We start from the raw sequence: 72089 nt of genomic DNA, 5'->3' as shown, positions 1-72089 counted from the left end.
GATTTATGGTCTAATGCTGGGATTATGGGTGTGAGTGCTACACCTTCCCTGGGGGAGGGGCAATATCCTGCCTATGATATAAAGGAGGGAAAGAGGCTTTCTCTAGAGCACTTTTCCCCTTTTGCTCTTGTTACTTTCGCTCTATTCCTCCCCCATGAGCTATTGCTCCTCTGCTGCACGAATCTTTCCATGGAACCAGCAGGTTATAGATTGAAACCTCCACAAACTGTGAGCTCAGTAAAACTTTCCTTCCTTAATTTTGGGCACTTGATACTTTGTCTCAGCAATGAGAGAAAAGTAACTGGGACACTCCCTTTTTTCCAGGAATGATCTAGGTTTTGTAAAGGCAAAGATTAAGGAGACTTCTGAATATTTATTTCACTAAAATAGCCTAGGAATCTAGAAACCTTGTTTCATTGTAAGTGCTTAATACACATTTAATATTTTTATTTTCTTCTCTCCTTCTTTATTAGCACATGTTTAATAATAGTATTTAATGTAGGAAGTTATTACACATACATAATAGATCTTATGTCTTTTAAAACAATAATACGTCAGTTTATCTTTTTCCTAATTAGAATGCAAACTTCATGGTTTTGTTTGATAATAAAGTCCAAATTTCTAGAGGATCCTGGAATCAAGCACCCCACACCCAGCTCATGTTGACACCTGCTCAGTCCCACTCAAGCAAGGAGGATCTGGAAAGAAGCACCCTGCCTCCAGCCTCTAGCTTCTCCATAGCACGGGGCACTAGAGGTGACAGCCAACAACTGACGTGCTAGAAGAAATGTCCAACACCCAGAAATAGAGTGTTTCTTCAGGACTGAAGCTTCACTTACTTTACCCTAGAGGCACAGTGACAGACAGTCTTGCAGTTAGGAACAAAGAGTGACTGCTAATTGGGAATCTCCTGAATCCCCTGGGAAGTCCAGGTTCAGACTAAGTACATCATGGGGCGTGTATTCTGTTGTGGGAGGGCAGGTTCAGTGGGTGTATAGCACAAGGAAAAGAAGGTATTTAATATAGTGGTATGTTACTGCTCAGGCACAACTTCCTACACTCAGCAGAAATTAGTTGTCTGAATTACTGTAAGTAGTACAAAGATGGGCTTATTGTCTTCACTTACAGTCCTCTCTTTTTGGCTAAGGAATGTTTGTGAATGGTTCCTAGGGTTTGGCAGAATCCAACTGAAGTTTGATACTATCCTTGTTACTGAATTTACTATTATAGTCACAGTAACATAGCAATGACTGGCAACTGGTTTCTCTCTACATCAATATCTTGATTTTCTGGGAGTAATAAACAGTATTGGGTCTCACTCTTGAAGAACAGGGCACTGAGTCAAAACATTTGCAAGTCACACAGAAAAAAAAAAAAAGCAGAAGCACAAAAGGACAAGGCAACAAAACGCCTCCCCATACTCCCAACTCTCCCAAAACCAGTTCAGAGGGCACTGACGGGGAAATCATAAACTATAAAGTAAGTGGGTTTTACAGGGCACCAATGGAGACAGAATAGTTCGATAAGGTACATTGTAAATTTAAAGAACATGTAACTAATCAGATAATGACCCTAATGAAACAAATTATCTGGAATTTTAGAAAAGACACTAATAAATACCCAATCGAGGTAAAGAAAGATACGCAAAATATGAGTACACAGCATGGAAAAGGATGGGAGTCCATAAGAAAGGTCCAAGAATAAACCCAAGAGATCAAAAACATGTTTTAAATTATGGATAGTAGGAACAACAAATGTGAAAACAGTGTCAGACCTGGAGGACACGGCTAAGAACAATGACAAATTAGTGAAACGCTTTAAAAACAACAGAGGAACATGAAAGATGTATCCAACAAATAGATGACTCAAAAAGATCTAATATAGGAATAATTTTAATTGGTGAAAAATCAGAAGATGGTACAAAAAATCTGTTTACACAGCAGAAAACTTTCCAAACTTGGAGAAAAAAAATCACACATATAGGTGAATGAAGCACATAGGATGCTGAATGGCCATGATCAGAAAAAAAAAAAAAAAAAGAAGAAGAAGAAGAATGAAAGAAACCACTACACACAACCTGATAAACAAAATACAAGAAACACAACAACACAACATGAGAATAGATTTTTAAAAGCTATTTAAGAAAACCAATAAAAGATTTAAAAAAGAAGAAGACCCATAAAAATGACAATAGATTTCTCAAAACAAACCTTAAAATCAAAGAGAAAATAGAATAAGAGTTTCAAGTTCTAAAAAAATGAGAGAAAAATTCTAGCCTAAACTGTTATAGACTGCAGAAGTAAGAAAATTGGTGGAGAAATAAGATACTTCCATGTTAAAGAAAACCAAAGAAATCCAGGATCACCAAAATAACACTCCAAAAATTTCTTAAGGATATTTTAAAAGGAGATGATGAAGCGTTCAAAGAGTCCAATAAAAGAAAGCATAATAGCAACAGGAAATTAATATAATCACAAGAGTAACTCACTATCTAGCAATTAGAACTGTTAATATAAATGGACTCAATTCACCATCAAAAGACACACATTAGGAGAGTGGATTAAGAAACAAAATCTAATGATATTTTGTATACAAGAAACACAAAAAAATCAAAATCATAGGATAGAAAACAATATTAAACGAAATCCAAAACTGAAGAAAAGCAAAAATAGTGGACTGGAAGTCAAAGATGATCAAAAGAATCAAAGAAAGGCATTACATATATTAGCAAATGAAATCATTCAACTGGAAGAGATAAAAATTCTAAATGTATATGCACGAAACCATGGTATACCCTACTTCATAAAAAAAACTCTAATTAACACAAACATTTAGATAAAATTAATATGATTATAGTGGGGGATCTCAGTATACTATCTTCCAAAATAGATCTACTGAACAAAAAAATCAAAAAATAAAGTTTAAAATTGAACCAAACATTTCAAAAAATAGATTTAATAGATATACACAGCATGTTTCATCCAACAATATAATACACATGGTGCTTCCTGCAAAATAGACTATTTACTCCATTAAAAAGTATATCTAAATAAATGCAAAAGCTTTTATACCATGCATAATGTCAGGTCACAGTTCAATGAAACTAGAAATAATAACAAAAGAAATCACAGAAACTATCCAAACACATGGAAATTAAAGAACACACTTTTGAGTAACTATGAAACACAGAAGAAACTAAGGAACAAATAAGAGAATTTGTATAATTAAGTCATAATGATAGTACATGATACCATAACCTGTGGGATACAATAAAAGCAATCCTATGAAGGAAGTAGTATATAGTGATGAATGCCTACATCAGAAAAATAGAATGAGCTCAAGTAGATAACCTAATGACACACTTTAAGGTGCTAGAAAAACAAGAATAGGAGATGCTTGTATAAGGAAAGAAATTATATATTTTAGAGCAGAAATAAATTAAATGGAGGCTTAAAAAACATATGAAGAATCAAAGAATTGAAGAGGTGGTTCCTTAAAACAATAAGCCAAATAGATAAATGCCTAGCCAACCTTACCAAAAGAAGAGAAGAGATGCAAATAAATTCAATAAAAATTAAAAAGGTGAAATTACAAGGCAAAATGTCAAAATCCACAAAATTATTAACAATTATTTCACAAACAAATATGTCAAACAACTGGAGAACTCAGAAGAAATGGAGAGATTTCTATTTATACATGAGTTTCAAGAGTAGCAAGATGCCAAAAAAGTGTACAGAAATTAACACTCAAATGATAAACACATGGAAAAACTGTGCCAAAGAAGTGTACAGAAAGTAGCATTCTTATACACAAATAATAAACACATTGAAAAACAGTATGGCTGGGGGAGAACCAGAAAGCACCTGCCCTGTGAGCTAGCAGCAGTCACACCAGCCAGGAAAGAACTAGCAACCTGAGCCTCTTTGTGAGCCAGCAGAAGTCATGCCAGCCAGGTGAGAACCAGGAAGTCACATTCCCTCAAAGAGCCAGCCAGCACAAAATGGCCAGGAGAAAAGAGTAGCCCCTCATCTCTGCAAGCAACTGTCTGATTTGGGGGAACACAGGCTTAGATGACAGCAACTGAGGTAAAGAAAGAATTTAATACTTGTATTGGTTGATTAATTTTACAGGCCTAACAAAGTCAGAGCAACTATTTAGAGGATAATGATATATTATGGTAGCTATTATTGATTTCCTATTATCTTGTTTTGAAGTCCCATATCACCTCTGTTATTTTGTTTTGATTGGTTTTATTCTGTTCTGTTTTGTTTGATTTTAGTATGTCTGATAGTATAGGCAGCTTTTTAGGAGATAACAAAATATATTATGGCAGCCCTAGTTGATTCCTATTATCTTATATTGAAGTCTTTTATCACTTCCAATGCTTGTTTTGTTTGGCTTTATTCTGTTGTACTTTGCTTGGTTTTACTCTCTTTAAAATAAAAAATGAAAACAATGACATTCAAAATAGCACCAAAAAATAAATACTCATGTGTTAAAGCTAAGGAAGTGAAAGACTTCTACAGTGAAAATTACATCATTCTGAAAATGGAAATTGAGTTGGGTGTCAGAAAATGCAAAGATATCTCATATTCCTTGATAAGCAAAACTAACACAATTAAAATAGCTATTCCCCAAAACTTATATACAAATTAAATGCAATCATAATCAAAATACCCAATATTATATCTCATAGTGCTAGCACAAACAATCCTAAAATTTGTATGGCATCAGAAGAGACTTTGAATAACAAAAGTAATCCTGGATCACAGAAGAAAGCAGGTGGCACCCCAATCTCATACTTGAAGTTATATTTTACAACTTTATAGCTACAGTGATTCAAATAGCTATAGCACTGGCACAAAAACATACATGTGTTTCATGCAACAAAATAGAAGAAGCCAAAACAACCCCAGGCACGTGCAGTTATTTAATTTTGATAGAGGAGCCAAAAGTAACACTGGAGGAAAGAGCAACTCTTTAAGAAAATGTTTGTGGGAAAACTGCCTACCCACATGCAGAAGGCTGAGGGTAGAGCCATATGCCTCACATGTACTAAATCAAAATGGATCAATGATCTAATGTTAAAATAGAAATATGTAATCTTTTAAAAGATAAAATAGGTAAAACTCTTGAAGACATAGACATAGGCAGGACTTTCTGAACAGAACCCAGTGGCACAAAACATAATACCAAGACTCAACAAATGCAATCATATCAAAATAAAAAAGCTTCTGCACAGCAAAGGAAACAATCTACAGAGTAAATATAACCTACAAAATGAGGAAAAACTTTGCTAGCTGTTCCATGAACAGAGGAGTAAATCAAGATAGGAAGAACTCAAAAAAATTAGACTCATTCCAAATCAAAAAAATGGGCAACCAAAATGAATAAGCACTTCTCAAAAGAAGAAGTACAAATACCAATAAATACATTTTAAAAAGTTCATCATCACTGGGTACTACAGAAATGCAAATTAAAACTGTGCTGAGATACCATCTTACTCCAGAAACAATGACTATCATTAAAGGAAATCTAATAATAACATATGCTGGTCAGATTGTAGCAAGAAAGTAATTCTACGTTGTTTTTGGAAATATAAAATAATACACCTACCATGAAAATTAGTGGAGAATACTCAAAAAGTTAAAAAATCAAAATCCCATTTGATCTAGCTATCCTCCTTCTATGCATTTATCCCAAAGAGTTAAGTCATTTTATAGGGCTAAATGCATACTCATGTCTGCAGCAGCACAATTTGTAATATCTTGATCTTGAAAACACTATATATGTCCATCAACAGATGAACCGATAGGGAAAATGTAGTATTTATGCACAATGGAATACTACACTGCCACAAAAAAGATAAACTTGAGACCAGTCATAGGTAAATGGATGAGACTTGGGAACATAATGTTAAATAAAATGAATCAGACAGGCTCAAATATCACATGGTTTCTCTTGTGTATGTGGGTGTGTGTGAGAGAGAAAGAGAGAGAGAGACAGAGAGGGCACAATAGAAGAGAAATAAGCATGAGGTAGGGACAAGTGCAAATACCTCCAACAATACATATTTCATTGTTTCAAATATATTTATATATATATATATATATATATATGCTAATTGGTTACATTTATCCTACTAGTATATCTTAGATTGTTGAAAAGAAAGTCTTGGGTTACTATTTGTTTGTTTCTTTTTTGTAAGAACCTTTTGATTTATAACTTGTACTCTAAGTAACTACTTTGAAAATAACAATACACTGTGTATTAACTATTATTTTCTTAGGATTTTTTGTTTTATTTATTGCAAAAAAAAAATCCCAATTTCCTAGCCAAGTGCTACATCATTGTCTCTCACTAAATATTTATTGAATTAATAGGTATTGAACTATTTGGTGAAGGCAATTTTGGTACATATGAAAAGCCACACAGAGGTTTTATAGAAGATACTACTATTTGGAACTACAAGAAGTTGAACATTGGTGGAAAGTGATAGCAAGCAGAGCTCAGTACATCAGCTACCACCCCGAAGGGCCAAGAGATGTTCTAGATTTTATTCTGCAGTAGAAGAGAGGGAAACACTAGGGACTTTTGTTCAAGGAAATGTCACAGTCAGATTCAAACCTAAATAAAATATACAGAGTCTGCCAAAAACATGTGTACACAACTCAGGAGAAAAAAAAGCATAATATTTTTACAATACATGGTATTACCCTTGTATGCGGAACCTAAGATGATGTCGAATATCATAGGAAATCCACTACACTGCTGACTCTTGGGGAAAAACTTGAAAATGCATGTGCAGTAATCTCTACAATCAAGGGTAATCAAGAAGAAGTTAGACCTGCTAATAAAGGTCTGGAAGCTAATGACCTTCACTTCAAGGTTTTATAATTATGGAGATCAAAAACAATTTGTATGAATCCTCATGATGCCTCAATTAACTTAATATTAAAATATTTGCAGGAGTTTTTCTTTTCCTGAAGTTTGTACATATTTTTGACAGACTCTATTTCAGAAACTGAATAATAGACATTGTTTATACTAATGATGGACAACCGACAAGTGAACAGTTGGAATGATTGTTTCTGAGAATTGTGAACTGATGTAAATATTTGACATTGTCTATTTTAAACATGATGGAAAATTTAATTATATAGAAATAGGCAAAAATATAGAAAAAATAAAAATATATTTATAAATATTATGAAATAATAAAACAGGTCATTTTTGCCCATATCTTCACATCCTAACACACATGGTAAAATATCACTCATGAAACATAAGATTAATAGCTAAACATGAAACCTATGGAAATTCTGGAGAAACTGCAATTTATTTAAGAAACTATAGATTGAATGTTAGAGTTCTCTCTCAAGGATCTCATAATCTTTTTTTGCATCACATTTTAAGCAATTTTATCCATTCTTAGTTACAATAAATGAGTGATACAATGTCTGATATAGTCAAATTTTCTCCTTCAGATTCACACACGTGAATGTCCTTATACTAAGCAATACATTTTATAAAATGTATATTAGACAGAAAAATTTACATATGAAAACCTAATAATGACTTCGTAGGAAGAAATCTGATATCAGTGTGGTTTAAAACAGTGCTTCACTTTTTGGTTGACTCTTTTAAGATTGTTGGCATATTCATGTGTATAATTTAAGTGTATATATACCCCATATGCAGCATAAAATAGAACGTATTAATCTTCAAATCCAATTCTTTTCCAAGGTACCTTTTCTCAGTGAATAGCGTACCCCACCACGCACCCTTCTTGACTCCTCCCTCTTTCTCAGACATTCCCTCAACGGTGATGCCAAGTTTCTCACAAGTCATTATCACTTTGTCTCCCTCCCCATCACCGTTACCACCCTGATTAATTTATCATCAGCCTTCATCAATGTAGAAGGTTTCTAATTATTTTCCTCTCGGGTATGTTTGCTCCATTCTTCCTTTCAAGTTATTCTCTGTATTCAAGAAAAAAAAAATCTTTCCATAGGCAAATCTAGTTGTATCAGCTTTAAAGCTTTTATTGGTAATTGATTATAAAATTGAAAGCAATATCCTATTCAAACTTAGCAACACTCAGTTCCTCCATCCCTAACCTTCTCCTTCTCCATAAATATGTGGTTCTATTTGGCTTTCTACCGAGGGTTCTGTACTTGCTTCTTTTTTCCTTTGGCTAGTGTACTTCTTTGATATAACCGTCTAAACCCAAGCTCTCCTAATCAGTGATTGTTCATCTTGGAGAATTCATCCCACCTGTCAGTTCCTAGTGCTGTCTACACAATTCTTCAAAACATGTGAGAGCCTTTTGGTACCTTTCTTAAAAATCTCCTTCCACTGTATAATTTAGTTTTCTGATCTATGCTGGTACTTTCCCCTATTCTATAATCCCCACACGGACAGCAAAAGAAGTGCACCCCTAGTATCCAGAAAGGAGCCTGGATCACTTATGTTAATAAATACTTGATGAAGAAAAGACCCATTTGAGGAAAGTAGTCTCCACACTGAATGTCACTAAGAAGCAAAAAAGATGCTATTAGTTTAGATGGCCCTGTGGTATGTGAGATTAACAAATAAAAGAAAACAAAATAACATGAAACAAAACTGAGAAAAAGATAATAAGGAAATAAACTTAATTTAGTGAATAAATATAATTAATTTTTATGACTTTGCATAGGATGCCTTTGGCACTTAGTCCCACTGATTGTGGCCTGCAAAATGGCCCTCAATCGAGTTCTGAAAATTAAATACCAAATCATTGCTGCAAAATAATTTCAACTCAGATTAAACCACAGTCAAATCACAGATTTCAATAATTTTTCATCTCTTAGAACATCATCCAATTTATATAATAGCTACCATAGAAAGATTTTCGTATCATAAATTTGGGAACCAAGGCACATAAAGAAGCTAATTGCGAGACTTGCACACTTATAGAACACTTGTTTGCAGAAAATTCAGTGTTGATAATAGCTTAATAGATCAGGCAGCTACACAAAAACTCTGCACAGGCGGTATGTATTAAGATTCGCTTTGGGGGTGCTGAGGGGCTTTCTTTTTTGAAATGTGAGATCTAAAATAATTTGGTTTCTAGCCTCTCGCCACTGTTCTCACTCCACACTTGCCGATTTATATATGATTATTGAGTTGACCCCAAAGGCTTTTACGTTGGGAGCCGGCAAGGTCAGTGTCCCTGCCACCTCCCAATCTCCGCCTGTACCTACCTCAGACGCGTCTTTGTACTATCCCTGCTGGACACTGCACCTTTCCGTAATTATAAATGTCTGTTTTCAGTCACTTCAAAGGTTTCCCAGCACTGGGAGCCCTCCTTCAAAGCCTCTGCATTGCTGAGGAACTTCTGTCATTGACAGGAGGTCCTGCTTTGAAGTTTTTCATGCCATTTATTGATTTCCCCCCTTTAAAGATGTTCAGATTAGAAAATGCTTCACCCTCTTTGAGAATGTGCATATTTTTGTGATGCTGAAGGGTTAATCCTTTGAAGATATTTACATTTTACAGCAATGTCCTTATATGAAGAAATTTGACATCAGCTATGCCACATGCTTTATGGAGCTTTTCTTTTCTCTGCTGGATGTTTCAACATCAAGGTCCTCTCAATTTAGTGTGTGGTTGGTCTTGTACTATGCTTTTATCCCCCTTTTCATGAAACATCTCCCCACATCAACAAATATACTAAAATAAAAATTTGCATCATGTGTCGACAATCTTAATTCCAGTCGATTATGTAGGTCTACATAAATTTGGCCAATGCCCATACTTAGAAGTGTTCACAAAATTTTCCTCTATCTCACGGCCATCTGCAGTGTTCTAACACATATAACATCAGCAATGCTTTGAAAAGTAGCTCTACGTTAATTATAAAATACTTGTTTCACTCACATTTCCCTTTATGTACAGGTGCTTAAATTTCAATTTCCTAATTAAATTTCTCTTAAATAGTGTGGTAGGAATGCTACAAGGATTAAATAAGTTTACACTTACAGAGTTTACACAGTAGTTTTCACGTAGCAAGTAAACTATGCTTGTGGCAATTAAATGACCAAATCCAGTTAGTTCCGTACTGGGTATTTACCTCCTTAATGTTTCAAGTATTAGCTTTAGGACTGACCCTGATGATCAGAAGTACACCATCTTCCCTCTGCTTAACTAATTTCAGCAATTCTGTCACTTGGAGTTTCTTTAATTTACTGTAAGAACTTTGTCACTGTTAGTACAATTGGTAGATTATGCTCTAGTGATACAAAGAGAAGACAAAAAAGTGAACAGTGTCCAAGCATAGGAAAGGAGATGTGGGAAACTGAAGGCTTATATAGATAAAAGGGGAGGGGGTAAATGTGAATTATTACAGATTTTTCAAAGATTAAAACACACACATGTGCATTTGTGTGTTTACCACAAAGGTAAATCTAATTTTGAGCTTACAGTATTAAATAGTTATATGATACACAAACAATAGATGCTAACTCTACAATGTCACATGCACAAAAAGAAGATAAATGTAATTGGGGTGAGTTTTGATATCTAGCTGGCTTGTAGTCTCATACTAAATGTAGTCGAGTTGTTAACCAGAAATCAGATATGACCTCTCTGTGGATAATAAAAATAAAACAGCTCTATTCAATTTCTGTATCTGGCATAATAAGATTGTAATAATAACGCCAGGGAAACAATTGCATTTTCCTGCGTGTCAGTGATTAATTTTCATTTCCCTGGCATTCTAAATGTATTACTTTATTCGGTAATTTAATCATTTTATTGAATATTTATACAGTGCCAAGGAAGTACAAATGGCCAATAAACACATGAAAAGACACTCAGCTTTACTATTCATGAGGGCAGAATAAAGTAGAAGACAATAAGCTACATATTTTATCCTTTGGATGCGTAATAATATCAAGTGTTGCTACAGTTATGGAGAAATTAATAATCTTGTACACTGTTGAAAGCGGTATAAGTTAATACAGATTTCTGTAGGGTGATTAGGAAATAGAAATATAAAAATGTGTTTATCTTCTAATCTAGAAATTTTCCCCTCGGCATTTCTTATAGAGACTTCATGGTTTATAATTGATCTAAAAGATAACTTAAAGTAGTTATAACAAAAACATGGGATTATAACATGTGCTATAATACTGAAAAAGTGATAGCAATGTCACAAAATACATAAGAACTGGTAATATTTATAGTATTCTACTATGAGGATTTATAATGTTCTACTATAAATTATCTATCTTCATACACATAATTTTCCTTTTTCTTTTCCTACTCTGTTTAACACAATCAAATCAGATTTTTCATGATCATCACCTAATCCAGAATGGTCTCTTTAGGTTAGTTTTATGCTTCATGTTGCTGAGCCCCATAATAATTTTTAATTCTTATCTTACTTGATACGTGAATATCATTTGATTTTCTGGCATATCTTCCCCGCTTGACTTTCCATACTTAATGGCCTTCCTTTTTTCGTCCTATTTCAACTGGAAGTTTATTGTCTGAATCTTTTACTGGTCTCCCTCTTTCTCAGCCCTCAGATCCTTGGCCACTTTTTCTTCTCTTGGTGAGCTAGCACCAAGCTCCAGACTCTAATCTTCTTTCTTCTTGATATCTCCTTCAGGTATTTAATAGACATTCTAGTCAGAATTCGGTCACTTGTCACCTCCATTTCTGTTGTATTTGCCTAGCCACCATCAACTGTTCTTTGTGTTACTACAATTCGATATTAGTCACTTCCCATTGCTAGGAAAAAAGTGTCTGACATAATTTGAAGAAGTAAAAAGTTTATTTGACCCACCATTTTGGAGGATTTCATCTATATGTGGCGGGCTTTGACATAGAAACAGCATGGTGGAAGGGTATGGTAGAAGATATCCACTTACCCTATGGCATCCAGGAGACAGACAAAGAACAGAGAAGCCAGGGACAAGAATACAGCCTTCAAGGTCATGACACCAGTAACTCATCACTTCACCAGACCCCACCTCCTAACAGCACATTCAGCTATCAATTTATTTAAGGATTAATGTACTGATGAGCACAGTCCCCTTCTTAACCATTTCCTTCCAAAATCTCCATCTTTGAATTCATTAGGTTTTGGAGGGAAATATGAGATCTAATAGTAACACTTTCTGTACTTACCACAACAATAAATTTATCCATTTGATAATTTGTTGTATCACACCACTCCTCTCTCCCAACCCTGCAATATCTCAACATTTCCTGAGAGTAAAAGATAATGCATGCAATGGTCTTTAAGGGCTGACTCAATATAGCCTTTATCATCTCTTTTACCTTATTTCCTTCAGCTCTTCTTCATACTTTCCCTGGTTCAATCACATTGTCTATCAAGATCTTCCTACAGTATTCCAGAAATAGTCTTTATTTGGACACTCTAGCTAGAATTCTTTTGCAAAACCTCCATACAGCTATTTTTTCACATTATTTCAATTTTACCCTAATGCTGTCTATTCTGAGTCCTAATTGACTGAGTTATATAATAAAATCCCCTTACTCCTTATTCTTCTACTCTGCTCTTTGTATACAGCATTCCCCTCTACAGTGCACACCGCATTATTTCTTATGATTTTATTATTTACCCTATGTCTCTTCCCATTAAAATGTAAATTCCAAAGTCAGAGATGATTTTAGTCTGTTTGCTCACTGAGAACATCACAAAGCAAATTGAACAGTACTTGGCTTATAACAATTTCTTACTAGAAAATACACTTAGTGTAATTAACTTCAACCTCTTTTTATTAAATGTAACTTTTGTCAGTATCACTTTTGATACTCATTCCAATGTTACTGGAAAGAATCTTGTATTTCTTAGTGATACACTGAGTTGTCTTAATGAGAACCTTTAAGAAGCTTATTTTTAGCTTAAATATTTTCGGGTCTCTTTTAAGAAGTCCAATAAATTTTACCTTATCATCATTGAATTATTTAACTGCTATTGACACAGGTATTATAGAAAACATTTGTGGCAATGTTTAGAACTCTTTTTTACATTAGCAACAATCTTACCTCATTTTATATTCTGGATATTGAGTTCATTCTTAAAATATTCATTGCCAACATACATTATTTTACTTCCTTTTGTCAAGGGAACTGGTGAAAACAGGAGTAAAAATAATATTGGGAATGAAGCAGATAGTAGAGTAGTGCAGTTTATGCTGTATTAAATTATAGTTGTTAATGAACAAACAAGCAGGAGTATTTTTTCAGCATTTGGATGTTCCATTCTGGAGCTTTGATGAAAACATTACAGTTACAGATATTAATGAGGAGTAGCATGATAAAGCATCTGTTACAGTCAAAAGTGAAATGGGAGAGCTTAGAAAAGATCCTCCGACATAAAGACTTGCATACAAGTGATTTAGCTAAATGTTTCCGGGAGAAATTTGTATGGGAGACATCTAAGCATGACAGGCAAGGGAAAGACCACATTAGGCAAAATACTGATCTTTGCCTGAAAATACTAAAAAATAAACTTTCCTTCTTAAATGACATCACAGCACTCATGTCACCCCAATACAAAAAGGCTTCCCTGTCTTACTTTTGGGGGAGCCAACCTTGGATAGGTATAACCCCAGTTGCCTCTGGGTGTTGTGTATGAGACCACAGTGCTTGTGACAGTTTTAAGGAAGTCCTTGGAAGAGGGGTATAGATGAGAACTATTAGTTAACAATGTAGAGAAACTGTTGGTAACTGTCTGGAGTCTACAGCAGGGACTACTGGAGGGCAGGTTATATACCAGTCATACCTGCTACATGAAGGTTCTTGAGCAAATCCTACATAACTAGAGCACACATGAACAGAGCATTGAGTCAGAATGAAATCAAGAAAGTATGAGATTTTAATAGAACCAAAAGAAAAAGAAAAGAAAGTTCAACTCTGGTGAACTCCAGACAGTTGAGGTCCATATCATTGGAATAATCTTTGACTCAAGTATTAATAAGGCGCTAATATTGCTGAAAATAGATTTGCCTGGAATTTCCATGAAAGTGAAAAAGAGAGAAACCGATGTCATCAACTGTTTACTAATCTTGAAAAGGATTATTGATGATTTTGAGGGAAAAGGAAGATCGTACCTGAAGTATTGATGAGAGTAAAGGATGGAGACTCTCAACTATGTTTATAATCTAAGTAGATTATAAACTGGGGGATTGGGATTTAGCTCCGTTGGCTCAAGTGCTTGCATGGTACATGTGCGGTCATGAGTTCAATCCCTGCTACTAAAAAAAAATCTAAGTAGAATTGCAAACTAAAATATTTCATGAAAAGGCTCAATAGAGTAGTAGAAATACTAGTATTTTCTATGATACTTTTCCCTCTTCACTCACTCAACTACTTTTAATCTGATTTGATCCATTCTTTTTTCTCCAGTGTTGACAATTGAATGAAGTGCTTTGCGCCTCTTAGGCAAGTGTAACAAGCTCAGCCCTATCATTACTGTTTGTACCTATTCCTTCTCTTATTACATCTTACAATGTCTGACCATCATGTTAAGCCCTTTCTTACTAACCTTGGTCTTCTCATCTATCAACTCTCAGTTATTTTTTTTAACTAATTTCCTGTTTGTTATTTGCATCTATCTGTTCTACTAAACTAAATGCTTCCAAACAGATTAATAATGCTTTCTTTTGGTTTTATTCTCTGCAAACTAAGCATTGCTCAAGGGTCCTTGATATACTTTTGCTTACTTTAATTAAGTTAATTCCAATGATAGAACAATAAGCATTACATTTAAATATTACTTTAAAAACACATTCTTGAACTCTTGAGAACTACATCACATTTTCTAGTTCTAACATTCACATAAAATACTTTATTTGAAGGTATAGTATTATTGATTGTACACTAACATGGCAGGATACATGAGGAATCTATATGAGGTTTTGTTTTGGCTTCTGATTATCTAATAGCTACTATGATTGCTACAAAAATTACCACAGATACAGTGGCTTAAATTAATGCATATTTATTATAAAAATTTTTTGAGATCAGAAACCTAGAATTAATTTCACTGTGGGTGAAAATCAAAAGTGTTGGGAGGACTCTGTTTCCATTGATGGATCTAACAGAGCAATCAGTCTCTTGCTAGCCCCATGTCTGGAAACTTCATCCTATTGGGCTTATTATTCATCTTTGCATCACCTTTTCTCTGGTTTTGACACTCTGGTGATTAAAGACTCTTGTGACTACACTGGGACCACATAAGTATGTGAGATAATCTCCTCATTTTAAGGTTCTCAATACCATCTACCAAGTTCATTTTGCCATACAAGCTAATATGTTTTCAGCTTCTACAGTTAGAATATGGACATTTAAGGGAAGCCATTATTCAGCTTTCTACAGTCTCCAAAATAATTACCTTTTTTTATTTGGGGTTTTGTTTTGCCTCACAAAGTATCATACATAGAGATTGTAATCGTCAATTGACTTAAATCTGTATCGTTGAGTGAAGATAATGCTAATTAATGAAATAAAGCTAGGCAGTGCATCATAAACTTATTATAATATGATTATAAATGTTTCAATAAAAATTGTTTGGGTGATATGGGAAATGTAAGCATGTTTGATTTTGGAGATTACATAATGCATTGTTTTTCTTTGCTACTACAAATGTTCTACATTTCTACTTAACTTTTCTTTTTCAATATTATATTTCAGAGTTTTAGGTATGTTTCTTTATCTTTTCAAGGACTCAGGTTTAAGTCTTAGGCTGTTAGAGTGGAAAGGGAATAAGGGTTACAATCTTTTTTCTATGACCTTTTGTAATTTATAAGTCCAAATGGACTGAACAACACTGAATAATTAATTCATGCTGTGCTTATGCCCCTACGCTTGCATGTTTTACACCCTAATTATTATGAATTCCTTCCTTGTGCAAATCTTTGATTCCCCAACCTAAATCAGGTTAATACAGACTCATATGCTCCAATTATGGTGATATCTTTCTCTTAACCTTGGCAGAAGGAACATTATAGTAGGTCAAAAAGTATCTTTGAGTTTCATTGAGAAATTAACCCATAAGGGAATTGTATTCATGGTTGTAGTGTTAATTAGTTTCACCATGAACATATTTTGTGGCTTAGTTAATATTCAGATGCACTCTGCATTTAAATAAAAATATATGCCCTAATATGCTAACGCCAGTCAAATGTGATTTTTATTTAATGATTTTTTTCTCGTGAATCAAGTAATTAGCACATTATACATTTTGACTAATTAAGAAAAAATAACTGTCACCTCACCACAGTGAACCATGCTGGTGGTTCTTCCCCAGATACAAAGGTAGTGAAGCCAGGGAAGAGCAGTACATTTTCCCTAGATCTTGAAGACAGAAGAGACAATGAAGTCTCCTATGACTGTAACCTGAGACCTGAGATCACTAACTCATGCAAATACTCTGTTCAAAATGCATGGGTCAAAATGAAAAGGGAAAGACAGATGGTTTGAATTAAGAAAAAACTAAAGCAAATGGTTCGGTGAATGTATTCTCTGTGCATTGCCATTGAACATTCATGTGTTAACAGAAGTAACAAGATAAGACACTCTGATGGGTGAATTTTCCAGTAAGGCCTACATAATGCATATGATCACTACCTTAGCCTCAACTCAGGTTGAAGAATATTTAGAAAAGGCTTATAGTCATATAATAAGTTGTTAAGTTGCTTTCCTAGTGGAAGTAGTTTTTGTACATTCTTTCATCTCTACAGAAAAGTAAACAATTTATTATGAAGAAAATGTCTTTCGGGATGAGTATCAAAATCTTCACAGAATTTTTCACCCTTTTTAAAACTTAAGTAAAAATCTTCCAAGAAGACTGTTCTCTTAAAAATGCTGAGGTTTCTGCTCTTGAATGTCTCCACAGAAATAAGTTTGAAATTAAATATAAGCCATGGGTGGAGGATTTAGCTCAGTGCCTGCCTGGCTAGGTCACGAGTTTGATCCCTGGAACAAACAAACAAACAAACAAAAACATAGAATTTGAACATGACTAAAATTAATAGCTAACATTTTTACATTTTATTTTGTTTTTCTCTGTGTGTCTTCTCAAAGTACATGACGAAATATATTAATTTTCAATAGGTTTGGATGCCTGGCAAATGATACTGCCACTAATTATGAGGTTAAGATAAAAATAACTCCATTTTATTTTTAAGGATAACTAAAAATAGATTTTTCTTTCACAGAGATACTAAGGATATAAAAATTCATCATAATGACTTAGAATGCTAAACTGTTATTGAACAATCTTATGCATTTTGTTCTAAATTAAGGCTAAGATACTATATTTTGGAGAAAATGGTAGCCATAATGCTACTGACTCAAAAGGTCCACACTAAATGGGTTTGTTTTTAAAATATTGTTTTAATTAACAATAAACAAATAAGCATTTGGGGGATACTAAGTGTGCATACAAAATATTTTAATGTTTTTAATTTAATGTGATATTAGTACTTTCTAAGCTCACAGCTCATACAAATTAAATCAAACTTTAAGATATAAAAATTTTTAAGTTGAAAGAATTACTGTGAAATATAACACTTATATTGGTGACAAGAGTTTACAGAACTTTTCAATCTGTATATTTAATGAATGTCTTGATATTTGTAAGCAAATTGATATGTATAACTTCTAACTTCTAAATTATATACATTGATATATCAAATAACTTGTTCCTAGACTTGTCACTTGAGTGTATTCCTATTAAGACTGCTGAATCAAAACAAATGCAAAATCTGTATTATGATATGATATATATTGGTTATTGATATAATCTTTCACAGAGAATATAAAATTAATAGCCTAGTATGTAAATATACAAACACTCATATTTCTAAGTATTAAGAAACATTTTATTCTTTATCTATTAGGAAAGAGGAAAGTAAAACATTTTCATGTATTTGACTGGTTGCTTTTCATCCTAATATGAAGGAAGAATAGACTAGATTTCCCCTCTCCCAAGTCTAGAACAACGGCTACAAGTGCTCTAAGAGTTCAGAAGCAGGTTGTGTTGAGGTATTATACAGAGGAACATAGACCAGATGCAACTATGAGTACTTCAGCTACCTGCTGCTTGGACATAAATTGATTTTTTCATACTGCTTGTTTTTGGGCTACGGATATAGCTCAGCAGCACAACTGCCTAGCAAGCAGATAGTTTTAGCCATATCCTATCTTCTTGTCTCACCATGAAGAAGAGAGGAGAGTATTAAAAAAACAATTAAGAAATATCACATACATGTCCCATCTCCCCATGATGAGTACAATCATTATGTACTACAAACGTGCTAGTAAAAAAGAAAACTAAAGTATAATTTCATATGTATTCGAGCAGCTGGTGAGGGCACATTTGGGGGTTAAGGGGTTCAGAATGGTCCCTATACAAAGCAGGAAACCAGCTTTTTATTTTTAATTTTATTTAAGGAGAAAAAAGAAAACAAACCAGAAAAAGTGTATAACTAATACAGAATTTCAAAAAAATAAACTGTAGGAAATCACTAGTTAATAGATTACATATTGTCATCTTAGAAATAGTTGTTCAAGTTATAAAATTAAAGCATACATAGTGGACATTCAAACAGTAAGATTGCAAACAGTTCTGTTGAATGATCCAACAAAAATTCAGTAATATGGTTATCTATCTTACACACTTAAATATACATGCAGTAATATCCTTTAGAGCACTTTCTTTTCCTCTCTTTAGGAAACCAGCTTTGGGGGATTACCTGGTGCTCTAGAGTCCACTTGGTCATTAGTTTCACCTTGGTTTTTTGTTCTGAAACCCCCATGGCTTAAAGAGAACCTCGATTCCCATAAAATGACTGCTCTGTTCCTCATGGTTTCCAAAGTGTAGGACCTTAGTTTTCCTAGAATCCAAATGACCACAGGTTTAAAACAATAATGGGAGGATTCCAAGACATATTTGAATGTCCCTGTAAATCTCTTATCTTGGTATTTTTAGTCTGGAGGCAGGAGAAGAACATGTAAATTCAAGGTTACACAACTTTGTTTAACTAGCTTTTAGACAGATAAACCTCAAATGATAGCTATATGCAGAAATAAGAAGCGATCTGACCCAAAGATTTATATTAAATATGAATACAAAATGAAAAATAAGCTTAAACCTAATTTAAATTATCTATTTGACATTTGTGGGTCCAAGGGAAGAATCAGAGATTTAGCAAAAAACACTTTTACATATCTGACTGTATTAGGAGGAAATAAAATCAAACTTGCTGAGTAACAGGTCAAGAGGCCAGGATTCTGCTGGTCCTCCATTCCTGGTGGGTCTCTGAGTATAACATGACTGTATCAAATGCAGGATCATATTTCATAAAGAAAGATGTCCATATCACATGAAGTCAACTGGTAAATCTCCCTCAGTAAGTTTTCTAAATTACTAAATGTATAGTATTACATTAGAAGGTAAATGGAGGTCAGATGCAGATGATACATGTAGAGCACTACCAGAGTACCTTTTTCCATAGAACTCGGTGATTCATTGTGAAATATCCACAAGTGCTTGACAGAGTGAATAGATGTTTTTGGCCTTAGGTTTGCACGATTTCCATTCCCAGTGAAAAGTATCACTCTTCTAGCTCTGTATCATCTTCAACACTGTTCCATCTCAGATGCTGTATTTTCCTTCAGCTGAAGCATGACTCCTTCACCTTCAGTACTTAAGCCTTCTATAGCACTCTCTGAGAGCGAACCACATTCCACAGATCCTTTCATTATCTTCAGGATAAGCATTGTCTACATGTACTTCCTTAGGAATCTGGTGACACCAGCCCTCTGGAGTAAAGGCTTATTATCTGTGTATTTGGGGACTGCAGGAGGGGTCAGAAAGCTCCTTCCTCAGCTTTTTGGCTGCCTGAACAAAGGACACATCCTCTGATAAAATAATAACACAAAAAACAAGAAAGCAATCTACTTTTTTGAGACACATTACTAGCAAATGGCTCTGTTTCTCTTTCTCTTACCATTTATGATTTTTTTCAGTCTATCTTTTACCTATGAGCGATGTTGGCTCTTCAAGTCTTTTTTGCCATTCTATTCATCTTCCATGAGATTCCTAGATGATTCCAATCTTCAGTGCTATGCTGTACTCAATAGATAGTACTGAATGCAACTTAACAAAGGAAGTGAAAGCGTGATTAGGAAAACTGTGAGCCTTTCAATAAGTAGCCCATTATCTCCTTATTTCCCTTTAGTTGTGTTAAAGAAAAGCAAATAACTCCAGGTTAAAGATAATTATCTTTTTTCTCCTTTTATTCAGTCACTTTTTCATAAATGAGCAATACCTCTATGTGTCTAAATATGCATAACTCTCATCTTTGATTTTGACAAATTACAATCATATATAATTACAAGGTTCACAGAGATGTTTATATGTGTACACAGTGTGAAGCGGTTAAATCAAGCTAATAAACATTCATAACCTTAAATACTTATGATTTTTTTCTATCCAACAGAAACTTGTACCTTTTAACCAGACCTTACCAACTATTAATCTCAAAGACACAAAAGTATTTTGCAATTTTTCCATTAAATTACAAGTGCTCTATTTACATATATGTTACTTTTACACAAATAGTGAGACTATTGTTTAATGTTGTCTATTAACCAAGAATAAACAAATGTTTCCTGTAAAAGTTTCGGGAAGAAAATATTTTAGGGATTTTTTTGCAGGGCAGTATTTTTTCTGATTACCATTCAACTCTGATAATACAGCATGACAATAGTCATAAATAACATGCAAATGAAAGTAAATGGCTATATACCACTGAAATGTTATTTGCAGAGTCAGATAGAATGGTAGAGTGGGACTATGAACCTAGTTTGAGTGCTAACCCTTTATAAAACAGAGCTCTTTTCATGGATTGGTTATTAATCCAAATATATTTACAAAGCAAGTTCCAATATGCATGTATTTTACACTCTCATTATTAACTCTTTGCACATGCCTTTCCATGCCTCTTTCACTCATTCAGTATCCACTTGTATCTAATTCTTGTCTTATTTAGCTTAAGCCATTAGTTGCTAAGGAGGCTTTCCTGACACAAAATTCTTTCTTATATATCTTAATGGAATCATGTTCTTTTCATATGAATCATTTAGCCCAACTATGCCACTTAAATTTTAATTACACAATTATCTGTGTGGTAATTTGATATCTTTGATCTCAACTAAGTTAATTCCCTGACAGCAGGAGCAAGTCTGTTTTAGTTCCTTATATCATTTCCAGTGTCTATATAGTGCCAGTCCAATAATGCTCACTCAGCAGATATTTTCAAAGTCTGAACCCTGTGTCAAAAAGTTTTTGAGAAAAAACTGGGTCAATTTTTGTGACTGGATCAAGTCACAAAAATTATCTTTAACCTGGAGTTAAAGATAATTTAACTTTTCTACTGTATATCTGAGGTTACTCAGGCTTTTATGTATCTAATAATAAAATCTTATTCTCTCCCTCCAATACTTTTGATTCCCTGGTTTCACCATGCTTGCTGCAATATAATCCCCTTTGTATTAAAGAGGAGCTAGACCTTCTTTTTAGAAAAAGTCAAGAGATTGTCTAGGTTATTCTTGGAATTATGTGTACATGTGTCTGCTTATAATGAAATGTCACGGAGTGTAACAGTAGATACAAATATCATTCATGATGTACTAATAAATATTGGAGAATTTTAAAGTAAGTATGACGAGGGAAAATAAATTGTGTTACTTTTAAAAATGCTGAGGAAGACTATTCAGTGACAAAGTTTGAAAAATTATTGGAACATTTGCCTTTAGGTGCCAGAGACACAATACAGAATCAAAAGAAAAGAAAAAGAAGGAAAGAAAAAACGAAATAAAGAATCCTTAGTTATTAATAATTAGAATTTAAAGTACAGTGGGAAGGGACCAAAAGCTGTCCCCTTCACACTAACTCTTTTTTTAAAGATAGAAGAAACATAATTCCAAATTTTCACTGTACTAATGACTTTTTCATGCAAACTCTGTGTTATGTTTACTTTTCCAAAGTTTCCATTTACCCATCAACTAGGCATGTCAATCAGTGCTGTTTTCACCATTATTCTGTTAAAGCAGGTTATGGTATGTTACTTAGATATTTTCTGTTTCTTTTTTTTTTTTCTCTTATTATCCTGACTTTACCCATCAATACTTTAATATACTGCCATATGCTTACTTTTCACCATAAAGAAAGAACAGCAAACTAGGAAACTCTGGTGTTCTCTCCTCTTATTGGCTACACTTCTTTTCCACTGAGAGTGGAAATGTACACAGTACATTTGTTTTCCATGTTCATTTGCTGGTGTGCTGAAGGGTACATGCGTATATTCCAGACCTTTCATTTTCTTGCAAATGATCCTTAGTCTTGAAAAAGGACTAAAAGGAATGTTATAAAAATTTAAAGACAAAAGTATTTCAAAATTTAAACTAATTTACCTGAAAATATTGTAGAATTGTTTGCAAATTTGCAGTGTTAGTTTTAAAAGATTTTTAAAGTTGAGTTAGTTAAGGATTTTAAAGCAGTTAAAATTAAGAATATTAAGTACTTTACAGAAAGCAGATAGTCTATGAGCATTTTAAAAGGATTCTGATGACAAGTATGTGAGGAATTATTACAAAGAAATGGTTGATAATAGGAAATGGTCAAACATGCTATATATGGTACTATTCAGAAAATGGAGAAAAATTTAAATGTAACATAAAAAGTATGTTATTCTTGTTAAAAGATATACAGAGTTGATTTTAAAAATTTAGCTCGTTGGTACACTTTTGATATGTATAACATCACATTGATCATAGGAAATGTGTACCTGTACATATGATACCTTGATTTTTTCCCTTATTACCCTCCACTCTACAACCCTTCTCCTACTTATTCACACAAGTTTTGTTTCTAGGTTTTCCTTTTCCACTTTTCCTTCCTTCTTTTCCTCATTCTGTCTCCTTTGTCCTCCTTCACAACAGAGCATTTTATTCCTACTTCCTATATATCTTCTCTTTCGGGCTTTATTTAGCCTTTGGGGTCCTCACACAAGAAAAATAATGTGATATTTAAATAGGTGTGTCCCATTTGTATCATTTAAGAGTGTGGGCACAAGGAACATCCATTTACCTGCAAACGTATCAAGTTTATTCGTCTTTGTGTCAGGGTAGTACTCCATTTTTTTCATCGATTGTTGGGTAGCTGGCTGTTTCTAAGATTTAGGTATTATGAGTTGTGCTGCTGTAAACATCAGTGTTCATATGTCACTGTGGTGTGATGCTTTTAGCTCTCCCTAGAAGATAACAAGAAACGGAATAGCTGGGTTAAATAAAAACTCTAGTTTTAGTTTTTCTTAATATGATTTCCATATTGTCTGTACCAATATTCACTTTTATCAACAAGGAGAAAGGTTCTTTCCTCCCCACATTCCCATCAACATTTGTTGTTGGTTGGTTTCTTCATGACAGACATTTTCTTTTTGGTAACATAGACTCTCAGTGTTTTAATTTGTATTTCTTGAATGACCAGTACAGAAATGATGAAAATGCAGATTCTCCCTCAAGGCATTTTCCATATATTTTTTCTAACTATTATTTAAGTTAATCAAGAGATAAAATACAGAGCTGGGAATTTAGCTCAGTGGCATAAGCACCTGCCTTGCAAGCAGGCAGTCGTGAGTTTGATCCCTGGTACCGATAAAAAGGAAAAAGACAAAAAAAAAAAAAAAAAAAAAAGAAAGAAAGAAAGAAAGAAAAGAAAAAGAGAGAGACAAAATACAAATATCTCATTAATACACTTGCTTGAATGAGTAAGTTAAATATCATGTTAATTATAATTAACAAATAGTAAATAAATATAAGACCAATTGGGCTTAAATAACATAGTTATACTACTCATTCACTGTCAGTATTAATTCCACAGATTTTCACTTTCTTAAATTACTTTCTGAATCATTTTACATGAATATTAAATGCGGCCGTCTACTTCTTTCTGCCAAACTCTATACTTTTTTAACCTTACCAGTTAATTACTTGATCATGACTTCCTAACTATAAAATTTTCATTGCATCAAAAATTTGAAAACTGGATATATGAGAACTCTTCATTATTATGCAGAACAGAAGACTATATTTGGCACTTATGTTAAACGATTATCAAAATGCTTTCTGAATCTGGTAGTACATCCATTTATTAGTAGTATTTTCCAAAATCAACTATATCTGTGGCTCTTTTGGTGTGTGAGAGAAAAAGAAACACAATCTTGTGCTTCGTATTTAATAAAAATCCTGGTAATGAGGCACATCTGCCTGAAAAATGGTGAGGTGGCATTCTCATGGCTGTATTTACGCTCATCAGTATCTGCCATGTGCTGTGGAAGTGAACATCATTACACAAGCAGCTTCCCTAGTTAAGAGACAGTAAAGTGAAATCGCTCTGTCCATTTTGTTATTGGTTAACACTTAAGTCACTTGAATATTTTGAACATGGGAGCGTATGACTACCTCTGCCATTCAGTGATGAGAGACTAAATATAAAGATAAAACACAAATGAGAAACTAGTTTTTACTCTTCTAATTTGCTAAACTTGATGTCTCATCATTGAGCCTTGTACCATAAGCACAGCACTGAAAGTAATAGAGAGAAATTAATTAAATGACTTATTTCAATCATAAGTTGCTTTTCAGACATTACGAACTAAAAGAGTGCAGATTGAGCAGTTTGTAACCAACAGAAATGCCATGAAATTGCAATGTAGCCTTGATAATTATCTTCTTCATTATTTTTTAATATATATCAAGATAAATATAGCATTTCTTTTCACTTTAATGGCATGCATTACAATAGGAAGATGAGCAGAGGGGTGTTTTTCTCACAGTGTTACAGTTAAAGCCTCTGACAAAAGAAAGGGTATGACATTAATGATACTGAAGCATCAGTGCTGTAATTGACATCCATTTCATAATTATTCCATACAAACTTATATGGACAGCTAGAGTAAGATGCAGTCTCTTCAAAAAACTGTGGCTGCTGACAACAAATATAATCATGAACAAAAACATAATGTAGTTAGGGGTGGACAAAGTAATTGTTTCTCATCTCAATCAAATCAATATTGTTGGCAAATGGAAAAATTCAATGTATCATTCATCTATCTTGAATATCCCAGTGCTAAGCAGTTGTGTTCTCTGTCATTGTTTTTGTCCTTTGTCTTTTTGCATTCTAAATTTACCTTCCTAAATTTGTCTTCTATGTCAGAATTTAGATTTCTGAACTGTCAGTTCTGTCATTTTGTCCCTAAATGTGCTTTGCATACAGGTCTTATATTGTGACCAAGCATTATTCATCAGTTTTTATACTTTCTGTACCACAGCGTTTTCATATGACATGGCAGTGTTAGGCTGGGAGTGCAGTTTAGACCACTTGCCTAGCACGCACAGGGCTCTGGGTTCAATCTTCAATACCACAAAAAGCATAAACAAAAACAAGCCAAACTAAAACAAAAATTTTCTGTGTTAAAATGTTTTTTTCCCTTTTGCAAGAACATATATTGCAATAAGTAGACTATAAGAAATAACAGAATTGTAATAGGCAGTGGTCAAGAATTTTTTTAGTAAGATAAAGAGGAAAACAAATCATGTAGAAAGCCAAAGCAAGAGCATCATAGACATCTCATGTATGAAAGAACTTGAAAGCTTTGAAGGGTTTAGCATGCTTGAATAACAGCAGGCCAGCATGTCTGGTGTGCAGCGAATGAGGAAATAAACTGTTTCTTGATGTGATGGATGCTAAATCATACAGAATCATGGTAAATAAGAACACTGGTCTAAAAGAGATCTGTTTTGAAGACTCAGGAAAGGGTAAAGATAAGGTAAAAAGATAGACACTAATAACCATCCAGAGCAAATGAAAATTTGGGGGAGAAGGGAAGCAAAGGCAACTCATAAGCAACATTTGATTAAATCAGAAAGACAAATTCAAAATCTGTTGGAAAAAGTGACAATAGGAGGATTATCGAAAACTCAACGAAGAGTCCCAATTGTCTGTCTTAAGGGTACTGCAAGAAAAATATAAAACAGAGACAAGTTTAGTAATCCCTGAATTCTGGGACGTTAGTATCTCCCGATGGGTCCTCCTCCTCATGCTCCTAAACAGCCACTGTTTATTGGGTGTATTCAGTGATAGGTGGGGCAAGCAAATATTCCAGCTGGGTGGAAGACTTAGGGGTTTATGACTCTAGGGGCAGGAATAATCCTGGAATGACTAAAAGCGCACAGATGACTTTATGCTAAGAAGAGTCACTGGAAAATCTCAGATGGCTGGTACCAATAATCCCGAGCCTCCATTTTACCTCTTTGGGAAGTATGCAAAATTAGCCATTGTGAATTTATAGTCCCCAAAAAAGGATTATTTCAAAAAGAGTCATGGATTATCTCAAAGCTTGCTAACATTAGTAATTTGGAAAGAACAATGAAATAAAATATTCCATTAAATAATATTAATAATATTAATATCACAAGAATATTCAGTGATTTTCCAGTTTAAGTGAAATTTTATTTTATGTATAGTGAAACTCTCTTTATATATTAATTCCAATGATTTAAATCTTACTTCAAATCCAGCAGCTAAAAATAGTCTTACTATCTCCAATTTCAAGCCGTAGAAAATGAGACAAAGATGAATTAAGAAACTTTCAAGATTGTACATATAAGTAGTCGGAGAGTTGGGTTCTAACCCAGATAGTCTTCTTCTGGAGTCAATTGACTTTACTTCTTATTGTAGACATTGCTGGTAGACTTTTTAAATATCTGTTTATGATTTTTGCTATATGTACTCTCTTTGATTGAAGGATTACTTAATGAATTTTAACTACAAATAATCACTAATTTTAAATGTGTTTTTAAAAGTATATATCCATATCAGTTTTCAAAAGTAAAACTACTACCTACATCAAGATATAGAACAAAACTCTTACATAGGAATGTCAATCTCTTGTCTTACATTTCTTGTAAGATTCTTATTTCTTCCTAGTAAAAATGTTACTTTCCTTTTCTATGATCTAAAAACCTTCTACTAACTTTAAACACCTTTAACTTTTGTTTTATACAAACGTGAGTATGTAGTATCAAAGACTGATTTTTTTCAACTTAGATCTTATTTATTGGAAATTTATGAATATACTGTACCTCTATGTTTGCCAATATCTTTTATATAAATTTTAACATTCCTTTGGCAGTTTTCTTTTGCTATTTTTTCTTGATTTTTCACTTTCCATCAATGCAAAATATATAGTTTATTTTTGTTCACAATTTAATGACGAGGTAACTTACACTACCATTTGACGCAGTATTTACTGGTTTTCCTAGTTCATAATTCAAACATATTCACCCTCTCCATTGCTTTAGAAATTTTCTCATGATGCCAGAACTAACATTATGAACTTGCTTGTTTTTAAATGAAATAAAATTGTACCATTTTCCAATTTTGTCAGATTATCATTTAGAATGTCTTTATTGAACTTGTCTTGCCTACAGTGAAAAAGCACTTTTATCTTACATATATTTGGCTTAAAACATGCATCTTTATAATATCACATGGCAAAAATAACACAGTGCTAGTCCAATATATGGAATATTTAGCATGCACTTTAGCAGTTTAAAACTATCTAAACCAAACATTTTAGAACTAGATTACAAATCTATTTTGCACTTAGGTTTATTATCCTATATGTACCAATTTTAGATTCACGTTCTTAACTAGTTTTAATATCAAATCTTTCATTCAATTATCTCTCTGATGTTTTCAATCTTTCTGTTGGCTGTGGTAAATCATTCAGCAAAATTTTTATAGAAAATTCTTGATCAGTATACTTTCTTAACCTTTTGGTATCTGAGAATGTCTTCAGCTACCTTTATACACAAACAGTAACTTCGTAGGTCATACAGTATAATTCTTGGTTCAAAATTATTTCCCCTCAAAACTCTGAAGATATTCCATTTTATCCTGAAATTTGGAAATTCAAGAGAAAAGTCTGAGGGCAGTCTGACTTTAGACCCTGTATAAATAATTTACTTTTATTATCTTAAGTTTTTGGCCTTTTCTTCTGCAGTTTATGAGAATTTCTACTGTTTGATTTATTTCAGTAATTTTATTTCACAATCAATCTTGCTAATGTGCTTTCTTTACACTGAAGGTTACATTTGATTCCTAGTACCATAAATAAATAAATAGATAGATGAAGGTCAGAAGTCTTCTGTGGTCACATCCGACCTGCTGTATACTTAGGCCCACACGAGTGGTAAACTCTCTTGCGGCATATCCAGTACATCCAAATGATTGCTGTAGAGTGATACATCAGCATCAAGAGGAAGTACTTTCTTTTTGTTCTGTGGCACTGGGGATCTCACCCAGGGCCTTGTACATGCTAGGCAACCACATCTCCAGTCCTGAGAGGAAACCTTTTCTTGATAACGTCACTTTATTCCTTTCATATGAACTATGACTTTTCAACATTCTTCACAACCGAGTCCAAAAGCACAGACTTCCCACGCACCAAAGCTGAAGAATGCCTGGTAGCCTTTTTAGGCTTAATTAAATTATGAAAAATCTTCAAATATCCACACTGAAATGTGAACAATTGTCATCTAGAATACTTCAACTATCATCTTTTTTATATCTATTTATACGAGTTTTACTATCACATTTCAGATATATACTTGCATAATATCATTTTAATTTTATGTATTTCATTTATTTAAATTGGCTGGTACCATTTAGATATACAAAATAACCACATTCGTTATAGGAATGTGTACCTGTCCATGATATAGCTTGAGCCCTTCTTTTCCCCTCCATTCTTGTCCCTTTCTTTCAAACTTCCTCCTCCCCTTTCCAAGAGCTCGGTTTCATTTTATCCTTCCATTCACATTTTTTTCTTTTCCTTCCTCCCTTTCCCTCTTCCCCATCCTTAGTTCCCTTTGTCTTTTGAACAGTTTCTTTCTATTTCACAATATCTATCATACATTTTTGTTCTTATTTACATTTTCAGTTGGTTCCACTAAGACATGGTACCTAAAATTACTTTAAAAAAACATTTAAAAATATAATTATGTAATATTTTCATGTGTCACAAAATTACATTTTTTTTTAAATTTTTATTTAAGGAGAAAAGAAAAGAAAGGGAAAAAAACAGTGAAGGGGTACAAGTTATACAGATTTACAGAATAAAAAAATGCGCAGTAGGAAATCACTAGTTAATGGATTACATATTGCCATCTTAGAAATAATTATTCCAGTCACAAAATTAAAGCTTGTAGAGTGGACATTCCAACAATGATACTGCAAACAGTTCTGTTCAATGATCCAATAAAACTCTGTGATATCATTTTCTATCTTATACATTTAAATATACATGCAGTTATATAGTTTAGAGCACTTTCTTTTCCTCTCTTTTGTACAGTGACTATTACACATTTTGGGTTTCATTGCTCCCACGGTTCTTGTTGCTTTTTTGGAAGAGAGTAAAACCAAATGTGACATAACAGAACAGAATCGGTCAAGTCAAAAGGGTGGAGATAATAGATAATATAAGAACATAATACAAGGTGATCAACAATGGTTACCATAATGCCTCCCGCTATTTCTAATAGAATTGCCTATATCATTAGTTGTAATACAATTGAACAAAACCGTAAAGAATAAAACCGACAAAACCAAAACATTGGAGATATTGTAGGTCTTCAAAAGTAGATAAAAGTCAACGAGAATGGGCGTTATAATGAATCTCATTATCTTCTCAGCTGATGTCTAAACTTTCGAACCTGATACTATCCAGCAAAACAGAATATAGGAACCTCAGTCAAAAACAAGATGGTGAGAGTAATACAGGGATTCAAATCGAGATAATAGAAAGTCAATGTGGGTTACTATATTATATCCTGCTATATTTTTCCCTTTAATTAAATGGATAAAAATAAAAAAGTAAATAATGGAGTGGAGATTGAGAAAAAGGAGGGCATAACAGCGAAACAGGGCAGATCAAAACATAACCATTTAAGCAGAATAGTGTTTCACCACCAGCTAATCCTGACCCAAAAATAGTTACCATATTGACTCCCTCCCTGAAGTCCTTGAGTACAACTTCATATACTGTAGCATTAAGTATATCAAAACAATGTAAATCCATTTAAGAGAATGACAGCATTATAGAGTATTTAGAATCGACTAACAGAAAATGAACAATGGTCTCTGTATAATCTCCTTGTCTTTAAAAGGTTTTTTCTTATACTATCGTACATAACAAAATCCAATAAGATACAACCTGTTTAGACCATTGGAGACAGAAGAACAAAAGCTAGATGAGACTTCAAAACAAGATGGTACTAAATCAGTATTACCTATTAAGATGTCATTTTCTCCAAAAAAAAAAAAGCTGTTCCTATCATCCAATCTTCTGTCTCATTTCTGTTGAGCTCTTTTTCTGTCAGTAGCTGTCAGTTTGTCTTCTTCATTTTGTTCTCTGCTCCATTCATTGTGGCCTCCCCGCCCCTATTTCTGGGTTCTTTGTATTTTTCTTTTTTTAGAATATCCTGCAATACTTTCTGTAGGGTTGAATTGGTGGTTGCAAATTCCCCCAGTTCCTCTTTATCCTGGAAGCACCTCGTGTTTCCATCAATTTCCAGGGACAGTTGTGCAGGATATCTCAATCTTGGCTGGAGATTATTATCTTTCAAAGCTTGAATTATTTCTCCCCATGCTCTTCGTGATTTGATGGTTTGTGAAGAGAAATCTGCTGTAATTCTGATGGGTCTTCCCTTGTAAGTGATCTGTTTCTTGTCTCTTACAGCTTTTAATATTCTGTTCTTGTATTGAATTTCTGGAATTTTTATTATTATATGCCTGAGTGTTTCTCTGTTAGGGTTGTAGGTAGCTGGGGTCCTGTATGCCTCATACATTTGAGTATCTTTACCTTTTGCTAAATTAGGAAAATTCTCCTGGATTATTTCTGTGAGTAGCTTTTGTAGTTCACTTGTTTGTGTCCCTACTTCTTCTTTTATGTTCTTAATCCTTAAGTTATGGCTCCTCTTATCATCTTCTTGTCTTTGTATTATTGCTGTGTGTTTCTTTGTTATTTTTAAGAAGTTTTTCATTTCTTTCTCCCATGTTTCAAGTCTGCCCTCCAATTCAGATAGTCTGTCCTTAGTTTCTTTCAAGCTGTTATGCCAGTCTTGGGTAGACTTCTTAATTTCTTGATAGTCCCTTTGCACCTGCTTCACATACTCAATGCTTTCTCTGTTTTCTCCATCAAGCAATTCTCCCCTCTTTTTCTGTTCTTCCATTCCACCATCCGCTTTTTCCTGTGTGGTGCTTAGCATTTCTCTAACTATTCTGCATCCTTCTAGCTTCAGGTCATTGATAACTTCATTCCTGAATTGGTCTATGAGGCTCTCTAAATGGCGCTTAATGTATAATGGTGCAGTGTCCACAATTGCCTGATTCTCAGGATTGGGGGTCGAGGAGCCTTTTTTGTTGCTTCCCTTCCCCATATTTTCTGTTCCTTATAAAATGTAATCTTACACAGGAGGCCCGGCTTCCCTGCCTGCCAGCCACAGCTTGATCAAATTGCGCTGGCTAGTTGTTCCCGCCCACCGCTGCGCACCAGGGAGTTGCGGAGGAGGCAGCCTACGCAGGAGTCGGTCGCTCTTCCGGGCCACCGTCAGGCTCTGGGATCTGGGTTAGGCCAGCCTAGGGAGTCCGCGAGCAGCGTCCCTCCGGCCAGGCACCTTTCACCAATCCCGTCCGAGAGGGAAATGTGCGGCTGCAGTTGCCACCGCGCCCTGCTCTTACAGGACTGCCCGCGCCCAGAAAAACCTCCGCTGGAGTCAAACTGCGGTAGGGAGTCAGTTCCTCGCTCACCTCGCCACCAGTCAGCCTTCCTCCCTGGCCGTCGCGTTTCCGACTCCGTTCGCAGATTCCCGTTCCCAAGCCTCTGCGTGTCTCTTCTTGCCGAGCCGCTATGGAGGTAGCCGGGCGCCTGGCGGCGGGAAATCTAAACCGCGGTTTCCGATGGCATGGAGACTCCGTTCGGAGACTCCCGTTCCCAGAGCTCGGCGGTCGCGTCTCTCCTTGCTGAGCCGCTGTGGAGGTAGCCGGCCGCTGGGCGGCGGCGGGAAATCCAAACCGCGGTTTCTAATGGCGCGGAGTCGAGCCTCCACACCGAGATTTTTCTGTTCCTGTTTTAGCGCCAGGACTGTATTCCAAGTTGGATTCTCTCAGCCCAGTTTGTTCCTGAGTCAGCAGAGCATATCTCTACTGGTTCGTATCTCCTTAGTCCGCATCATTCCTGGCCTCTGAGCCGAGCCTTTAGAGAGCGTTCAGAAGTTGCTGTTGTCTGTCCGCCATGTTCTCCCGATCCACAAAATTACATTTTTAAATTAGATTTTCTAACAAATTTTAACAGCAATGTCAAAAATATTCACATATGAAAATAGAAGCCTTCTATTAACTAACTAAAGACCACAATAAATTACTTCCAAAGCTGAGTAATAAATAACTGTATCTCTGGGCTAAGAATTCATGAGCAACTGGATAAAATAGGAGACTTGAGTACAGTCTATTTTGTAGTAATTTTGTTCATTTGATACTAATTCCTGTGGTTACTAGGTAACCATTTCCACTTTCCTGAGATCAATTTTCTTTTCTGTAGGCCTTTGGACTAAATTGATATTTCAGTTTCCATTCAATTCAGAAATCCTGAAGTCTACAGTATATTTCAAACTTCTATAGGCCAAAAGTTTCCAGATTTTAAAAATGAATGATAAACATTAGTTTAGAATTGCATCAATGCAAATGAAAATGACATTTTATTCCAAGTGGAAATGCAAGTGAATAGAAGCCCAAGAACTTTGCTATGAACTATGATGGGTTTAATGATTTTATCTCATTGTGAGACTCTCTCTATTTTGAGAACCCCAGGAAGAATTTTTTTTTCATACCAGAGATCGAACTCACTGTCTCTTGCTTGCCAGACAGCTGCTTGTGCCACCCAGCTAAACCCTCTGCCCCCAAATATCATTTCTTAAGAAGCGATAATAACGTAATGCTCTACCAGTATGACGCCATTTTATTTGTAATCTGGGAAATGAAGTATTCATAGCTGAGCTCTTATTGTAATGTGAAACAGTAGTGGATGAATACAACATTTTATTCTGAATTTCTAGTTTGATTGAGTTCATTGTGATGTATTTTTCTTTGGCACATATAATTCATCATCAGTTTTAATGTAAGTTAAATTAGTTCATGTAGTTTACTTGATTCATACAAATGCCTCTAGTATTTCAATAGGTCAGCGACATCCATAAACTTTTAGAGTATCTAATACTCTTATTTCATGTTATTTTGCTGTCTTATAGAAATGACCTCTTTTCCTCTTCCTCTGACACAATCTGTTGTGAGAGGTCATTTCAATCTGTTCAATTTCAGAACAAAGTTTCTAAGATTGGTTTTGAGATTTTGAATTTCTACTTTAGCTCCCAACAAGAATGATACCAAATGTTTTCCATATATGCTGCTCATATCTTATATAGAAAGATGGAAGGAGAGAAAGACAAATGATTTGAAATTTTCCAATTTATTAACACAATCATCAGTTGCTTCCCAATCACCAATTAAATCACAAATAATGCCTTTAATAACCATGTCACAGCACGCCAACACTTTTCTATTTCTCCGCAGGTTTACATTTTATTTTCAGTGAGGCACCACAACAAATATAGATTGTATGAGGTTAAAAAGCCAATGATCTGATTGTAGAATCTGTTTAGAATTCTATACTACAGAATCAGTTCAGAATTCTGTACTATAGAAGAAAATATTACCAGCTGTTTCAAAGAAAAGCAGGGTCCTTGAGATTCTTTTATCTGGAGTTATGTTTTAATTAAACATAATCCAATAGTCCTAACATTTTCATTTACTATTCTTACCCTGATATTTGGAGTAAGACATTGCTTTCTTTTATTATGACCTGGTTTTTAGCAGAATCCAACTGCTTGAGCTTTCCTAATGCTTCTTTTGATCAATGTCAGGCTGAAGTTGTTTGTAGGTTATGATTTTTAAAAGTTAAATTAATTTTACTTCTATCCCTGTTGCCTTCTGCCTGGCCAATCATAAGCCATATTTCCAACATCTTTCTGAGATACAAGTGAAAGATATACTAATAGAAAAAATACTCTAAAATTTATCCATTATTAGACAGTCTAGAGTTTTTCCATTTGGTCTTTGATTTCTTTTGTTTTTAGATTGTTTTGTGATGAGGCTCTCATCCTGATTAGTGTATTTCACTCCTAATCTCATCCCAAAAATTCATCAAAAGTTGAAAAAATACATGGTTTCACATTAATTTCAATGTGGCTTGTAGCTAACCTACTGCTGTTTCTCTTCTTGTTCTGAATACGGCTATGGACTCAGTGTCTTGTTCTTCCACAGTGTCTCCAACTGAGCCAGGACATGTTGCATAAATTTGAAATAATAATTGCAAATTAATTAACAAGTGGAGTGTTTTAAGCCTGTTTTGGTAGTTGAATGTTTGTCCTGTTAGAGTGTTATAAATTTAGAACTAAAGAACTGAAGAAGCAGAACTCTCTATCCATAGGTTGCAAAGAAAGGACAAGAGAGACACTGATAGAATAAGCAGGTACTCTGAATATGTCTATGATTTTTCTGTGAGTCTGAACATGACGCCAATTGTCTTCATATTGGCAAAGACAGGATGTGAGGATGATGCAAATATCTACTTATATGTATATTTTCTTCTTTTTCATCAAGTCACCCTCAGGAAACTCAGAGATAAAAAGAAAATAGAAGTTCTGTCTTGATTATTAGCCATCAGCGAGTGATGAGTAATTTATTCTGATTTTCACTGTGTCATGTGAAATGATTCCAACTTTACCTGAATTCATAATGACCTGAGTATGAATAATGTCACACAGAAAGGGTTGTCCTGTTGCCTACACTAAAGAGCTATTATAAATTTGGGCTCCAATTATTAAGGAACTCTTCCTGTTAGTATGACTGATAACCTTATTTACTTTGTCAGTATGCATAATAGTTAACTATAATGTATACCTATTTATATATTAAATATATATAATAAGTATAATAAATTGTATATTAATTTCACTGAAGTAAAGAATTATGTATTCTAAATAAATCATTGTAAAGGTTTTATTTATTCTAAGTAAGTCCTTGTAAAAGTCAGGGAATAGGATCATTCAAATATATTTATTATACATACTTAAATCTGATGAGTCATCACCAGTCATCAGGCTTTTCCAGTGCTCTTCTCTTCTCAAATCTTCTATACCTTTTCAGTACACATCTCATACTGAAGAAGATACAAACACTGGAAGCTGGACTTGCTCCTTTTCCTGCTAATGCAATTCCCAACTAATTTATAAGCATCTGAAGCCTTGTACTCCACCTGTCTTGCTATTACTCTTGAAGAATGCTCTACACGTATGCCCATCAAGGATCAAGTTTTCCACATTCTCTTGCCTGATCATGGACTCTGCTCTGACTAGCCCCACTTTCTTCTGTATCATTTGTTTTCTCTCTCTTTCTATTGCTTCTATAAACATTCTTAATATTTTCTTAAACCAAAAAAAAAAAAAAATGTTTTCCAAACCCACACCACTCTACAGTTACTTGTTGATTTCTTTGCAGATTTTGTATCAATTTTTTTTTAATTGCTGGTTGATGATCTCACCATTTTTTCTCATTTTCATTTCTCCTGTCTACATCCTGGTAGGACCTGCTCATGTAAGTCTGATCTCAAATGTCCTCCAAAGGCCCATATTTTAAAGTTTGTCCCACAGGGGCACTACCAGGGTTAATGAAAATTTTAGCAAGTAGAGCAGGGTGGTCAACCTTCAGATCATTGAAAAGATGACCTTGAATGGCATAGTGAGACTGTTCACCTCTACTCTTTCTCTGTGCTCTGGCCACGAGGTGGGTATTGATTCCACCTTAATATGCTGTCCTATCAGTGGCTCACTATAACGCAGCAGAGTCTGTCATAGACTGAGTCGCCTAAAACCTGAAGACAAAAATCTCTTTATAAATAGATTTATAGTTTCTTCCAAAGCTAATTGAATCAGTTAATTGTTACAGAGAATGTTGACAAACATACATTTTAAGGTCCTTCACATGGCCAATTTAGTATTTTCTTCCCTTTTCTTTGCTTCCCAAAGTTCTTAGAAGTCTTTGAAACAGTTGGGACTACTTGTTCCATTCTCTTAGCTTTGGAAACACTATTTGGTCTTGTAAGTACCAGTTCCTCCCATCTACATTGACCTCAAGTCTTCTCATTCTTGTTCTTTCTTTTCCATCTGCTTTCAGCTTGAATGTCAGTTACTCCCAAAGGTTTCTTAATTACTTGTAATGGGAATGTTTACCCTGTGCCAATGGATGTTGGCATATTTACCATTTTAAAATTATTTCTACAAGGATTCATATTTAAGAGTTTGCCTTGAACCTCATGAGATAATTTGGATGTGTTTTTTGTTGTTGTTGTTGTTTGGCACTTCTAAAATTAAATGTTTGGAGACTCAGAAATGGACTGAAAATGTTTTATCTGATGAGATGGAAATAGGCCTTTTGTCCATGTTTCTACCAATATTCTGATCACCTGAGGTCTGATTAGGGCCACCTAGAGAGCTGTGCTTAGAGCATTCCAAGGCTTCTGTAGCTCAATTTTCCGAAGTTTTTCAAAAGTCCCCCACAAACAAGTTCCAAAGACTTCTGAAACACATGGTCAAGTATAGTCACAACACAAGCCTCCACATACACATTCCCAGTACCAGCATCCAGCATTAGTCACTGTCCTGTGCCTGAGACAAAACATCCAAGAACTATAGCTCAAAAAAGGAGAGATTTATTTGCGTCATACTGTACAGTGGGTTCAGTTCACAGTTTACTGGCTCCAAGGCAGAATGGGCATGGAGGAAGTGCACAGTGGCCAAGAGCTCTTTGACCTGTGAAGGAGCAGAGAGAAAAGATAGGGGTCATAAATGGTGATACTCTCTCCAAAGGCACAACCTCAATGACACACTTGCTCCAATGCAGCCCAACACCTAATAGCACATTCAGCTATTAATTCACCAGTGTATCAATCCACTGATGAGCTAGGACCCCACTTAATCACTTCCAAGAGCCTCATTCATCTGTATTTACATGGGCTATTAGGGGTCATGTAAACCATAGTACTATTCATTTCATGCACCAGTATTATTATCTTTTTTTTAATTTTGAAAAGAATAAGAAACCAAATAAGAAAAAAACAACAAAAACAAAATGGGCTCATTCAAAACAAAAGGATGGAAATAATACATAATTTAAAACCACAATACAAGGTGATCTACAGTGGTTACCATGATGTCTCTTGTTATCTTCAATAGAATTATCCATATCATCAGCACAATAAAATTGAACATAGCAGTACAGAACAAAATCCATTTAAAAAATTGGAGACATTATAGGACTTCAAAAGAGGATAATGGTCAAGCCAGAATGGGTATCATAGTGAATCTTATTGTCTTCAGAGTAGTTGCCTATACTCTCAGTCTTGATATTATCAAATGTAACAGACTGAATAAAATCAGACAAGACATGACAGCAATCGAATAAGACAGATTCAAATAAAATCAATCAAAACAAGGTAGTGAGAGCAGTACTGGGTTTCAGATTAAGTTAATAGGAAATTAAAAATGGTTACCATAGTATGTCCTGTTATCTTTGGAATAGCTGAGTACGTCCTCAAATCTAGTACAAGGAGACAAACTGGAACAGAATACAAACAAACTAAAGAGAGTGATGAAAGCAATATGGGTTTCAAATTATGATACAAGATTACCAATGTCCTCGGTTTTCCTTATTTAAGACAATTTCTCCCCTTTCAGTTTCCCAGGGTACATTGTACATTTTGTATCCCACTAATTCCTTTCCGCTATTTTCCTAAGTGGTTCTGAAACTTTTTGTGCCTGAGCTTCATTGCAAATTGTATCCATTTACCTACAAGAGTCTCAAGGTTTTACTTTCTTATAGCTAAGTAGTTCTCCATTGTATAAAAATGTTATGTCTTTCCAACCAATCTGTAGCTGATGGGTAAGCCACCCCCACTTTTTCTGGTTCCCTGTCACACAGAGCATTATTTTCTCATCTTTGACTTTCAGTCCATAAACCTTGTTTCAGGTTAAATATATTTCTTATGGAGCGCATCTTGATGGACCCTATCTCCTGATCCACTCAGTTTGTGTTTCTTTTTATTAGTATATTGAGGCTATCCCTGTTAGTGATTATGGCCAATGTTCTCTGCCTCATCTCTGCCATGTTATTTTTATGCCATTGGTTGTCAACTTTTCCCCTTCATTCCACTGTATGCTCCATTCAGTGAGCCTCCTCTGTCACTGTGCTTGAAACCATGGTCTTCTCTCTCTCTCTCTCTCTCTCTCTCTCTCTCTCTCTCTCTCTCTCTCTCTCTTTCTAGAATGTCCTTCAATATTTTTTGTACGGTTTGGGTGGTGGTCATGAATTCTCTGAGTTCCTCTTTGTCATGGAAGCATTTTGTTTCTCCATTGATTTGAGAGAAAGTTTTTCAGGGTACATCAATCTGGGTTGGAGGTTATTTTCTTTCAGGGATTGGAATACTTCACACCAAGCTCTTCTTGATTTGATGTTTTGTGTCAAGAAGTCTGCCATGATTCTGATGGGTTTTCCTTTATAGGTGATCTGTTTCTTTTCTCTGACAGTTTTGATATTCTGTTCTTGTGTTGGATTTATGAGATCTTGATTATTAAATGCCTGGGTATAGATCTATTTTGGTTGTAGCTAGCTGGAGTTCTGTATGCCTTATATATCTGGAAAAAATTTCCTTTCCCTATGCTTGGGAAGTTTTCTTTAATTATTTCTGTAAATAGTCTGTGTATTTCCTTTCTATTTATCCCTGCTTCTTCACTCACATCTTTTATTCTTAAGTTTTTTTTTTTTTTTTTTTTTTTTTTTCTTTTTTCTGGTACCGGGGATCAAACTCACGACTGCCTGCTTGCAAGGTAGGTGCTTATGCCGCTGAGCTAATCCCCAGCCCCATTTATTCTTAAGTTATAGATCCTCTTGTCATCTTCTAGTCTTTGTATTATTACTTCCTGGTTCCTTCTTATTTTTAACAGATCTTTCCTTTGCGATTGCACATTACAAAGCTGTCTTCAAGGTTTGATAGTCTGTCTTTAGTTTCTTTTAAGCAGTTTTGTCAGCTTTCAATGGAGTTTTTAATTTCCTGGTAATCTCTTTGAATCTGTTTCATGTATTCTAGATTTTTTTTTAATATTCTTCATTGAAGGTTTCTCTCCTTTTTCTATGTCCCTCCATTCTTCCATCTGTGTCTTCTTGAGAGGTATTTAGCATATCTTTTTTTATTTTTCTTATATCTTTCTTTACTTGCATAAGTATTTCTGTTTCGACTTCTTTTATAATGTCACAAAGATAATTCTTTATGTCAGAAGCTGCTTTTTCCAACACCACAGGTATACAACCTCTCATCTCTTCTTTTTTTTTTTTTCTCCCTGGGGCCAGTAGTGTTTGTTTTGGGGGCTGCAATTTCTTTCTCCGCCTTGTCGTGTTTCTGGTTTCCTCCAAATGAGTGGGCAATGGAGGTTCCTGGCACTTCCTGTATTGGCTGCTATTACTCTGAAGCATGTTGGCTAGGAATTGTTAACCTCCCCAGTCTGCTGGTGGCCAGTGAAGTACAAGCAGAGGCAGGGCAGGACAGCCCCTCCCTTCTGAACTGCTCAAGCTCCAGGAGTCTTCACCATGTTAGCGTGTGCTCTGCAGATGGAGCTGGTCAGATACATTCTCAGGGAGACTTTTGCTACTGGATCACATAGAGATGGGACTCTGAGCAATTCTCACCAATCTTCTCTGCACTAGGGGTAACTGACTAAAACTGCTGCAGTGCGGCTTTTGGGTTTAACCTGCCCAACTCCAAAACGGCACCTTGTCCCTCATCCACTACCGTGGGAGGACTGATTTCCACACACTCACTGCAAGCAGGTACGGATCTACGAGTAGATCTCTGAGTGGAGTGCTGCTCCCTGTTCTGCCACTCCCCTTTGTGACCACTTTTTCCCACTGAGGCCCTCAGGCTCGACAACCTATGACTTCACTGCACCCACACCTCTCCGGATTCCAGCTGCACTTTGTACACCAGGGGCCTGGCTCCAGTGAGAGCGAGTCTAGCTACAGCCTTCCATCTACAATTTTCTCTTTCTTTCTTTTTTTCTTTCTTTCTTTCTTTCTTTCTTTCTTTCTTTCTTTCTTCTTTCTTCCTTTATTTTTTTCCTTCCTTTGGTTTCTTCCTAAGTTGGGAGCATCCATCTTCCTCTGCCTGGTCTCCTCCAGGATGTTTTAATCTAGCATCTGAACTATTTCTCTCAGAGAGGCTCCCTATTTTTCTGCTTACTGATTCACCATCTTCCAGACCCTCCATATTATCATTTTTAACACTTGTCATCATGCAATTTTTCTTCAGTTATTGCTTCATTACCTTTTGTTAGTAAAACATAAGGTCATGAGATCAAACAACACACACACACACACACACACACATATATATCACAAGATATATATATCACGGGATATATATCACCATATATATATATATATATATATATATATATATATATATATCACAGGTCATATATGTATATCACAAGATATATCTATCACAATTTATATACATATCACAAGATATGTATATCTTGACCCTGATTTGAATTTTTCTCAAATTTTGGAATAGTGTCAGTTATGGGTTGACTGCTTAGCAAATATCTACTGAATGAACAGGTAGATGAAAGTTAAAAGCCTCAAACCCAGGAAAGTAAAATCAAGTGAGTGAAAAGGTTAGCTATTGTATGCATATATCATACACTATTTTGGGTTCATTTTAAATGTGAAAACCCACATCTATCACGTTTAAATAACAGAAAGAACTATGTGTAGAGGTTTCTGTTTAGAGTTACAGAATAATAGGTAACACTTACTTCTTCTTGACAGTAGAGCAATGTGGACCTTTCTTTAAATGCAAATTCCATAAATTCAGCAATCTAAGGTACTGCAAATCTTTGAAATGTGTTTGTGTGTACATGTATGCGTGTGTGTGTGCATGCATATGTGTGTCTGTAGTGCTAAATATCAGAACAAAGAACCTTGCATATGCTAGTCCAGTTTCCTATCAATGAGATGCGTACTTTCAGCCTTATATGTTTAGACACATACTAGTTTTCTGTTGTTCATGTAATGAATTTTCCCAAAATTAGTGACATAACAGAACAATTTTGTTTCTTTTGCAGTTCTGGATGTCAGAACTCAGAAATGGATCATAGTAGCCTGGAATCAAAGGGAGTTTAAGCTATATCCTGTAAATGGTAAGCAAATTTGTCTTCCTTGTCCCTTTAGTTATTCAAGACTGCTCAAATACTTTAATTTTTGAAAATCTTCTTTCCTCTTCAAAAGCAGCAAAGTTGAGCCATTTGTTTTTCACACTTCCATACCACAAGTTCTCTTTCATCTATTTCCTTATTACAGTTATTAGAACTCTTATAATTATACTAATCTCTTTCTAAGGTCAGCTCCTTAAGATAACCCTAATTCTCTCTGCAATATTTGTTTCCCCTTGCTAGGTCACCTAATACATACACAGGTCCTGAGAGTTAAACAATGGTTATCCTTGAGGGGCTATAATTCTTCCTATAACAGTATAGCTTTTAACCCCCAAAGTTTAATGTCTATCCATATACAAAATATGTTCACCTTGTATTAAAACTCCTAAGGACCTCTGTATATTACAATACCAGACTCAAGTCCAAAAATCTCATCTCCAAAGCCCAAATCTCATCATCTAAATTAGTTAGTGACGCTTTGGCTATAATTTGTCTTGAGGAAAAATTCCTCTCTTTTGAAGTTGTGAATTTCAAGAAACAAATTATTTTCTCCCAAAATACAACATAAGACATGTTATGCTTAGGATATGTTACATTTAAACATTTTATCCCAGAAAAGAAAAAAAAAATTAGAAGAGAAAAATTACTTTACAGTCTAAATAGCTGCAAAATGTAGCTAGGAAAATTTCATTTAGATTATATTAAATTTATAAATTGTTGCATAATATGTGATAATAGTATATTATATTTCAGATGGGTAGACAGAGAAAAATGTAAATGTTTCTTCTCTTATGAGTAGCTTATATTTTTGAAGACTGCTTAAAAGCCACTTGTGAGAATGTAGATTCAGTATAGATTTTGAGCTCAGGATTTGTATGAGTTTAATCCTCAGCTCAAAAATATTAATGTATTTTTTTTTATCAGTACCAGGGATAGAACTCACGACCATGAGCTTGTAAAGCAGGCACTTATGCCGCTGAGCTAAATCCCCAGCCCCCAAAATATTAATGTATTAAACAATTAAAAATTTTTAAAATTCACTTAAAAACAGTGAATATTTTCTCATAAAACAATATATTTAGCAGAGGCATTAGATCTACAGATCATTTCAAAAACTTCATTTTACTTGCTATGTAGCTGAATAAATGTACTAATAGCCTCTAATTCCAGAATAAACGGAACATCATACACTAGAAATAACGACATCAATTATTTCAAATATTTATAAATTGTCATCATAATTGTTTACTAGTCAATAGCGATTGTACATTGCCATTACATTTTATAGGCACAGCAAATTAATTAATATTTTCATTGAAAATCATTTATTCATGGCCTCTGCAATAGTGGACTGGGGAGCAACCAGTCACGCTGAGGCTGCCACTCACTAACCACCACTGCGTGGAGTGACCCTATCATTGGACGAGCATGAACAAGGTCACCTCCTTACCATGCACTGGCTGTTTTGAGCAAGCTAAGCCTTCTGGGCGTCTGCAATCCCAGAAGCTGTGTCCCAGCCCCAGGGCTGACAATGTCTCAGATCCAGCGGCCCCAGATCAAGACTGCTGCTCTGTGCTCAGGTGTTTCCTCCTGGCCAGAGGTGCTGGGCTATTGGAGTCCAGGTGATTGGTGATCTCTTCTACCTGTGCTCCAGGTGTTCAGCCTGAGGGTAGTGAGTGACTCTCACTGCTTATGTTCTTTTTTGGTGTGAGGGTCCATTTTATTGATCATTTCCACCATGTTTCTTGCATATACTTGGCAATCTGCCTCTAAAGATCAAAGACTAATACATTCGCTTTCTCTTGGACAAAGTTGGGCAATTTCATAAAGTCTCACTTTTGGCAGTTGTCAAGCGAAGATCTCAGGACATTCACCCTTTCCAGAGGGGATAAAATCTGAACCTTAGGAATAGGGTGATAAACTGGTCATATAAATGGAGTAAAGATTCATTCACAGGAAGTGAAAGAAGGACATCCACACGGGGGCTGCCTGGTTCATGCCTGTTCAGTCCTCACTACTTGCTCTCATTTATTTTAACTTGAAGAACTCAATATCAACATGATTTAGATTCAAAAATAGTCACAAAAACAGAGTGGGCGGTATGCCTATCATTGTGTTTCCCCTTTGGAGGAAAAAGTGAGGATTCACACATTCACAAGGCTCTGTGAGGTCAAAAGGAAAATACACACTTGGGTGAAGAATCTTGGGCTACAGAAAGCAACAAAGCATCTGTCTCAGAATTTTTTCATTGCTGTCCCTCTCCAGAGACTGGTATGCAGTAGTTCAGACTTGCACTATACCAATTGAAGCCTCACAAACCAGATTCCAAGAAGAGGTCTGTGAGAGGTGAGAGTAGGAGGAGCAGAGCCCTCTTAGATCTTGAATTCCATCCATACACTAATCAGCTTTCAGCATCCAGCCAGCAGACAAACATTTCATTTCCTCTTGGCCTGTCACTGATGACGCAAATGTGTAGTACACTGATGAGTGCTTTTTTATAGCTCCAAATAGTTATTGAACCTCTATGTATTCCTAGATGTCACTTCAGATTGTACAGTATGGAAGAAAATTGCATGGTGAGTCCAGGATGTGTCCATGGAATTTTCTGAGCTTTACACAGTAGTGAAGTCAAAGACACAATTGTAAGAAATGGCAGGGGTTATGTTCCCTGAGCACACCTGTGTGCAGGTGCCCCATGAGGTAAGGGCAACAGAAGGGATAAAATGGGAGGTTATAAAACTCCCTTTGCAGAAGGAAGATGGTCAGTCCTCGTTAGATGTTCTTCTTTCCATTACTCCTGTTCCAGAAGACAAAGGAATTACAGAGAACACTGGGGTACCGAAATGAAGGTTACAAGCACTAAGACCAAGAAGATGACTATAATTTATAGCTGGCTAGTGCAACATGGAGTTCTATAGGATGTCTAAGAGAAGAACAGCTTTATGTTTGAGATGGTTCTTATCTTGCTTCCAACTTTGATCTTCAGAGTGAGATTGGCACTTGTGGGAATCCTTGACAACAGTTGTTGCAGGTCCAGAAGAGCAAAAGGAGGTGACAGTAGACCCGATGGAAGCCCAGTCAAAAGAAAGCAGAGGGTGGGCCAAGATAAAACCAGGAAGTGCCCATTAAAAGAAGCCATCCCAACAAGGGACAGTTACCCTGGAGGGAGCTCTATAGAGAGAAGCTTTTGAGCCCTAGATTATAGGTTGCAGGTTTCTGGCAGGTGTTAAGGCAGCAGTCCCCATAGTTTGGGGCACAAGGAACTGGTTTTCTGGAAGACAGTTTTTCTACAGATCAGTTTCTTTTATTTTATTAGTGTATGTTTGCTATACATAATAATTACATTCCCCAGCACTAGAACCACCACATAAGGGAATAGGCAGTGGTAACACAGAACAAATTTCAGTTCTGTGCAGAAATCCTGGGGACAACCAGATATTGTGTAACCTTCAACAAATAACTATCTCTAATATCTTCAAATCTGTATGATAGACATATGGATGTCTGTTTATAGTGATTAAATGCACCAGTGATTTTTTCAACAAGATTTTCTGGCAGTAGTAAACCCTCAATTTACCTAAGCATTTTCTACATTGCTGCTTTGTCACTGAACACACTGATTTAATAAGCAAAAGAAAAAATTAAAAAGGAAATCAACATTTTTTTCTGAACACTTATCTTCTGTTTTTCTCTCAAATCCTCAGAGTAGCCTATACCTTTTTCCTCATTTGCTTGCCCAGGATGCTTTAGCAGCTACCATCTTGAAAAAGATCTCGAATGAATGATTTCAGGTGGAGAGAGAGGTAACTGTACAGAGGTAAAAGGGTGGAAAAATCTAAAAATTTTTGCCTTTATAGTTCTAACTCTAGTAGCATAGTTAGAAAAGCATCTCTCATACAAGTTGACTTGGCCTGAAATTTATCAATATGCCTTTGTGATATCATTTTTAAATTTATAGTTCTAATTCATTAGGGAATAATTTTACTATGTGATGCAATAAGTGATATTACATGTCATTGTCTCTTACGTTACTACTGCAGTGAGGCATTTTTCTCAGATGTTGTATTTTCTGTGCTATTTTGAAGAAAATATTTTATTCTGAGACAGTTTCTAAATTGTTATACAGTTGGTAATTCTTGATTATTTTGTGATTATTTCGATTGTATTGACTCATGTGATTATACCAGACTTTCAAGATTAGAAGAATAAAAAAAAAAAGATTAGAAGAATAAGGGTAATTGTTGCCTTTGTCTCTTGCTTTGTGATAATTATGCCTCTAATGTTTTTTATAGTTGTAGTCAGTGTTTACAAGGGAAGATATTTAATACAGGGCACACTATTCAGAGGATTATTTTATAGTACTCCCCAAAAAATGAAATGTAGGAGAGTACAGAAGACCTTTCCATGCACTAGAGACTCAAGGAATCCAGCTGAGGTCCTGGATCCCATGGAAATGTCCTCCATGAGTCCAGCTTGAGGCTAGAGTCCATAAGGTGTCATGCAAGTCTGTATCAATGATTTGCACTGGAAAGACCCAAAAATCCGTGGTGGAAGCTAGAAAGTCTGCATTAGCAAGATAAAATATCTGTGTCAGCAGGTGAAGGATCTGCACTGGAGCCAGGAAGTGATGCTCAAAGTAAGGACCAGTGCTCCCCTGAAAAGAGTTACAGTGTCCTCAGCAATAGCAAGAACCTGAGCTCCTCTGATGATAACAGTTGTGTTTGTATCATGCAAACCACCATAAGCTTCTCCATCATATTTCTCTCCAGTTCTTTTTATGCTGTTGGCAACTATCCTCAGGTGGGTCTTCCATAACCTATGCTGTTGGCAATTATCCTCAGGTGGGTCTACACTGACTTTGTTCAGGAGCATGTTACAAGTTGACTATTAGATAATCCACAATAGTTATCAAATCGAACATTCATAAGTTTTGAAAACTACAAGTTACTCCAGTTTTCCTATTGAAAATTATGTTGTCTGGTTTAATATATAATATATAATAATGTATAATATATAATATATATTATAATATAAAATATATTATATATAATTATATATAATATTGTATATATTTATTGTATATATAATATTGTGTATATTACTGTATATATAATATATAATTATACATAATATATAATAAAAAGAGACAATTTTATTTCTAGTTTATGATAGCCTTAAAAATAAATAACTAACAAGCAATTTCACCTGTAAAGCTCATATGACTTCTCTTTCAGATGAACTGTCCTTAAACTCTTTCAACATAATCTTCTTGTTTTGTTACTTGATTTGATTGGCCAATGAAATATAGAAAGGTTTTGTAAATTTATCCATTGGTTTTTGTTCTTTGAAGATGTCTTTTTTAGTTTTTTACAAAAGAGGCTTGATATTACAGCAAATACTTCAATATTTCTCTTTTTCTGCCTAGAGCAATTTGAAAAGCAAAATAATTTGTGAGGAAGTTAAAGTGTGGTAGAACTACACTTAAGAACAGCTGCATACTTTCTCAGATGTTTATAAAGTGTGATCAAAACATACAATGAATCTTTCAATGAAAACCTTTATTATGATAAAAATGTATTGCCATTAATATTTCTTGGAATATTCCTCCTCTGTGAGCACATTTAATACCATCATTCTTGTCACTTTTGGAAGCAGCTCTGGAAGTCCTCTTTCATGAGGGTCTTCAAAATGTGATTAAAAATTCATTGAATGCTGTAGTGAAGTGCCATTAACAGAAAGGAAGGATAATGAAAACAATACAAAGTGTGTGCATTCACCTTATTCATCAACTCTGCTACTGTGTCACTTCTCCCTCTTCCCCAAAGTCAAATTGATCATGAAAGGAAATGTTTTGAATAGATTCAGGAGATCAAAGAAGCCAATTAAAGACACAGGAATGGACTTCCAGAACTGTTTTGGAAAGAGGCAATGTATCTGTTGATGTAGCAATTAAAAAGCAAACATTTATCTTATTTTATTTTGTTATCCTGCCCATAATTAGTATTCAAGATACACTGAAATATAATGTTGTCTAGAAAACTTGCAAAATATTTCCAAGATAAGTAACTAGGAATATAATTTTTAAAACTTAAGTTTAGAAAGCAAAATCTCAGGTTCTCGCCAAAGTTTTGCTACTGTCCATGTAGTTTAGACAAGTCTCATTGCTAACCTGAACTTGACTATTTCAAGTTCAAAAATAAAGTGCAAAACATTTGATTTGCTCTATATCTTAACTGGATTTTATTTTCAGTCAGTCCATTTAAAATTTTACCAAACTATATTGTAAAATGTATTCTAGGTTATTGAAGAATGCATGTATTGCGGGAGAGAACACCCACAATATGATCAATACAATTGAAATTTGTCTCAGAATAAGTGCTTAAAATATTTTGAAATATATATGTTTACATTTTATATGTATCATATAATGTCTGATTTATCTGATAATTTTCACCTCATATTTTGTGTAGTTCAGTGAAACAATCTCAGCTGGGCAAAAATCTGCATTCAAAGGACAGTTTTCAATAATGTTTGCCCTGAAGATTCTACTTGACTGTATTAAACCAGGCATTTTACATGATCTTACTTAATCTTTCATAATATTCTAAATGGAAATGTAGGTTGACCTTATACATTTAGAATATTTCTTGGTGATTTCCTTAGTAACAAAGTTACCCTTTTAAAGATCAGTATTTTATAATTTTTCCTCATATGTTAGTTATTAAAATCTTCTAATAAACATTTCTTCAAATATGTATTTAAGCAAGTTATACTACGATTGGTAATTTTGTTAGGAAAAGAAAATTCATACACTTCACTGTAAGAAGGTAAATGTATTCTTAGTTTTACCTTGAAAAGGAAGCACTAAACTGTCTTTTTCTCCCAAAGATATTTTTTTTCTTATTTCTGTCTTTTATAGTTTTGTCAGTTTACCAGGTATTTGATGATGAAGCAAAAAAGATGCTTATGAGTCTCAATTTATTCTTATAAATTTATGATGGTATCTATGGAATGTGAGCTCTTAATTCACATTTTTTTCATCACTTATTTTATTTCTACAGATGTATGCACAATTGTTCTTTTAGGACTCCATTCAGATCACAGATGTCTCCACAGCTGCACTGTAATCCAAAGGGGATTTTTTTTTCCCCTCAGAAGCAGTTATGTAAGGTTATTTTGTTGTTTTGTCTTGCTTACCTTATTTTAAAGCATTGTAAAGATTTTTGCATTGAGAGATGAAAGAAGATCTTAGAGTTCCATCAGGAAAGATCTGAAAAGTAAAGCACTATCTAAATTCCTGCTCATTTTTAAAATCTTAATACGTATTTCTGCATTCTGGAAGATCATGGACTAACATCACTCAGGAGTCTCATTTTTTGTGACTCTTATTTCCACCATTCATTTGACATGGTGAGGGAAGGTGGGAAAACAAAACAAAACAAAACAAATCAACAACAATAACAAACCTGTTGCAAATCATAGAAAGTCAAAACATTTTAAAAATACACCTAGTTTACGCAAAATTGCCAATTTCATAAGACCTTGGGGCTTGGAGAAATGTTCGATTTTTTGCTGGCTGCATTTTTGGCATCTGCTAGGTTCATGAACTGTCAGGATTTCTTTATGTAGTAAAAATAACTCAATGCAATACAGTGAAGATGAGGTTATATCAATTGTGATTTTTTTCTGCAAAACTTTCACAGTTTTCTTAGTATTTGTATAAGATATTGTGCAAGATATTTCCTGTATTAAAATTTAATGTTATTAAAATTCAAATTGTACTGGCCTTGAAAAAGAGCCACAGTTTTGTGCTTTCATTTTATATGTCTGACCTGACATTTCTAACATAACATATAGAATGATGGAGCTCCTAACTTGGAAGAATTAGAATCACAGTATCCTGATCAATGGGGTCATCCGCATCACTCTTATTGCTCAGCATTAGCCTAAATTCATCAGAGGTTAAAGTCAGTAAAACTCTACTGTTAAAACCTTTGCTACTTCTTAAGGTAGATGAAATTTGTTTTGTTACCTATTTTTGTTAGGATGGTAGATAGGTACAGCCTTGTGTAGAGAAAATACCTGTACTGTGCAAGGAAATAAATTCAACGTCAATTTCTTTGTGGAAATTAATATAGCAGTGAAGAGTTTTAAAATTCCAAAACAGAAACAAAGAGAATTTTAAAATTCTTAATAAATCCTCCAGCCCACCCTGGGAATTTATCAATTTAGTAAAGTTCTGTCTCAAAATACAAGTAAAATTAAATTACATTAAATTAAGTTAAATTGAATTTTTAAAAAGAGCTGGAGATATAGGCCATAGAAAATGTCCAGAATCCCACCCCCTATATATGAACACTAAATAAATGAATAAATAAACATAATAAAATCTACTTAAGAGAGGCTATAACAAACTTTTCAGTTACCTGTAAAGAATAAAATTACAAAAACACAGGCCAGGCAATTCCAGAGATACCATAAAGTGATTATGCTTCAATGTTTAAAATTAATACTGATATTTAATGACAAAATGTACCATTAAAATATTGGTGATAAGTTCAAGATATATTTTAATATTATTAATAATAGATAATAGGGTCTGTATCTATAAATGGCAGTATTCTTAAAGTATTTAAATTAAGTAATTTAAAGTACTTTGAATTCTTATTTGGTACTATTCATCTCTACTGAAACTGATTCTGTATCAAAGTTACCAATGTTTCATCCAGGAGCAATTTTTTCTATTGCTCAAATTATAGAGAGAATGTAATCCTTTGGTAGCCTCCAATTTCATGCAATACACTAAAGTAATTTAGATATTGTATATTTTCTTTAACATGCTAAAGGACGCTGTTGATGGTGTTTCTATTTCTTTGGTTTTTGCTGTCATGAGTAAATCATATCATTTGCTTGAGTTTCCTCATCTGAAATGAGGTAGTTATAAAGACTTGTATAATTGTATTAGCAATTTTATGTAGTTGATTTTAAGGTCTAGAGTCCCACAGATGTGAAGATATATTCCTTTAACTTGATCTTTGCTTAGAAAGATATATATTGTGCTGAAAAAAATGGAATCAAGATCATGTTTTTATACTTCTAGTTAAACAACAAAATAATATGATATTCTTCCAAAAAGATAGCATGAAACAGCTTCAATAGCTAATACTCAGCACGCTCTTTTGCCAAGATTAATACTGGAGCAATTTTGTTAAGAAGCATTAGCATTGTATAACATATGATGAAAAATATCTGTCGATTTAAAGTCTAAAGGGTGAATTTTTGAGGGGGAGATTTTGGTGTGCTTAAAATTACACATGTAATTGCATTTTTTCCACAACTATCTAACCATGCTATAGACTACAAAACACTGAGGTCATGTGTTCTTTTTGAAAGATTTGCTTTGCTTGGTTTTTGCCTTTAGTTTAGCAATGCATTTTTCTTTCTTTCTCTCTTTTTTAACAAACCCAAGAAATTTGTGAGTGCAAATTACTGCATCATAGTTTATAAAATTACATACACAGGTCGAAATTTTTCAATTTATTCTTGAAAAAGATCCTTATCCTCATCAAATATTCTTCATAATTAAGCAACCAATTTCCAAATATCTCTGACAATTGCTTAGAATAATAAATCATCAACTGGTTGTCTTTATACTTACATATTTATATACATAAGTATAAAGTATACATATTTATATGTATTTATAAATGTGTATATATACGTATTTTATAAATATATGTGGTATACTTTATAAATACAGATCGTGTAATTATATTAAAAGAAAGTTACTACTCAAAATAAAAAATACTATAGTAAAAAAACCTCTATTGAATATTACCTTATATCTAACTATGAAGAAACTGAAATAATATACATCCTGAGTCAGTACCACTTCAATTTTATGAACTGGAAATTTATATTGCATTTTGGTCACGTTTGCTGACAGGTTCACTAAAAGTTGAAGACATTAGAACACCTTTACCTCAGTCCTTATCCCTTCCTCTTCCACCTTCTCTTTCTTTCCTCTCTCCTCCTTCTTTTTCTCCTTCTCTTCCCTTCTTAGTAGTAAGCTCCTCCTCTGCCAACAACAAAAATCTGTAGCTTGAATTCCAGTTTCTTTTAATGCAGCTTTTGTTACTTGCAGGATATGATTAATCTGATTAGTGATTCAGCCTCCTTTTATGTGTATATTATCTAATACAAAGAGCCCCCCTACAGGTTAAAGTTTAAATGTGGATTACTAGATAAAGCTAGTCCTGATGAGATTTCTATGGTGCAAGGAAAAATTGGATTTTCTTTTCACCTCTTCTCAGGCTCTGTCATCCTGGTTTTTGCCCTGCTCCCTTGTTCACAGCAAGGATATTAATTTTGCAGTAAAATCTTTAAGCAATTATGCAGATAGCTCTAAAAAAGCAACATACACACAATAAGAGAAGCTTAACTGAAAAATGGACCCTAGATATTCATTAAAAACAGATGGCTTCATTGCCAAAGCATAATTTTGGATGTTTGGGCTAAACTGGTTCTAATCTGCCACAACATGAGGAGAAGATGAAACTATTTGAATAAAAACTGTATGTATAGCTTCTGCTTTTTGCTTACAGAGGAATACAGTGATGATTATAGCTATCATTTTGATGAGTGACCCCCAAATCATTCCTTACTCAAAAACAAAGGACTATGTTAATAGTCCTTGCTGTCTTCAATATTGATATTAACTATTACAATATGAGGAATTACACCACCTAAAAATTTTGCTTTTCAAAAATTGCTATGAAAGTAAAAGAATATCATTTAATTGATTTTAGGTAACTGTGTTTAAAAATACTCAAAATGGAGAATGTTATAATTAATAGAACTTCAAAGTTGGCATTTATTTAACAATGTAATAAAATTTCCTGCTGGGGCTGGGGGTTTAGTTCAGCGGCATAAGTGCCTGCCTTGAAAGCAGGCAGTTGTGAGTTTGATCCCCGGTACCGACAAAAAAAAAAAAAAAAAGAATAAAATTTCCTGCCATTTTATTATTTGAGTTATTTGCTGGTTGAAAACTTTGACATTTTTCAACTTATAAAATTAATATTAAATATAGTAGGAAAATATTGTGACAAGTTTTCAAGAAAAAGTATAGATAGAAAGGATCTCTACACAATTGGAATTTTTACATAATGGAAAACACATGAAGTATGTGGTCATTAATTTACATAATTATTAAAACAGAGAAATACTGAAGAATAAGTAGTACATGGTACATTGTATATGTGTAATAAATGGTATAACACCTATAAATGATTTCAATTCACTTTTCCTGGTAGGCTATATTCATTCAAGTCCAGAAGTATTTTCTAGACAGAATTGGGCTCAGGATGCTGTAGTGACTGAGTAATATAATCATGGAGATGGTCACATGACATGCTGGGTTCATGAAGTAGTTGGTACATTTTGACTTTTTTCTACATCTTTACCTATATATTAAGACTGAGCTGAAAATTTCTATCTGAAAAGTGCGTAAGCTATAACAAAAGGATTCATTTTAGTCCTGGTTATAATCAATTTTCTTGTAGAAAATAATATTTACTTATTACAGAAAAACTAAACAATTATGCTAATAATAAGGCAATTCAGACTATAACTAATTGTACCAACAAGAAATGACCACTATAAGACACATTTTCATATATATATATATATATATATATATATATATATATATTTGACACATTTTCATATATTTATATTAAATATACATACATATATTTAATATGTGTGTATGCATGCATATTTTTAAAAGAGGGTCTTGTGTAATTTGGAATCTGGTTTTTATCCTTCCAACAGTCTATATGGTAACTATTGTTTATATAATTTAATATTCTTTAAATCTCCTTTCACTGAACTCACAGTATTTATTATTTCAATAATCACTTTACTGACTCCATGTTCATGATGGTTTAAACACTGTAATGGATTAAAACCTGATGATCAACAGCACCAGCTGAACTAAATCAATATGGTTTTGAGTGTAGATAGCCCACCTGAGGAAAGTTGCCAGCATAAATAGAGATATAGAAAAGAAGAGTGAGGAACTATGGGTCTCCCTAAGTGTTCCTGTTTTGAGCCTTTGGTTCTCCTGGAGGAGCTTGTCATAGCTTAGCTTCCATGGTATGAATTTGGCCATTTTCATCTGAGGGGCTCAGGACCTTGTCACTGAGAGTGGCTGTGGATCACTTTGGGAGAACTTTGTTCCTTACATTGAGCCTGGCTTCCTGACTTCTGAGGGGAAGATGTGTGCTGTTTAATCTCCAGAAAAAGTTTGTCATGCTGGCTTCCTGGTATGTACTCCAATGTTCTCATTATCAGAGTAGCTTGGAAATTCATTGTTAGTGAGGATGTCTGTGGTACTTTTCAGGGTGGCCCTTGCCTTTATTTTGAACATGACTTCTCAGCTACAGTGTAGAACACTTAACTTACTTGCATAGCTCCTTCACCCCATTGGCATAGACTCTAGCTTCCACTGCTGACCTTTGGGTCTTCCCAGTGCATGTCTGTAAAACAGCCTGGCATGAGGCTTTGTCAAGGGTTCTAGACCTCCAGATAGACTCATGGGAAGCCTTATCATAGGCTCTGGGTCTTCAGCTGAACTCATGCAGGGCATTGCTGTGAGATCCAGGCCCTTGTCTGAATATTCTGGGTCTTTAGTGTTGTGGACAGATTTCCTACACTTTTTTGTATTTAACTCTGGGTGACAATCATAAAATAGTATTATAAATTCTGTATCCTATATGTAAGTGTTCTCACAACCCCTGATTACAACATAAATTGGTACCAGGAGTGGGGTCATTCCTGTGACTGTACTTGACCATGTGGTTCAAGAGTCTTTGTAAATGGCTTGTGGAAAGAGTTTGGAAAAGTTTGGAGATGTCACCTGAAAGAAAGGTGCTGAAACAGCTTAGGCTGTTCTGTATGAGGGATTGAGTCAGAGCTCAGAAGACAAGGAGGCTAGTCAAAAGCTTGCTGGTAAAGACCAGGCTTGGGAATTCTCTGCTGTTAAGAAGGACTGCATTGATTGTTGAACTCCAGATGATGTATGTTATGGGTTGGCAGAAAGTTTGTCTGTCTTTTGCTTGTGTCCAACGATTTTGCCGAGACTAATATTAAGCAGAGGCTGTACTGATTAATCTGGCAGAAGAAACTTCAAGGTAGTTTAAAGTTGAGGCAGTTGCATGGCTATTGTTGAGGGCTTTTACACAGATTTGTATTGCAAATCAAGAGCAAAGAGCCCATTAGAATTATTCAAACTGTTGTGACCTTGACTAGGAAGCTGTGGACTACAAGAGGCCTCAATTGCTAAAAAGGAACAGAAAAACAAAAGAGATGGTCTGAAGACATCCTGGGAAGCAGTGTGTCTCCAACTTTTGCAGCCTCAAAACTGCAAAACCAAAAGACTTTGCTCAGAGGAGAAAATTGCAGAGCACCATGTTCCAGAATGGTAATGGAGGCCACATGAGTTTTCAAAATGGCGGCAGCCACACCAGGTTCCAGAATGGCAGCAACATACAGAAGCTGCTCCACACAATCAGATTGAGAGTGCTCAGTGATCCAGGCCCCTACAGCCAAGAGAGAAGAAAGAATGAATACTGCTCCAGTTGATAGCAGAACTTGGCAGCATCCGTGTGGCACTGGTTTTAGGTGCATAAAGAATGCCCAAGTTCTGAGGTTAAGAGAGATTCCATCCCTGATTTCACAAGACTTGGGAGGCCAGACATTGTGCCCCTGACAAGACAGTGTGTGAAACTTTGAATGTGAAGCCAAAGGTGGAGTGGAGAACCCAGATGTTTAGAAAAGCCAGGAGCAAAAGCCAGGAGCATGGATCATCTAAGGAAAGCTGCAAAAATTGAGCAGAATGGGTCTAAGAGAGAGGCCCTTGGAGCTAAAACCACCAGAAGTGCTAGGGGCTGGGGATTTAGCTCAGTGGCATAAGCACCTGCCTTGCAAGCAGGCGGTCGTGAGTTCGATCCCTGGTACCGATAAAAATGAAAAAGACAAAAAAAAAAAAAAAAAGACAAGTGCTGTGAGGGTGGAATCACTCAGGCCTAGAAGAGCTCAAAACCAGATTGCTTCATATGCTAAGCATAGGACTCCAGGATTAATATTTGCCCTGCTGGATTTTGGACTTGCTTTGCATTCCCCTCTTTGTACCTTTTGGAATGTCACAAGTTTATCTAGTGTCACTGTATATTGGAAGTATTTAATTTTATTTTCCTTTGTATGGGGTGAGTTATAGCTGTGAGTTGGCCTTAGATCTCAGCAAAGATGTGGGACTTGAACTTTTCATAAGTGCTGAAACTGTTAGGATTTTGGCAACTCTTGGAGATGGACTAAAGGTCTTTTGCATAAAGGAGGTACATGAGTCTTTTAGGGGCCATGAGTATAATGCTATGGTTTGTGTCTACATGGCCCCCCAATGCTCAGGCTGACATGGAGGTGGCTGAATCTAGCATTTGTGATTGGTTCATCCTGGGATTGGCAGTGTGAGTGCTGCACCCACACAGAGGCAGAGCTAGCTTACAATATAAGGGAGGGGAAAAGGCATGCTTTTCGTCTTTTGCTCTGTTCACTCTTGCTGTTTGCTGCCACCAGGAACAGATGTCCCTTGACCATACCACCCAGCTGAGTATGGACTGAAATTTCCAAAACTGTAAGAAATAAGCCTTTCCTTCCTTTATGTTGGACATCAGGTATTTTGTGTCAACAATGAGAAAAAAGTAAACAAGACATTTTGCTGTTAAAAATCACAAAAGTCAACTTGACTATAAGTTTCATTAAACATGCTGTCAATGAGTTAATCTTTTAGCATTTTGATCTTTCAGAAGTAAATAAAATTTTGTTAATCAAGATAATTATGGAGAGAAAATTTAATAGGACATTTGATTATTTCAATCTTTTGTTTAAATGTAGAATGGTGATTGGACTATATATTTTGCTGCTAACAAAAATTATCACATTGTGCTAATAATCTTAAATTACCTTCTCAATCTAATCAAAGTTCCCATCATTCCGGCCCTTTCTTTAATTGTTTTGTGCTTCAAACAGATCACTTGTAACTCTTCTAGCATGTTCACTATTTTTATATACCAGCAACTACTGAAGATGTCATTTGTCCCTAAGAGATGTGGAACTGCACTCAGGTAGCTCCATAAAGAATCAGCTGCCTGTGAGGTCTTCACTTAACCACATGTCTGACAGTCACTGATTGCTTCTTTATATAGCTCTGTGTGTGACCTCTATCTGATGTTCTTTTCATTGAAAAGATATATTTACATGTTCTTCTCAATAGCTTATGAGAATCTTCAGGGTGGTGATTTATATTTTACTCATTTTTCATTTCCAGTACTTGGAGAAATGTCTGACATCTAGTCAACATCTTGGAAATATTAATTAAAATAATTACCCCAGGCATCTTGACAAGAAGATAAAACTAGAAAGAGGAATGAATACTTTCAACATGTTTTGGACAGAGCTGCTCATGTCTTACAACATCTATGGTTTCAGTCTTGGTGTCATTTTGAGATGATAGAAAGGGCTTATATTTTATGCTACTTGTCTCTTTTTCTCTACTGTAAGTGGACCAAACTTATCTATGAGTTACCCTCCTCCCTGATGAGGAGGAGAGCCTTGTCCCAAAGTATAGGTAGGCAATGAAGGCATGCTATTAGATTGTGATGTGAAGAGTTAGATTTTGATATTCTCTATGATTGTTATCTTCTCCTCCATTAACAACACTCTTCTGTGGTCAAGGCAAATGACAATGTCATAATTATCTTCAGACAAATGAGTTCTAGAAACTGAAGAGCTTAATTTATGCATTAATGTTTACTTGCAATTATTGGTTATACATCACGAGTGAAACATCTTAGCTGCTTAAATTTGTTGCTTTGATCAAGGATTCTGTAAACCTTTTTGATTTACCTTCCTTGCTAGAAAATAATTTTTGAAAATAGGAGAAAGAAAACAAGAAACAGATAACCTTGGCTCATTTTACAGTAGAACTGGAATTGTCAAATGACAGAATTTCCTAAAAAGGACAAATCTCTTTATAATTGGAGCCAAAAAGCCACCCACTGGGCTTCAGGATGATTCAGAGGGCTATCTCCCCCTGGTCTGCGTAGCTGCTCTAAATAGCTTCCTAACTTCTTCCAAATCAAGAGTCTATGATCCTATGTAATTATTTATTTGTGCACAAAAGGTTGTCACCCATAATAATTATACCACTTGCAAATAATTTTCATGTTTTCATTGTTTTTCCCATTCAACTGAGTAATTAACTAGATCCTATTGTTTCATATTTAAAAGCACTATCCAAATCATTGACTAGACACTGAAACATTTTCTTAAGTTTTTTCATATAAGATTTTCTGTAGTGGTATCTGTCAGGACAAATGTGACTAAATAGTCTGGTTATGTAACTCAACAGACATATATGTCAAAAAATGACTTCTTTGGTTTCAAAGTGTTACTGAAAAATCTTTTATAGTATTTCAATGATAACCAGATGTTTCTTTGAGGGTAGTATCTTTTCACAGGAAAAATGTATAGCTACACATCATGTGAAAATTTAGTATTTTTACATCGGATTTTTTCTTAAATATTTATTTTAAGGTTCTTGGAAAATAGCATGACTTACACTTGAATAAGAATATTTATAAATAAGGCATAACACAAAAACAATTATTGAAATAAATTTATTTTAAGTGAAATCGTAATTAGCACCTTATACAAGTTTGAATATAACCAAAATATCTACATTTAAAGAACAAGTTATTTAACAAATTACATAATATGAGTCAGAGTACAGTTTTTGCTTTTATGATTAAGACCTTGTATAAATAAGACAGAGACTATAATCCCAGATAAAAGTCTTCAAGAAGCTAAATTTCACTTGAATCATATGCATATGGCCTTGGCAACTCTTCTCTACAATTCAACAAAATAACCAAAGATGCATTTTTTAACTGATGTAGTAAAAGGTTCATATGTAAATTTCTATTCTACTATCATTGCTTTATTTAGGCATTTAATTATTGGCTTTTTAGTTATCAATTCATTTAACTGACCTTTCTGCAAATTGAATATGATGCTTATATGAAGAACAACTGGAACTTGAATATATTTTTGTTTCCATTGCTTATTTTTCTTCCTTTAAAAAAAGGTACATGTCATTAATGATTGCAAATCAAGATATTTAAGAAAGGTTGTGAAAATACATTTTAAAAAATCAGTATAATCATAAACTAGCTTAAAACAATCACAAAAATATAAAGGAAGTATATTCAATTGTATAAAGTACACATGTACTTTCTACAGGAAAATTTTATATGCCCAACCTCATTAAAGGAATGAAGTTATAAGTTAGAATATCTAAAAACCTCTAGTCAGACTTCAGATGATGTCAAAGTCTAGTATTTGGCTCAAGCATTTGATGATTCAGCAGGAGAAACAGAAAGAAATCATCCCAGATCCATTGTGGTCATGGTGTGGAGTTGGGCAGGCTGTCCTACCTTCCAAGGGATAGACCCCAAGTCCCCACAGGTGTCATTTAGAGCCTACAGCAACTCCACAACAGAGACTTAATGTGCTTTCTATCCAGCCAAGAGGAAACTATATACAGTGAGAGGAAAGTTAGTTCTTTCAAGCCTAGAGAGACATTATCTTTAATATTTTTCATAAGAGGTCAAACTAAAGTTCTTATGAAGATACTGAAGAAACAGTAATTATAAGGCATAATGTATCCAGAGTGTTGTAGGTAAGGTTGGATTCTGCTAATTAACTTTTCATGATTTCTTATTTCAATTCTTGTGCTAAAAATCTACAATAGTTCTGAGGTTCAGCCACTTCATCCAAATAGAACGTCTAAATGGATGTAGTATGAGAGAGGGGATTATTGTCCATGGTGAACTAGAGAAATCAAATTTCATTCAAAAGAACTACAGCCACACAGACACAGTTCCATCACAAGAGGTTCACTCACGTGGTACCTCTGAGTTTTTATGAGAATCTAGAAGTCTGGGTATGAATGAAAAATCTAAGTTTAGGATGTGTTCAATCAATTTAGTAACAAACAATTCCACGTAAGACAAATAGAGCATGTTCACACACTCATTGTGGCTCCTAAATATGTCTTTCTGCTAGAAATTTAGAGTAAAACAAATTTGGGCTTCAGATATATTATCTCACCTTTATTAGTTTCTCTTGATATTACTGATAATATGGGATTCACTTGGATAAAATCATCAGACTCAGCTGGTGTAATATCTTTGGCTTGGGGCTCAAGTATGACGAGATTTGTCAACCTGTTACAAAAGGAGAGATCTACTTTAGGGCAATATTTAATAGATACAACTAGAATAATCTATAAAAAGTGTACTTTTATTTTCCATTCTTTTTGTTGTGGAACAGACTTTGTTTAAGTAGTCTTACCAATCTCAAAGTGAGGTTTTTAGTTACAATTTAGCACAAAAATATGTGAAGAATAAAACATTTTTAATATTTGAGGAAAGAGAATATTAATACAAACATAATTATTAACTTAGTTAAGGACCAACAATTATGGGCAAGTTATAAGTGTTCTATATGTAATGTTTAACATCCACAAGCACCTTGTATAATGGCTATAATTGACTTCATTTTATAGGTAATACCTCTGATGATCAGAAAATCCAAGTTATTTGCTCAAGTTTACAGAGGGAGTGAGTCAGATTTAAACAAGGACAAACAATTCCAGGATCCAGGTTTTTGGACAACCTACGATCCACCATTGCTACTTTTCATCCTTAATACTGAACTCTTCCTTAGGTACCTCATCATCCCAGTTGCCGATGAAGAATAAGTAATCATTGTCATTGATAAAAGTTCCGGAAGGGTAAGAAACATATCCGTGTTTGAAGAATTGGAAGAGTAGTTGTGGTCATGGATTTTTTTGAATGGACTAGGTGTATTTTAGCATGTCACAATGCTACCATAGTATACTAATTTCAAAGATATTCTTCTAAAATAGAACTAAAACCAGTTCTGTTTCAACTACAACTATCTTTTGAGTTTGTAGTAGATATTGAAAGAAGTTGATTGGACAGAATGTTGCTTATGATTGAAGTCATTTAAACCCCTAAAAAGTAATTTTAAAATCTATTTAATTGTAAAATAAACCCTTCCATTAATCTTAATTATCATTTGTAATATGTGATATTTTATTCTTCTTCAAATATACATCCATTATGCTTTAAAGTATAAATCACTATATGATTTATTTTATTCCAAACATAAAAAAGTTCAAATTCAGAATATGAATAAGGTTTTACAGAACAAATAGTATTTTGATTGTGAATGTTTACATCCTTTCTATGATTTTGGCATCTAACTTAATTCTCCTATGATTTTAACCTTTCCAAAATAGTGTTTTAATAAACATTTTGTTTAATGATTAGCACTATTGTACTTAAAGTATTCTATCACATGATTATAACTGTTTATAGTTTTTAATATCCCTACCTAATATTACTTTGAAAATGAAAATTACTTTGAAGAAACTTTGTATATTCAAATCACATAAATTGTTACATTGTAATTTACCTAGAAATAGAGATCAGCTATATGTTTATTTAAAATAGTAGAAATAACATTTATAGAAAGCATTTAAAATATAATAGTATCACCTTTCTACTGTATAGACTGTATCTTACTGAATTTCAGTAGAATTACTTTTAGTCACTGCTACAATTTCTTTCTTGAATAATAATTTTGTTTCAATTTTTGGGATTTAATTGTGCTCTGCTTTTACCATAGACATCACAACGTATATGCCTGGGAAGATTAAAATTAAAATGGTACTCAGGAACTATGGCTTTTCAGAAGGAAGAACTTAGGAGTGTGGGAACATTTGATATCTTCACTTTGAGATTCATGACTTAAAAGCTTAACTTTTCTTCCTCTCACCTCATAATGTTGACCTTGGTCTTGTCTGTTCCTTTATAATTGTTTGGACTGCATTCTCCTTCATGGATGACGGCTTCTTATTAAATTATTTATTGATGTGGCTGACACTAGTTGAATAGATTCATTAAACTTCACAAGTTGTTGAAGCCTAGTTCACTGGAAAGAAAACCCCTCTTTAGACTCCTTAAAGGACAAAAAGCATCATGTTTTCTCAGCTCTTTTAAAGCATTTAATAAAGCATGAAAAGATATGACATCAATCCTACTAAAACACAAGGGAAAATGAATGATGTTACTGTAAATCTTTACATCAATCACACCCAATACTTTGGAAAACAATATAGTTTTGTTTGCATTTCAGAAGTGACAAACAACTCTTGTGACTAGCTTAACATAGTCACTTTCTATTAGTCAAGACCAGAAGCAAGTCAGAATTAAAATGTGGCCCTGTGTTGCTAGGCAGCTGAGTTGTCTTGACATGGTGGTTAGTTTCCTTTTCACTGAATGACAACAGTGAAATGAAAGAAGTTTTGAAAAACTTGATAATGGTTTTCAAAGGAGGAGGATAATTGGTGGTGCTTGCTTGTGCAGGGCTGTGTGGAAACTTTCAGGCGGCCGTGAGAGAGGACTGTCACTAAAAATTTAAACTCTTGTACACAAACTTGACCTAGAGTCTTCTCCAAGTTTTGGCGGTTCGTTTTCACAACACCCCTCTGAGACCAAGGGGTGCAGGATGAAAGCAATAAGACAGATGGATAAGGTCCCAAAGGAAGAAAAAAAAAAGAATCAGTAGTTGTGATTTAATCCATTGGTGAAAGAGAGGAATTAACAACAATCTTAAAAATGAGGAATGTGTAAAGAAATCTTTAGTTAGGACCTATACAGAAATGGTTTAAGTGTATGACAAGAAGAAATTGAACAGGCACTTGCATCAAATACAGGGAATAAAGAAAGTTATAAAATTTTGATTTACTCTGCTTAGAGTAAGACAATTGTTCTGATGTTACATTTTAGGAATATTCTTTGATAAATATCTCAGAAAATTATCTCCAATGTAACTCCCAAAAGATATGCAAATAATTACAATTTCAGCATTTGCTGCCTGTGACAATAATCAAATGGAGCACATATTTACCAAAAACAAACAAACCCAAAATCCTGGGGCAAACAAAAAATCTTGCAGAAAATACATGTCGTTCACTGTTTCATTCAAATCACCCAATTCAAGAACACTTTGTTTAACTATCTTTGCCATTAATTTACCCAGAATTTTAAAAACTGAGCAAAATAGACTCATATTGAAAGAAGGGACCAATTAGTGTTGGATTAACATTCATGGTTATTTACAGTTGTTTTTGTACTTGTTCTTGTGCTCTGACTTCCTAAAATTTCACAACCCAAAGATTTAGAAAAATGGGGTTGTTTAGACGCAAAGCGCAATGAAGTGGCTGTGACCATTGTGTAGACACCACCTCTCTCATTATACTCTCTCAATCAACACTCAGTACACAGGAAACCGCAATAAAGCCCATCTGCCACGGTTAATCTGCAGGCATACCCACACCCATGTCTACGCCCGTTACTCTCCAGCCTTATTATTCTCAGATCCAAAGCTTCATAAGGGATCAGCCAAAGTCCATTAAAGTAAATAATAGCTAGAAATGACAGGCTTAGCAAGGATTGGGAGGAAGTTGAAGACCAATCTGAGCTCTGAGCTCTGATTAATAGAGAAAAGCATTAGGAGAAAAGGGGAGAAAAATGACCTCAGCCTGCTCCAAAGAATTCCTGAACCTTCGTTGTTAGGGCAAGTGCTACCATCTGAGACGTTAGTGATCCTTGAATTTCCTTCACTTTGATGCAGCTCAAATGGGAAAATTTTGAAGGTTCAGCAAGGCCCCAGACCTCAGCTGGAAAGCTGTCTGGAGTCAACCCTGTCAAAATTCTCTTGTTTAAGAGAAAGCCTTTATTAGCTAGATTGCAACAACAACAATAATAACACCCACAAATGTCCTACATCGTCTCATAAGGAGACCTCTGCTAGACACTGCAGATGCGTTTGTTATTTCCTTGTACATAGTCACTTTTAAAGTCTGCAAACAAATACAGAAAACTAATGTGGTTGTGAATCTTAAAGTGAATGCCTTTAGGACCTAGCTAGGTTTAGTCCGCTGATAAGAAAGCATATGCTTATATATATGGGGAGGGAGTAAAATATTTATTCAGTTTCATTTTGCAATATGTTTATCTTCATGATATAAAACAAAAAAAATCTCAAGCAGGTCAAGGTTTGCTGAGTCAAAACAAGAACATAAAATATTTCAGTTATTTGAACTATACGTTTTATATAACTGACCAGGGGAAAGACAACCAAATTAGGTGAAAAATAAGAGTTTTATTACCCTACTACTCTAAAAATTATTCTTATACAATCTGTTCAGTAAATTTCCGAGTGAGAGGAGCTCAAACATTGTCATCCTCAAACTTCTCTCCCCTACAAAGGTATATTTAGAGTTCAGATGAGACAGTTTTGCATTTTGGTGCAGCTTTTCACAGTGATTTGAAGAAATCCACACCTGGTAGAACTATTTGTGAATAGGAAAAATCATTTCAAATCTATTTTTCAATAAAAAGTAATATACCTTGTATAAAATACTATTTTCTTTATGAAATGTGAGTTTGGAATGAGAATTGTAGAGAGAGTTCAAAAACTGAGAGGGAGGGCTCCTGTAAGTCTGTGCTAAAAACTAACAAAGCAGCTCCTGCGTGACAAAAATCCCAGGCTGACGGCAGACAGAATTTGGCAGAGGAAATAGGTACTGGAAAGCCCTAGTGATTTCTTAGGAAGATAGCAATGATTCTGATGGGGGCTTGATGTCAGGAAGGCTCACCTTCAAATGTATTTCTTGCTCAATTTTATATTGTAGTATGCAATTTTCATAAATAAAATGAAAAGGCTATGTAAAGAAACATGGCTAAAATGATGATGCCTCACAGATATTGCTGATAACATGGCTAATGCACTGTTGATGTGCATATGATACAATTTTCATATTTTAATCTTAAGTAGAGTGGGAAATGACAATTATGAAAAGACAAAATAGATACCACCAACAGCTGTAATTGCTATCTAGGCTGCTCAAAGATGGGCAAAAGACACGGTAAATCAATATTAAGTTCTCCACAAACGCAGGTATCACAACAAGGACATCATATAACATCATTATAAGCAAATTCTAATACAATTTGGACAGTTATAAAGAACACAAGATGAATGTAGGGAATGTGAGGCTAACTTCTCCTCTGCAACTTCAGCTGATATCTTATAGGGAATGGGCATCATGGCTATGTGTTTCGCTAAGGACGCAAATTGCATAGGCTTTAATAAATGAGTGTCATCATTTTGTGATTAAAAATGCTAAGATCATAAATGTTATACGTAGTTCTGCCACACGCAGTTACAATCAGTTGAAATTCACTAATAATATGGTAAGATGTGGGTGGAATGCTTCTGTATATAATATCACAGTGAAGTGTATAAGGAACACCTAATTAAAATGATAGGTTACTAAGCTAACTAAACTTGAAAAACTTAAAGATTAAAGACATGGTTTAAATGTCATTAAAGAATGAAAATTGAAATTGTCTAATGTAAGCCATGGGGATGAGAAGTAGAGGGGGAAAATTAAGCAAATAGACAAGAAAATAAACAAGTGCTTCAAGCAAAAGATATAAGAAAAGTAACAATTAATATAAAGATATTTTGGTTGTAATCTTAAAATTAAATATTTGCATTTCAAATTTTAGTTTTAAAGGCTGATGATTTGATGGTCCTAGAGAAAGTAGAAATGATTTTATGCACATCTTTTTGTGGTTACTAGTTTCTTTTATGAGAAATCAAAGACACATAACACAAAAAAATGGACTTAATAAATTCTTACTGCTCTTGTGCATTCATTCAAAAGTTATCTATGTACTTACAAAAATTGGAAGCATTTGCTGTCTCAATGTAATATTTAAATTTATAATTGAATTAAAATGTTCAGAATTTATTTACCTTTTAATTTTTCTTCTTTCTCATAATTGAACTTCATTTTGAATTTGTAGGATTCTCTACCACAGCACAGATATACAATAAAAAGAAGCATTTTTCATCATAATTTTTAGTTAACATAAAATGCTATAAATATGAAATTAAATTTGAATCATTTGCAGAATTATTTGATACCAGAAAATAAATGATATATTAGCCAAAGGACTCTGAGAAACAAATTTCTTTTTGTGCATGTGTGTGGTATAGAAAACAATAATAATCCAAATTCATCAATTGTTTACTATGTACTTTTGCTCTTCCATAAGATTTCATCTCCCTTGAATATTGTCTTCGTGTTATGCTAGCATTAGATAGTTTACATTCTCAAATTATTTTGGTATTTATATAAATGTAAAAGTAAATATCAAATATAATATAAATTATACACATGAGAAACATGTTTATAAACAGTTATGTATATGATGTTATGTTTATCATAGCATGTATTAACCCATATACATCTTATAAGTAAACTTCAAAATGCACATAATTTAGTCACTTAAAGATGACTGAAATTTTAATTTCATACATACATAATAAAAATTTTAGTAATAATTCGTATTGAAATATATGGATTCATTATGCCAAATATTCTGCATTGAGCTTTTCAATAGAAATGATTTGTTATGAATTTTAATATGAAAAAATTTTCTCTTTGGGTATATTATGTTAACAACTTTTAAAATCAGTCTCAAATTTTTTGGTCCTGTTATCAGACAAGAGTATTTAAAAAGAAAACAGTTTCCTATCCTTTCACTGAAGACTCAAAAATAAAAAGATATGATTTTCTTTTATAATGATTGTATTTAAATTCTCCAGATAAGAATAGATTAAGGACTTTTCATTAACCACAAAGTGTCTCCAATCTTTAAATTCTCTTTTTTCCTCTCTTCTCTATTGCTATATTTCAATTCATTGTGAATCTATGTGGTCATATTTTTGCATTGTCATACTTGGAAACTTTAAAAATATTCATTGAGATGTTTGTACAAAGTATGCTTTAGATGGGAGCTTATCAAACTTAAATATGTATGCAGTATATACATGGAATTAGGTCATTGTTATATGTCATATAATTATATAATGTATGCATGTAATATATGTGAACTGAAAATTTTACAATTATTTTACGAATGTATGTTTAAGAACCTGGCTGTTAAAAAGCATGATTCAGTATAAAAAAAACAAATAAAACAACAATAAAACATATTGCACTTGGTTTATCCATGTTCACATCTACATTTTAAAATAATTCTATCAGTGAGCTACACCCAGCTACTACTCAAAAATACTAATTTTATAATAAACTGTGCACATCTGAAAATATTCACAAATATGTCTAAAGTCCTGGTTTCTACAGATCATGAAACATAAAGTCATTTCACTATGAAGTATGAACACATGTGTTCATAAATCTCACTTGAAAGAATTTCAAATACAAAATAAGCCATATTTAGTTTATTTCTTTCTTTACAAAGGAAAAAAAAATGTGTGGGCATGTGTGTGTGTGTGTGTGTGTGTGTGTGTGTGTGTGTGTGTGTGTTTAATGGGATGCTGTGTATCCCACTATATCTTACCACTTTGTCTCTTTGGATAACAATCACAGGACCCAGATGCTAAGGGTAAGTGATATTTTCCCACAAGCGGCTTCTGGCTCCTTGGCAGACGTTGTAGGCAGTTGTGTTGGCAGCCGCAGAGCTGCCTCTGGCTCTCTTGTGTGGCTTTGCTGTTAAAGGGATGCTTGGCCTGCCCTGTCCTCCTGGATACCATTTCCCAGTGACAGCCCTTGGGTTTTGTGAAGCTTTATTCTGAACAAATCCCTTGTGCAATCCCTAGATGAACTCTCTAAAGACGAAATAAAACCTTTCTTCATGATTGTGTTTAATGATCAGCTGAATGGCTGGTTCAGGTACTCAGGAAAACCAAAACCAAAACTAAAACTTTTGCAATCTTTCTGGCTACTTGATTATATTTCTGTTCTTACTGTTACCCTGAACACATTGTGTCCCAACTTAAAGGACAGCGTGCTGACCAAATGATTTTGAAAAAATATAGTGCTTTTTATGTTGTAATTTATGTGATTTTTAAGTCCTTTGTTTCCTTGTATTCATTATCATGAGCATTTTTTCAAGAGTTTTCTTACCTGACATATAAACCATTTCTTGGGGAAAAAAAAAAAAAAAAGGAAGGAATTTTGTGATTTTTACAAAGTACAACTGGCCGGTGAACTATTCAATGAAATAAAAGCATTATGCTTCTGAAATTGATACAGAAGTGATACTTCATTCCTTGCATGCTTGTAATCCGGATGACATTTTGAAGCATGTGCTCAAGTTGTACAAACAAAAGCACACAGCAGAGCCAAAGATGGTTTCAAAGACACCAATATAACTGTCTACCGAATAATTTGTGAGTCATTTTCACGATTCCTCACAGTGATATCACAAAAGTACTCATAAATGTGTATCATAGATGAAATGTTTCACTTGCTTACCATATGCATGACCCAAACCTCCAAAGCAAAACATGTTTGAAGACTGATTTCTGTATTTTTTTATAAATTGAAATATCAATAGTTTTCTAAAAGAAATATTGAGCATATTTTGGATCAAAATGCCCAGTACAATCAAACCAGAGTTGAAATAGATTTCTTTCTGACATTTTTATCTCATATGCCTACAAAACACCAAAATTATTGATATTATGTTTCATAGTTTAACAAGTTAATTGCTTTGACAAATCAAAAAAAGAAGATAATTATATACATGTTGTATGGACCTTCGAGTAAGCAGGTAAAACAATTTCTTATGAAAGTTTTCATGTGTTTTGTGAAACACTGCAAATTATATATATGATATATATATATATATATGATATATATATATATGATATATATATAATATATATATGATATATATATATATATATAGTAATAATGTTATATTAGAAATAAATACAGGTTAGTGAAGAATCTGACAAAAGCCCCAAAGAGAAATGAAGATAGCATCTCTTATTCATAGCTGCAAATGTGTAAGAACAATTTTTTTACGTTGAATCCTTTCAAACGCAGCACACGCCCTCATTGCATCTAATGTTCTACAAACCATGAGCTTCTAGCTCAGTGGAAAATATTCACAGTCCATTGTGTTCTGACTTTCTATGATATGTGAAAAACCCAAGTTCTGCACCAGCATTTTTGGTTGTATTAATATAAAACTTCAAATATTTCTGACACCTGAATTACTATAAAATAATGTGTTCTTCTTTTGTTCCTGGATCAATTTTTCTATTTTTAAAAATATAAAACACTTGATATTCATACAAAAGAGAAAGTTTAAGTATCTTTCTGAAGCATTTCATCAATTCACCTTCCAGCTGTAACTGTGAGAAACTTTCTTGCTAAATTTTAATTTATATTTTCTGTGTCATGGAAGAACACAAAAGATTAAACAGTTAGACACTATTCAGTGTTAGATTGCCCTGCTCCGCCAGAAAGTTTTCTCATTGTTGAAAATGTATATTATTTTTCATTCACCTATTCGTTTTGTGGAATGTTGAGTTACATGGATAAAAGACTTGAAAAATATTTTTAAAGAAGTTACATTGTTTTTACCAACAGAATCCCTGGTAATATACTCCAAGACAATAAAGAGAAAGAAAATTAGAAGTACTGTTCTTTGATTCTCCTTCCACCAGTAGGTGTCACTATTGGGACTACTGTAAAAGGTACGTAATGATCTCAAGACAGCTAAGAGAATTTACATGAAAGAAAATAATGCATTACCTCTATGATCTGGAGAATAATTTCCAGAATCATCCTCACCCAACCACCCCATGAAGAGTTACTCACCTAAGAGTTATCTCAAATAAGCATGAAGCCATTTGAAATGACTATGCAATGACTCTGAAAATCTGTGGATGTGAAACCCTAAGATAAAACTCATGTCAGTCAACAGAGCAACAAAACCTCATAGGATTATTCAAAGATAGAGCAGCATACATGTAATGAGATAGTATCCTGTCATGATCAAATTGCAAATCATTTTGGATTTTAAAATATGAATGTAAATAAAACAAGAAGAATTAGAGTTTTGCCTTTTGGAAATTTGAGGTTAAATGTAGTTACCCTAATCTCTCATACATGAACAAAGACACTTGTAGAGTTAGTTCACTTCTTTTTGTCAAGTAGAGGACAAAAGTAGGGTTTCCCTATTTAGAAATAGAAAAGAAATATCCTCATCCTAGAAGTATTACATAGTTTTTCAATGTCTGGTGGAGAAAAGAAAAAACAGTTACCTCACAAAGCAGAAAGGCTACCTGTTGGCCATATGAAATGAAAATACACTGCACTGCTGTGTTCATCTTAAATCCCACTCAAAAAGACTTATTTGGCCCATATTTCTTCTCTATAACTAGGAAATCTTGACAGTAAACTTGTTTATTAATTAACAAAAATAATTTTCAAATATTTTAACTATACCTTAAAAATTCCTAGTTCTGTTTTTATTAATATAAGGAATGTATGTTACGTGTGTAAGCAATGCATTCTCCCTTCTGAATACACACTGTTAAAAAACGCAGTTTTCTACTAAGATGATTTTAAATCTTCAACTTGCTTGAGAGTCCTATGTACAAAGAAGCAAAAATGATTACCTGTTGTCTCCTTCTTGAATAATCTTAAAATATCTCAACGTGTCCAAGCGGCTCATACATCAGAGCTTTATGGTCCTTTGATTACCTGAGAGAAAGCAGTTAGACATGACAAATTCGACAGTGTGAATGCCATTATTCAGTGTTGTGTACAGTGTGGTGAATGGCTATCAGTCTTGTGTGCAACTTTCCAGTAGAAGCTGAAAGTCATTCTTCTGTTTGCTTTTCCAGAGTGCTTCCACACAGAACTGCACCGAGGGAGACTCACCAGTAGAGGCCTCTCTAGATTTGCCTTCTGTTTAAGAACTCAGAACGCTCTTTGAATCCACTGCAGTTAACACAACTACTTGAAAAGATTCTTGTTGCATAAGGAAAAAGATCACTCTTTAATGCCCTTTTAAGTTCCATGATGTTGATTAATGTTGCCCTTTACATTAATGATGTTTCAAGTAAAAGAAAACAAATTTAAAATGGATAAATTCTATTGAGGATGCATTAATTAGACAGAGACTTTGCCATATGCTGTGGCTAGAGGGCTTGCTGGCCTTTCTCTTGTAGTTACCTGTGTAAAATCCACCCTATCCTCTACATGAATGCCCAAGCTGAATAGCCATTTGAATGAAGGCTTTAGTTTGATTCGCCATACAAGGGGTACTGTGTCACTGTGTTTTCTTTCTAGGAGTCACTAAGTGATTTCTATATCTGTTGTCATGGTGATACAGCAAAGCAGGGGAAAATGGGGGCAACTTCAGGCTTTCTCCTCACCCTCTGCACTAAGATGTTGTTAGCAAGCCTATAAAACATTGGGCTTTCTCTGGGCCTTCTTTTTGTTCCCTGATTGTCAATAAAACTCATTTTAAGGGTAACAAGGACATCTAAATGTCATCTGTCACAGTGTTAGAGAGATTAAGTTTGTTTAGGGACTTGTGCTGGACAAAGGCCACTATTTGTTCCGCAGATACAAAGCAGTGTTGGCTATCACCACTCTTGATTTAGAAGGAGGCCCTGAGACCATCAAGGAAATATCATCTCAGTTGCAGGTGACAGAGAGACCATCTTGACATAACGGCATTAACATGAAAGAAAATTAATTATGGTTTCGAGTGAAAAGCCATAGTTTCACTTCACTCTTTCCTTTCTAGGTGCACCAAGCCTAGACCTAGGAAGCCTCCTCCTAGACCAGAGATCAGCAAACAGACATGAAGGGCCACAGGCCTGTTTAAAAACATGACACACACATGATGGTCCCCGAATGAATGATGAAGGGAGGCTGTGCAAGAGAAGTTCAACAATAATGTGTACTACATTAATTCAGCATTTGCTCAATAATGAGGCTAAATGGAACATACAGATTAATGAAGACATTGGTGTTATTAAAATCAAATCCTGTGGCTCATATGCTTTTTTTTTTTAATAATGAACATGGTGGCTATTGGAGAGAAAGAACAGGATTTTTTTTCCCTATTAATTTGGCACACATCCCAGATCTCATTCAAGCAGAACCTAGCCTCTGCAATATGCAGCCCATGGTCTTTATGTGCTTTAGTCTTTCTAGTTCATATGTGTTAATTTGAAGGAAAAAAATTTCCCCTTATAAAAAGATTTTTAACATAAATGTGGAGCCTAAGTAATAATTAAATTGTATTAAAACCAAGATTTCCTCTTACAGACTGGGTGATTGTGAAATATATAAAATGACGTGCATATAATCGAGTACTCACATCACATCTGCCTGCACTATGTAAACTGATGTAGCTATCTTGGGGCCTTTAGAGTCTGATGACATCAATGCATCTCAAATACTATTTTGCAGGAAATATACAAGGCAGAGAGGG

The 72089-nt window shown here is 34.4% G+C and overlaps 1 long non-coding RNA gene across 3 annotated transcripts; it reads right to left on the bottom strand.

Annotated features, from left to right (window-relative positions):
• Window positions 1-36952: 36952 nt before the first annotated feature.
• LOC111753437 (uncharacterized) lies at window positions 36953-70515 on the bottom strand. 3 transcript variants are annotated; one of them, XR_010047614.1, is made up of 5 exons: window positions 70258-70515; window positions 61516-61671; window positions 58641-59876; window positions 37815-37879; window positions 36953-37074 (listed from the first exon to the last, which is right to left on the bottom strand). It is a non-coding gene; the product is annotated as an uncharacterized LOC111753437 (long non-coding RNA). The 3 variants fall into 3 exon arrangements; XR_002788233.2 differs by lacking the exons at window positions 36953-37074; window positions 37815-37879 and having other exon boundaries at window positions 58255-58723; window positions 59761-59876; window positions 70258-70489; XR_010047613.1 differs by lacking the exons at window positions 36953-37074; window positions 37815-37879 and having other exon boundaries at window positions 58255-59876; window positions 70258-70482.
• Between the last annotated feature and the right edge of the window lie 1574 nt (window positions 70516-72089).

Source organism: Cavia porcellus, unplaced genomic scaffold, assembly GCF_034190915.1.
Source record: "Cavia porcellus strain 051 isolate PalLab524CR breed Dunkin Hartley unplaced genomic scaffold, mCavPor4.1 scaffold_5, whole genome shotgun sequence".
Taxonomy (NCBI): Eukaryota; Metazoa; Chordata; class Mammalia; order Rodentia; family Caviidae; genus Cavia; species Cavia porcellus.
The sequence above is the reverse complement of the archived record's forward strand: the minus strand, read 5'-3'. Positions and strand labels throughout refer to the sequence as shown.